The sequence below is a fragment of the Pleurodeles waltl genome, chromosome 6 (assembly GCF_031143425.1).
Source record: "Pleurodeles waltl isolate 20211129_DDA chromosome 6, aPleWal1.hap1.20221129, whole genome shotgun sequence".
NCBI lineage: Eukaryota > Metazoa > Chordata > Amphibia > Caudata > Salamandridae > Pleurodeles > Pleurodeles waltl.
Window position 1 is genome coordinate 1,717,866,714 of NC_090445.1, and position 72,089 is coordinate 1,717,938,802.

Consider the following 72,089-nt stretch of genomic DNA (forward strand, 5'->3'; position numbering starts at 1 on the left):
TGCCACCCATAGGGAACTCAAATAATTCTTACACAGGACTGCCACTGCAGCCTGAGTGAAATAATGTCCACGTTATTTCACAGCCATTTTACACTGCACTTAAGTAACTTATAAGTCACCTATATGTCTAACCCTCACTTAGTGAAGGTCAGGTGCAAAGTTACTAAGTGTGAGGGCACCCTAGCCAAGGTGCCCCCACATAGTTCAGGGCAATTTCCCCGGACTTTGTGAGTGCAGGGGCACCATTACACGTGTGTACTACAAATGGGTCAATACCTATATGTAGCTTCACAATGGTAACTCCAAATATGGCCATGTAACATGTCTAAGATCATGGAATTGTCCCCCCATGCCAAATCTGGTATTGGGTTGCCAATCCCATGCATCCCTGGGGCTCCAGCATGGACCCCGGGTACTGCCAAACCAGCTCTCTGGGGTCTTCACTGCAGCTAACGCTGCGGCCAACCCACAGACAGGCTTCTGCCCTCCTGGGTCTGGGCAGCCCAGTCCCAGGAAGTCAGAACAAAGAATTTCCTCTGAGTTAAGGTGTTACACCCTCTCCCTTTGGAAATAGGTGTTAAGGGCTTGGGAGGAGTAGCCTTCCCCCAGCTTCTGGAAATGCTTTGAAGGGCACAGATGGTGCCACCCTTGCATAAGCCAGTCTACACTGGTTCATGGATCCCCCAGCCCCTGCTCTGGCACAAAACTGGGCAAAGGAAAGGGGAGTGACCACTCCCCTGTCCATTACCACACCAGGGGTGGTGCCTAGAGCTCCTCCAGTGTGTCCCAGACCTCTGCCATCTTGAATGCAGAGCTGTGAGGGCACAATGGAGGCCTCTGAGTGGCCAGTGCCAGCAGTTGATGTCAGAGACCCCTCCTGATCGGTGCTTACCTGACTAGGTGGCCAATTCTCCTCTCAGGGTTATTTAGGGTCTCTCCTGTGGGATTCTCTTCAGATAACGAATGCAAGAGCTCACCAGAGTTCCTCTGCATCTCCCTCTTCGGCTTCTGCCAAGGATCGACCGCTGACTGCTCCAGGATACCTGCAAAACTGCAACAAAGTAGCAAGAAGACTACCAGCTACAATGTAGCGCCTAATCCTGCCGACTTTCTTGACTGTTTCCTGGAGGTGCATGCTCTGAGGGCTGTCTGCCTTCACCCTGCACCGGAAGCCAAGAAGAAATTTCCAGTGGGTCGAAGGGATCTTCCCCTGCCAACGCAGGCACCAAACTTCTGCATCACCGGTCCTCTGGGTCCCCTCTCATCTTGACGAGCGTGGTCCTTGGAACACAAGAGCTGGATCCAAGTGTCCCGACAGTCCAGTGGCCCTTCTGTCCAAATTTGGTGGAGGTAAGTCCTTGCCTTGCCACGCCAGACAGTAATCCTGTGTACTGCGTGAACTGCATCTGCTGGGGCTTCTGTGCACTTTTGCAAGACTTCCTTCGTGCACGGCCCAGGTTCTCAGCACTTTGTCCTGCATTACCCAACTCGCTGAGTTGGACTCCGACGTCGTGTGACTCCCTTTTGTTGTGCAGAGTCGACCATTGTGTTCAGATCCTCTGAATGCCTGTTCAGGTTCTTCTGCGGGTGCTGCCTGCTTCTGAGTGTGCTCTCCATGTTGCTGAGCGTCCCCTTTGTCTCCTCCTCCAAGGGGCTACCTCCTGGTCCTTCCTGAGCCCTGGCAGCACCCAAAACATTCAACTGTGACTCTTGCAGCTAGTAAGGCTTGCTTGTGGTCTTTCTGCGTGGAAACAACTCTGCATCCCCCAATACGCCGTGGGACATCTTCTGAGCAAAGTAGAAGTTCCTGGCACCTTCCGTTGTTGCAGAATCTTCGGCTTCTTCCACCCGGAGGCAGCCCTTTTGCACCTTCATCCGGGGTTTAGTTGGCTCCTGCTCCCTCTTGACTTGGACTTGGTCTCCTTCCTTTGTAGGTCCTCTTGCAGAATCCCCTATCTCGACTTTACTGTCTTTCTGGGGTAGTAGGGTAACTTTACTCCTACTTTTCAGGGTCTTAGTGTGGGGTATCTTGGACACCCTTACTGTTTTCTTACAGTCCCAGCGACCCTCTACACACTACACTAGGCCTGGGGTCCATTCGTGGTTTGCATTCCACTTTTGGAGTATATGGTTTGTGTTCTACAGTGTTTGCACTATTTTTCTAACTGTTTATTTACCTGATTTCGGCTTGTGTGTATATTTTGTGTATTTTACTTATCTCCTGAGGGAGTATATCCTCTGAGATACTTTTGGCATATTGTCACTAAAATAAAGTACCTTTATTTTTAGTAACCCTGATTATTGTGTTTTCTTGTGATATAGCGGCCTAAGCTGCTAGAAGCACCTCTAATCTACTAATAAGGGATAACTGTACCTGGCACAAGGTGCAAGTACCACCAGGTACCCACTATAAGCCAGGCCAGCCTCCTACACCCTGCCCTGCCCATGCACTTGGCATGGGCAGTGCAGGGGCTCCCATGAACAGCCCCGTCTTGCATTTCAGTGCCCGAATTACGGGCAGTGAAATGTGTGACCGGTGCTGCTGCACCCACCACACTGCCACAGTGGCGCTGGCTCCATTTGGAGCCGGCATCAATGTTAAGGCCCTGTTTCCTGCTGGGCCGGCCCAGGGGGAAAAACATTATAGGGTCGGTGGGGGTTTTGCCGCGCCGGTGGTCTTTCGTCGACCATCAGTGCGGTTCTATCCAAATGAGGGCCTTGGTCTTAAAATTTATATAAAAGTCTGAAGTATTTTTATGAATTCTGGTCTCGAGTTATTCTTTGAGTGTGTGTGGTGCATGATTGGATTTGTGAGTACAGCAAATGCTTAGCACATCTCCTGGATTAGCCTAACTGCTTGACCAGCTATCTTAAAAATTGGAGCATTAGGTGGTCTAATTTTTACCTCTGGAAGCCAACGTGCGGTCGCCTGAACCCTCTGCATGGTGTGCTTGGTTTTGCACACTGCATAGAGGGCCAGCCTCTGATAATATGGATACCCAACGGTGCAGTGCAAGGGCACAGGAGAAGGTGATGGGTGCACAAGGACAGGAAAAGGTGATGGGTGCAGTGCAAGGGCACAGAAGAAGGTGATGGGTGCACAATGACAGGCAAAGGTAATGGATGCCCAAGCACAGGAGAAGGTGGTGGATGCACAAGGACAGGAAAAGGTGATGGGTGCAGTGCAAGGGCACAGGAGAAGGTGATGGGTGCACAAGGACAGTAGAAGGTGATGGGTCCACAATGACAGGCATAGGTAATGGATGCCCAAGGACAGGAGAAGGTGATGGATGCACAAGGACAGGAGAAGGTGAGGGTTGCACAAGAACATGAGAAGGTGATAGGTGCACAAGGACAGAACAAGGTAAAGGGTTTACAAGGATATCAGAATGTGAAGGGTGCAGTGCAAGGGCCCAGGAGAAGGTCATGGGTGCACCTGGACAGGAGAAGGTGATGGGTGCAGTGCAAGGGCACAGGAGAACGTGAAGGGTGCACAAGGACAGGAGAAGGTGATAGGTGCAGTTCAAGGACAGCAGAAGGTGATGGGTGCACAAGGACAGGAGAAAATGATGGGTGCAGTGCAAGGGCACAGGAGAAGGTGATGGGTGCACAAGGCCAGGAGAAGGTGATGGGTGCAGTGCAAGGGCACAGGAGGAGGTGATAGGTGCCCAAGGACAGTGTTATAATGAAAAAAGATCAATGGTTCTTTAGAATCACGCTTTATTTTCATCTCCACTTCTCCTCATCAGCTCTTCACATCTCCTCTTCTCTCAGCTCTCTCTCCCAACATTCTATTGTGAACTCCTCTACCTAACAGTCAGAACATTCCATTCTAAAGGGAAGGTGGGGGGGGGGAACGTACCACTTATATTTAAATATGTCATAACCTCTAATCTAACAAAATCTGCCTATATGTAATTACATGTTGCTACCTAAAATATTACAACTAAATTACAACAGACAGTAAAAGGTGAACAGTGCACAAAGACATTAGAAGGTGAATGGTGCACGAGGCCAGTAGAAGGTGATGGGTGCAGTGCAAGGGAACAGATAAGGTGAATGGTGCACAAGGACAGGAGAAGGTGAATGGTGCACAAGAACAGGAGAAAGTGAACGCTGCACAAGGACCAGAGAAGCTGATGGGTGCACAAGGACAGCAGAAGGTGATGGGTGCAAAAGGACAGCAGAAGGTGATGGGTGCACAAGGACAGCAGAAGGTGAATAGCGCACAAGGACAGGAGAAGGTGATGGGTGCACAAGGATAGGAGAAGGTGGTTGGTGCAAAAGAACAGTAGATGATGATGGGTGCACAAGGACAGGAGAAGGTGAGGGGTACAGAAGGACAGCAGAAGTTGATGGGTGTACAAGGACAGCAGAAGGTGAGGGGTAAAGAAGGACAGGAGAAGGTGATGGGTGCACAAGGTCAGGAGAAGGAGAAGGAGAAATGTGCACACAGGCCGCAGAAGGCGAAGGGTGCACAAGGACAAGAGAAGGTGATGGGTGCACAAGGACAGCAGAAGGTGATGGGTGCACAAGGATAGGAGAAGGTGATGGGTGCACAAGGACAGCAGAAGGTGATGGGTGCACAAGGACTGCAGAAGTTGATGGGTGCACAAGGACAGGAGAAGGTGATGGGTGCGCAAGGACTGCAGAAGTTGATGGGTGCACAAGGACAGCAGAAGGTGATGGGTGCACAAGGACAGCAGAAGGCGATGAGAGCACAAGGACAGCAGAAGGTGATGGGTGCACACGGTCAGCAGAAGGTGATGGATGCACCAGGATAGGAGAAGTTGATGGGTGCACAAGGACAGCAGAAGGTGAGGGGTACAGAAGGACAGCAGAATTTGATGGGTGTACAAGGACAGCAGAAGGTGATGGCTGCACAAGGTCAGCAGAAGGTGATGGGTGCACAAGGACAGCAGAAGGTGATGGGTGCACAAGGTCAGCAGAAGGTGAAGGGTGCACAAGGACAGGAGAAGGTGATGGGTGCACAAGGACAGCAGAAGTTGATGGGTGTAAAAGGACAGCAGAAGGTGATGGGTGCCCAAGGTCAGCAGAAGGTGATGGGTGCACAAGGACAGCAGAAGGTGGTGGTGCACAAGGATGGCAGAAGTTGATGGGCACACAAGGACAGCAGAAGGTGAGGGGTACAGAAGGACAGCAGAAGTTGATGGGTGTACAAGGACAGCAGAAGGTGAGGGGTACAGAAGGACAGGAGAAGGTCATTGGTGCACAAGGTCAGCAGAAGGTGATGGGTGTACAAGGACAGCAGAAGGTGATGGTGCACAAGGATGGCAGAAGTTGATGGGCACACAAGGACAGCAGAAGGTGAGGGGTACAGAAGGACAGCAGAAGTTGATGGGTGTACAAGGACAGCAGAAGGTGAGGGGTACAGAAGGACAGGAGAAGGTCATTGGTGCACAAGGTCAGCAGAAGGTGATGGGTGCACAAGGACAGCAGAAGGTGATGGGTGCAAAAGGACAGCAGAAGGTGGTGGTGCACAAGGATGGCAGAAGTTGATGGGCACACAAGGACAGCAGAAGGTGAGGGGTACAGAAGGACAGAAGAAGTTGATGGGTGTACAAGGACAGCAGAAGGTGAGGGGTACAGAAGGACAGGAGAAGGTCATTGGTGCACAAGGTCAGCAGAAGGTGATGGGTGCACAAGGACAGCAGAAGGTGATGGGTGCAATAGGACAGCAGAAGGTGATGGGTGCACAAGGACAGCAGAAGGTGAATAGCGCACAAGGACAGGAGAAGGTGATGGGTGCACAAGGATAGGAGAAGGTGGTTGGTGCAAAAGAACAGTTGATGGTGATGGGTGCACAAGGACAGGAGAAGGTGAGGGGTACAGAAGGACAGCAGAAGTTGATGGGTGTACAGGGACAGCAGAAAGTGAGGGGTAAAGAAGGACAGGAGAAGGTGATGGGTGCACAAGGTCAGGAGAAGGAGAAGGAGAAATGTGCACACAGGCCGCAGAAGGCGAAGGGTGCACAAGGACAAGAGAAGGTGATGGGTGCACAAGGACAGCAGAAGGTGATGGGTGCACAAGGACAGGAGAAGGTGATGGGTGCACAAGGACAGCAGAAGGTGATGGGTGCACAAGGACTGCAGAAGTTGATGGGTGCACAAGGACAGGAGAAGGTGATGGGTGCGCAAGGACTGCAGAAGTTGATGGGTGCACAAGGACAGCAGAAGGTGATGGGTGCACAAGGACAGCAGAAGGTGATGGGTGCACAGGAGGTGACAGGTGCACAAGGACAGCAGAAGGCGATGAGTGCACAAGGACAGCAGAAGGTGATGGGTGCACACGGTCAGCAGAAGGTGATGGATGCACCAGGATAGGAGAAGTTGATGGGTGCACAAGGACAGCAGAAGGTGAGGGGTACAGAAGGACAGCAGAATTTGATGGGTGTACAAGGACAGCAGAAGGTGATGGCTGCACAAGGTCAGCAGAAGGTGATGGGTGCACAAGGACAGCAGAAGGTGATGGGTGCACAAGGTCAGCAGAAGGTGAAGGGTGCACAAGGACAGGAGAAGGTGATGGGTGCACAAGGACAGCAGAAGTTGATGGGTGTACAAGGACAGCAGAAGGTGATGGGTGCACAAGGTCAGCAGAAGGTGATGGGTGCACAAGGACAGCAGAAGGTGGTGGTGCACAAGGATGGCAGAAGTTGATGGGCACACAAGGACAGCAGAAGGTGAGGGGTACAGAAGGACAGCAGAAGTTGATGGGTGTACAAGGACAGCAGAAGGTGAGGGGTACAGAAGGACAGGAGAAGGTCATTGGTGCACAAGGTCAGCAGAAGGTGATGGGTGTACAAGGACAGCAGAAGGTGATGGTGCACAAGGATGGCAGAAGTTGATGGGCACACAAGGACAGCAGACGGTAAGAGGTGCACAAGGACAGCAGAAGGTGATGGTGCACAAGGATGGCAGAAGTTGATGGGCACACAAGGACAGCGGAATGTGAGGGGTACAGAAGGACAGCAGAAGTTGATGGGTGTACAAGGACAGCAGAAGGTGAGGGGTACAGAAGGACAGGAGAAGGTCATGGGTGCACAAGGTCAGCAGAAGGTGATGGGTGTACAAGGACAGCAGACGGTGAAGGATGCACAAGGACAGTAGAAGGTGAGGGGTGCACAATGCTCAGGCCTCCCCACCAAACACCTTCACACTGCTAGGCCTGTGTCTCTTCTAGTGCAACCCTGCAGGGCTACTCTCTTGCGAGTTGTCGTGTTCTGGAGCCATGCACCATCTTTGTGTTGTAGATGCTTAAGTTCAGAAATATGCAAACTAAGTAGCAATTTCTAACAGGAGGCCCCAGACCTTCAAAGTGGTCATTGGGTACGACTTTAAAGTTTCCATCTCCTCATGAAGTTCAAAGGTCATAGGGATATGACTTTCTTAGATCGCCAGAAAATCAAGCAAGCTTTGGGAGTCTTGGTGGATGAATTACAACCTTTGTGAAGATCTGTTCTACTTGTGCCCCACTGGGGGCTGTTGTTGTGCCGTCGGAAGGCTGTCACTGGAGCTAGTTACAAATATGAGAGCTGACCCTTAGTCTTATATTGAATACGCACTGACTGTGGGCTAATTCACAAGCCTCAATTCCCTCATGTGATTGGCTCCCTCTGCCAATCCCCCGTAACCTCCTATAGCTGGCTATGGCTGCCCACCAGTCCCTACTGGGCCCCTCTCCCAGTACCCCTTACCCTCCTGTAGCTGGCTATGGCTGCCCTCCCGCCCCCATGAGGACCTCTGCCAGTCCCACTTAACCTTCTGTAACTGGAGGGATCTTTGGCTGCCCACCTGCCCCCACTCGGGCCCTCTGTCAGTCCCCCTTAACCTGCTGTAACTGGCTATGGCTGCCCAGCCGTCGCTACTGGGCCCCTCTGCCAGTCCCCCTTACCCTCTGTAGCTGGCTATGGGTGCCCACTCACCCACTATGGTGCCCTCTGCCAGTCCCCTTTACTCACCCTGTAGTTGGCTATGGCTGACCACTGCCCCCCTCTGGGGCCCTCTGCCACTCCCCCTTACCACTCCTGTAGCTGGCTATGGATGCCCACCCACCCCCTCTGGGGCCCTCTGCCAGTCCCCTTTATCCCCTGTAGCTGGCTATGGCTGCCCACCCGCACCCCTCTGGGGTCATCTGCCAGTCCCCTTTACCCCTCCTATAATGGGATATGGCTGCCCCCCGCCCTCCCCTTGGGCCCGCTGCCAGTCCCCTTTACCCTGCTGTAACTGGATATGGCTGTCCACTGCCCTTCTGGGGCCCTCTGCCAGTCTCCCTTACACCCCTATAGCTGGCTATGGCTGCCCTCCCGCCCCCATGGCAACCTCTGCCAGTCCCACTTAACCTTCTGTAACTGGCAGGGATCTTTAGCTGCCCATCTACCCCCCACTCTGGCCCTCTGCCAGTCCCCCTTAACCTGCTGTAACTGGCTATGGCTGCCCACCTACCCCCCTATGGGGCCCTCTGCCAGTCCCCCTTACCCCTCCTGTAGTTGGCTATGGCTGCCCACCTGCCCCCCCCTCTGGGGAACTCTTCCAGTCCCCCTTACCACTCCTGTAGCTGGCTATGACTGCCCACCCCCCTTTCAGGGGCCCTCTGCCAGTCCCCCTTACCCCTTCTGTCGATGAATATGGCTGCCCACCCACCCCCTCTGGAGCCCTCTGCCAGTCCTCCTTACCCCCTCCTGTAGCTGTCTATGGCTTCCCAGCCGCCCCCCTCTGGGGCCCTGTGCTAGTCCCCTTTACTCTCTTGTAGCTGGCTATAGCTGGCCAACCGCCCCCAATGGGGCTGAGTCTATGAGCTGTGGTTGGTGTGCACTCCTTGTGCCAGTTTGCGGATCGGGATAACTTTCCTGTATGCTGTGTGGGCTAGAGTACTCCATTGCGCCCTCCTTGCTGGAGCAGGCTGCTGTCATCCTGACTAGGATTGTTTTTGGACAAGCCCTAGATCTTGGATTCTTTGATCCAGGGAGGCTTTCTGAGCCCCCCTCGACCCCCTGGTATATCCGCGGGACCTCTTTTTCTATTTCTGGTGGTAGAATAGTCCAAGTGGCTGCTGCTGTGCCCTCCTCCCTGGGGGATTATCTTTCTTGCTGCTATGTGTTGATAGGGCCGGTTGTGATTACCTGAGTGTGCCAAATGTTAGTATTTGTGCTTTGAATGTGGCTTTCCCTTCCCTCTGTAAGGGTCTGGCAGCAATTCTGTCTCTCATTCTTGTTGCTGGCCTTTTTGTGTTGTGTGGGTCTGAAAAACTGGGAAGAGCTTTGCTGTGCCACTTACTTCCAGTACTTCGGGCAGTATTTGTTTTGTGCCTTTTGTCCCATATCGTTTGACTTCTTTGTTTCCACGCTTGCTTTTTTAGTTTCTTCTTCTCTGTCGTTGTACGGCCCAAACTTGAGTGGGCTTTGAGGGGGAGTTGCTTTATTGTGTTGTGTCACCATGATTGGTGGTGACTGCTTCAACTTTCGGTTACAGTTTTTACTTACAGGGCTTTATGTCCCTACTTGGGGAGGGGAGGGTATCTGAGGATAAGCAATTTTCCCCAGGAGACATTTGGGAAGGGCTGCCTGGAGTTGCCGTTGATTCTGCTGTATCTGGACCTAGGCCTTGGGCTGGTTGGACTGGTTTGCACATTTGGGGGTGATGTTGCCCCTACAGTTTTGTCTCTTCTCGCTGTCACCTTGACTACTACGACTAGATTACTCAGTATATTGGGTAGGGAGCTTAGCTTGTCGATAATTGGGGAGCAGGAACGTTGAGCTCCCTTCTTTGTTGCAGTGAAGTGACTCTCCAGGTACATTACTTTGGCTCTGATATTGAGTAGGTGTGTAGCCGGGGACTGGATCAAGTCAAGTTGCAGCTCAATCTTGTTTGAATGCCAGAGAAGTACCCTTGCATGGTCCTGCGAGGCTCTGATCGTTAGCAGCTCCTGTGTGTCAGTGGTGCGCCCAGGAGTTAATCCGCCCGTCCTCTCTCAAGTGCATCTTTGCTGTTGTTGTGTGGCTGAGTGTTTTGTCAATCTGCTCCTCAATGCTGTTGAGGAACTATTCAGCCAGTGCCCTGAACTCCTGGTCTGTGAGACTCAGCCTTCCCTGGTTGGTGGGCAAGTGTAGGAAAGTACCATCTTGCCTGGCATGTTACCCCCATTTTCACTATATGTATGTTTGTTTTTGCCCATGTGTCACTGGGATCCTGCTAGGCTGGACCCCAGTGCTCATAATGTATGCCCTGTATGTGTTCCCTGTGTGGTGCCCAACTGTCTCACTGAGGCTCTGCTAACCAGAACCTCAGTGGTTATGCTCTCTCTGCTTTCACAATTGTCACTGCAGGCTAGTGACCATTTCACCAATTCTCATTGGCACACTGGAACACCCTCATAATTCCCTTGTATATGGTACCTAGGTCCCCAGGGTATTGGGGTTCCAGGAGATCCCTATGGGCTGCAGCATTTCTTTTGCCACCCATAGGGAGCTCAGACAATTCTTACACAGGCCTGCCAGTGCAGCCTGAGTGAAATAACGTCCACGTTATTTCACAGCCATTTTGCACTGCACATAACTAACTTATAAGTCACCTATATCTCTAACCCTCACTTAGTGAAGGTTAGGTGCCAAGTTACTTAGTGTGTGGGCAGCCTGGCACTAGCCAAGATGCCCCAACATTGTTCAGGGCACATTCCCCGAACTTTGTGAGTGCCTACCTACCTATGTGTAGCATCACAATGGTAACTCTGAACATGGCCATGTAACATGTCTAAGATCATGGAATTGCCCCCCTCAATATCATTCTGGTATTGGGGGGACCATTCCATGATCCCCCGGGTCTCTAGCACAGAAAACGGGTATTGCCAAACTGCCTTTCCGAGGTTTCCACTGCAGCTGCTGCCAACCCCTCAGACAGGTTTCTGCCCATCTGGGGTCTGGGCAGCCCAGTCCCAGGAAGGGAAAACAAAGGATTTCCTCTGAGAGAGGGTGTTACACCCTCTCCCTTTGGAAATAGGTGTGAAGGGCTGGGGAGGAGTAGCCTCCTCCAGCTTCTGGAAATGCTTTGATGGGCACAGATGGTGACCATCTCTGCATAAGCCAGTCTACACCGGTTCAGGGATCCCCCAACCCTGCTCTGGTGCAAAACTGGACAAAGGAAAGGGGAGTGACCAGTACCTCCCAGGGGAGGTGCCCAGGGCTCCTCCAGTGTGTCCCAGACCTCTGCCATCTTGGATTCAGAGGTGTTGGGGCACAATGGATTGCTCTGAGTGGCCAGTGCCAGCAGGTGACGTCAGAGACCCCTCCTGATAGGTGATTACCTCTTTCAGTAGCCAAGCCTCTTTTCTTGGTAGCCAAACCTCCTTTTCTGGTTATTTAGGGTCTCTCCTCTGGGCTATTCCTCAGATAACGAATACAAGAGTTCACCAAAGTTCCTCTGCACTTCCCTCTTCGACTTCACTGGTCACTGGTAGTCTTCTTGCTACTTTGTTGCAGTTTTGCAGGCGTCCTGAGCAGTCAGCGGTCGATCCTTGGCAGAAGTTGAAGAGAGAGGTGCAGAGGAACTCTGATGAATTCTTGCAAGTCATTATCTGAGGAAAAGCCCACAGGAGAGACCCTAAATAGCCCTCAGAGGAGGATTGGCCACCTAGTTAGGTAAGCACCTGTCAGGAGGAGTCTCTGACTTCACCTGCTGGCAGTGGCCACTCAGAGGCCTCCAGAGTGCCCTCACACGGCTGGATTCAAGATGGCAGAGGCCTGGGACACACTGGAGGAGCTCTGGGCACCACCACTGGGGTGGTGATGGACAGGGGAGTGGTCAGGAGGGCAGAACCCTGTCTGTGGGTTGGCAGCAGCTGTAGGTGCAGAGAAAACCCCAGAGAGATGGTTTGGCACTACCCGAGGTCCATAGTGGAGCCCCAGGGATGCATGGAAGTGGCACCCCAATACCAGATTTGGCATAGGGGGACAATTCCATGATCTTAGACATGTTACATGGCCATATTCAGAATTACCATGGTGAAGCTTCGTATAGGTATTGACCTATATGTAGTGAACACCTGTAATGGTGTCCCCACACTCACAAAGTCCAGAAAAATGGCCCTGAACTATGTGGGGGCACCTTTGCTAGTGCAAGGGCACCCTCACACTTGGTGCCCTTGCACCTAACCTTCAGCAAGGGAAGGCTAGACATATAGGTGACTTATAAGTTACATAAGTGCAGTGAAAATGGCTGTGAAATAACGTGTGCGTTCTATCACTCAGTGGCAGTCCTGTGTAAGATTTGTCTGAGCTCCCTATGGGTGGCAAAAGAAATGCTGCAGCCCATAGGGATCTCCTGGAACCCCAATACCCTGGCAACCTAGGTACCATAAACTAGGGAATTATAAGGGTGTTCCAGTGTGCCAATTAGAATTCGTGAAAATGGTCACTAGCCTATAGTGACAATTTTAAAGGCAAAGAGAGCATAAGCACAGAGGTTCTGGTAGGCAGAGCCTCAGTGACACAGTTAGTCTCTACACAGATACACACATTCAGGCCACAAACTATGAGCTCAGGCCTGGGGGTTGAGTTTCAAGGGCGGTAGCCTTCTGAAGCTCACCACCAGGGTAGTGTGCATTCCTGAGGGAGGAGGTGTTAGGTCCTCCACCCAGGAAGGGCATTGTTTTACAAACCAGAGGGACAGGGCTCTCCCCCAAGGTTTAAATATTGGCTGTCTGGAGGTGGCAGGCTGGATAGAACCAGTTAGCAACCATGCCAGGTTGCACTGGGCCCCTGGCTAGCAGGATCCCAGTGAGAGAGGCAAAAACAAACTTACATTCATCTAAAAATGGGGGTAACATGCCAGGCAAGATGGTACTTTCCTACAACCCCCACACTTTTTGCCTGGGTTCTGAATGCAACTTGGATTGGTGGACACTGGGATCCTGCTAACCAGGTACCCAGTGCCAGTGTTCTTTCCCTAAAACATTGTAAACATTGTAAAAGTAATTGTATACACCTTTAGCTCCCACTATAAGTCCCTAGTAAAAGGTACTTAGGTACCCAGGGCATGGGGTACTATAGGTAAGCCCCTGGGGGCAGCAGCGCGGATTGTGCCACCCTCAAAGACCATTTATCCAAATGCCCAGAGTGTTCTGGTGGAAACCTAAAATACAAACTCGACATGGCACACTCTCTGTGTGCCCTGTCCTCCCTACACTGCATATGTTATGGATACGTTACCCCCCTAGCAGGCTTTCCAGCCCTAAGGCAGGGTGCACCATACTCTATGTGAGGGCATAGCTGCATGAGCAATATGCCCTCACTGTATCCTTGCCAAACATAGTCAGTGAACAGAGCAGCCATTTAAATACATGTGCTGGACACTGGTCAACATGAGATTCCCAGCTACATGATGGCCACTCTCAACCCTGGGTTGTTTGGTATCAAGCAACTCAGAATGATAAATCCAAACTGGTACCAGTATTGGATTTATCCCTAAATGCACCAAGGGGTCACCTTAGAGATGCCCCCTGCAAAGCTAACTATCCTGGCATGGTTGCTAACTGGTTCTATCCAGCCTGCCACCTCCAGACAGCCAATATTTAAACCTTGGGGGAGAGCCCTGTCCCTCTGGTTTGTAAAACAATGCCCTTCCTGGGTGGAGGACCTAACACCTCCTCCCTCAGGAATGCACACTACCCTGGTGGTGAGCTTCAGAAGGCTACCGCCCTTGAAACTCAACCCCCAGGCCTGGTACTAGCAGCAGACGGCTTCCCCCTTTGCAAACCTCCATTTTTGGTGGGAGCAAAGGTGGGAAACCACACAAATGGTAGGAGGAGTGGCCCCACCTGGCATGCACCACCCATAAGGTGTTGCCTGTGAGGTGGACCCTCCATTTAATTTTCTTCCATCTTAGATGGAAAAAAATTGCTGATTAGAATTAGCGAAGTGACCCTTCCCACAGGAAGTAGTCACTGTTGTGGGTGTAGCCACCCAAGGATAGGTGTCCCATCAGATACTACTAGGTTCCACCTAAAACACCCACTAAAATCAGTTATTTAGTGGGGATCACTTGAACAAGAAATCAGAATCGAAGAACACAAAGAAGCGCAGCAAAAAGAAGATCCAAGGCAGGTTAACTGTGGACCTGCTGCACAAGGAAATGGCTCCAAACCCTGCCTGCTGCACCCAGGACCCAACAGTCGCTGCTGCGGTGAAGCTGGTAAACAGACACACCTCACGAAACCCAGACGATCTCCTGGCTTAACCAATCGCCATGACCTTCCTCCAGAGTGGAGGTACCACTCTGCCACAATCCAAGATTCAACAGCCCATTGAGGGTCACTTCACTGACCGGACGATATTTTCCAAAGCAGAAGTTGTAGTCAGACCCAACAACACACTAACAACCATCGGGACAAACCCCGCAAGTGTGCTGAGTTTGAGGCACTGTGCTCTCCAGTGGCCGAATCGTGCAAATACTCTGAGTACTGGTCAGCTGAAGTCAGACAACAGGAAAACGAGCTCACCCAGAGCTAAACAAGCATTTACAATGCAATAGGTCTCGCATCTACTTCAGTTGGAGCTATTGGCATTGTAAATGTATAACTGGACTTCTTTTGCCACATTCATTGGTCAACCCTAACACATATTTTGATCCTTTCTGCCACATAATTCCAGTAGCTTTGTATATAACTAAAGGGCCCTTAGGCCCCTCTTATGCGCCCTGCTTGTCGTATAATTTATTTTTACATTATTGGGAAATCTGAAGTTCACCCCACCCCTCCAAATCTTACTGATCAAGTTACGCCCCTGCTTGTTCCCTGCTGCTGCCAGTACTGTATCTGTGGAAAATACGCTTTCACTGCTCTGCTGTTACACATTTTCTATGTGTGAGGGAAGCTTGCACTACTGCTATTTGTGCAATACCTGGTCTATACATAAGGATATCTTGCACTGTAGCTGTCTGGGCTGCACTTGATCTATGTAAAACGGAATCTTGCACTGCTTCTGCCCTGTTGTACCGACATTATGGGGGTCATTACAACATTGGCGGTAAAAGGCGCTTACCGCCATGCAGAAGACCGCCAATACACCGCCGCGGAATTCCCCCACAGCTATTATGACCCACATATCGGAATCCGCTGAAATTCAGACACCCACACAAGTCCGCCACACCAAAGGTCAGTGATACTGGCGAAAACAAAACCTCCACCTCCACGCCAACAGAAACACGCCCATGCTATTACGACCCACGAATCCACGCAGCGGTCTTTCAAACGTGGTATTCCATTGGCGGTACACACCGCCGCGCTCAAAATACATACACATCTCCAAAACACCGCCACATTGGACATTTCAAAATACACACACCTGATACACATACAAACAACACTCCCACACACCCAACCCAATATAAAACACACACCCACATCACACACAAACCCCTGCGACCAAAAATTAATCACAGAGGCCAGAGAGACAGCACAGATTAGACAATCCTACCACACAGAGGCACACAACACCATCACCCACACAACATCCACGCACAAAACACCACACACCACTACACATCACCACACTCATCAACACATACACCACCCCACACATCACCCACACCACCCCATGTCACACCAAAGACACCCCCGCTTTTCCGAGGAGGAGCTCAGGGTAATGGTGGAGGAAATCATCCGGGTAGAGCCACAGCTATTTGTCTCACAGGTGCAGCACACATCCATAGCCAGGAAGATGGAGCTATGGCGCAGAATAGTCGACAGGGTCAACGCTGTGGGACAGCATCCAAGAAATCGGGAGGACATCAGGAAGAGGTGGAACGACCTACAGGGGAAGGTGCGTTCAGCGGTCTCCAGGCACAACATCGCGGTTCAGCGGACTGGCGGCGGACCCCTACCTCCTCCCCCACAACTAACAACATGGGAGGAGCAAGTCTTGACCATCATGCATCCAGAGGGCCTCGGAGGAGTCGGTGGAGGAATGGACACTGGTAAGTCAAATCTTAACTATCAGATCCCCCACCCTACCTGCATGCTATCACACACCCCCACCCTCACTCCCTCCCCTCCCCTATCACTCAAACTCCTCACTAATGTACTCATAACACAAACCAGACATCCCAACACCAAGCCCTGCATGACACAACTAAGCATGGACACCCAGCACTAAAGCATGCTCACTGCACATACCCGCAACACCCCCCCAACCATCATCACCCAACCCCCACACAGGAATGCTTGCACTGGGGTACACGGTCACCCACCAATTGCACACCATGACACACACACATGCAATAATCATGCCCTTATGCCCCTGCAGGATCACGAAGGACCGTCACCACACCGGAGGGTCCAGACAACTCCACTCCACCCACAGCAGAGGCCCACAGTGACAATAGCAGCTCTGCCCTACTGGATCCTGATGACCAGCCCGGACCATCGTGGGCCTCGGGACAGTCGGTTCCCCTTGCACAGGCACAGCCCAACACTGACCTTCCACCCTCTGGTAACACCAGCACAGCATCCACCCTGCGGGCCCAAACCTCCGTACCAAGGACAGGTCAATCAGTGGTGTGTCCACCACTACAGGGAACCCAGGATAACCCACCACCCCAACAACAACAGGGACCTGGGGGCAGTGGTAGTGGGCACACGGTCCAGAGGACGGAGGCACAGGAACACAGGGGAACTGGGAGGGCTGCTGTGCGACAGGGGGCGGATAGGCCAAGGGAACCCACTCTCCATGAGGCCCTATCGTCCATCATGGGAGCATACCACCACTCCCAGGAGACGATGGCGACAGTCCTGGTCAAGTTTCAGGAGACCCAGCGCCTGCAGGAGGACCAGTATTTGGGGTTCAGGGAGGAGCTCAGGACCATCAGCTCCGCCTTGGGCACCATCGTAGGGGTGCTGAAGGACATACAGCAGACCTTGAGGGACACCGTGGTACTCCAAGGGGCCCCTGACACTAGCCAGGACGATGAACTGCCCACCACCTCCGCCGGCGCTAGTGGACAGGACGCCCCGCCACAGGACCAGCACACCAGCACCCCACCCCCTGCAGACGGACAACCACCACGCAAGCGGGCCCTGAGATCCAGGAACAGGACAGAGCAAGATGGCAAGTCCCCCGCCTGGAAATGAGGCCACCCTGATTGTCCTCCCACTGCCCCACTTTGTAACCCTGTCCATACTTAAACTGCCCCAGCTCCACTACCTATGCCCATATGGGCAGTGCACCTGTGAGACTAATAGACTGGACTCTGCCATGGACATTCCTCCACCATCACCCCTCACCATTTTACAACCCCCCTCCATTTTCGAGCACTTCAATAAACACCCTTGTACCACAAAACAATGTTGAGTCAGTCTATGATTTGGTAATATGTATTATCCATGACAGTGTCAAAATGCGTTCCTACTTGTAAAGGCAACATACCTATGTCATACATCACAAGTCCCTGAAGGATGCAAACAGATGACACACGTTGGTAACCACACCTGTGAAACCATAATGGAAAGGAACAACTCAGTTACCAGATAATGCAATGGAATTACACACAGGCTAGAGGAAGACATGTTACAGTGAATGTAATGGTAAAAAAGAAAATGTTCTCACCTGTGTGTCACTGGAAATATTGCTGTATGACTGACTCCCTGTTGTCGTTGTCTTCTTCCTCAGCTTCCTTCTCATCACTGTCCACAGGCTCCACAGGCTCCACAGCTGCCACAACACCGTCATCTGGACCATCCTCCTGCAGAAAAGGCACCTGCCGTCGCAATGCAAGATTGTGAAGCATTGAGCAGGCGATGATGATCTGGCACACCTTCTTCGGTGAGTAGAATAGAGAACCACCTGTCATGTGGAGGCACCTGAACCTGGCCTTCAGGAGGCCGAATATGCGTTCGATCACCCTCCTAGTCCGCCCATGGGCCTCATTGTAGCGTTCCTCTGCCCTGGTCCTGGGATTCCTCACTAGGGTCAATAGCCATGACAGGTTGGGGTAACCAGAGTCCCCTAATAGCCACACATGGTGCCTCTGGAGTTGACCAATCATATCAGGGATGCTGCTATTCCGCAGGATGTAGGCGTCATGCACTGAGCCAGGGAATATAGCATTCACCTGGGAGATGTACTGGTCTGCCAAACATACCATCTGTGCATTTATCAAATGATAACTCTTCCGGTTCCTGTACACCTGTTCACTCCTGTGGAGGGGGCCAGAGCTACATGGGTGCCATCAATAGCACCTATGATGTTGGGCATATGTCTAAGGGCATAGAAGTCACCTTTCACTGTAGCCAAATCTTCCACCTCAGGGAAAATGATGTATCTCCTTACGTGTTTCAGCAGGGCAGACAATACTCTGGACAGGACGTTGGAATACATAGGCTGGGACATCCCTGATGCCATGGCCACTGTTGTCTGAAAAGAGCCACTTGCAAGGAAATGGAGCACTGACAGCACCTGCACGTCAGGGGGGATTCCAGTGGGATGGCGGATTGGTGACATCAGGTCTGGCTCCAACTGTGTACATAGTTGCTGGATTGTGGCACGGTCAAACCGGTTGGTTACGATTATATGTCGCTTCTCCATTGTCAACAGGTCCACCAGCGGTCGGTACACAGGAGGATTCCGCCATCTTCTCAACTGTCCCAGCTGACGGCGCCTAGGAAGGACAACAGCCACCACAGAGTCAATTTTAAGCAAGGTATGTACCCACAGTGACACAGAAGACGACACCAAACACAAAACCCTTCCTGTATGTGTGTTGAGTGTAGGCCTAGCTATGTGTGACGCAGAAGTAAATGAAGCCATGTGGGTCCCTGAAATGACAGCTGCCTGACCTCTACACTGGGACAAAGGGATTGTGGGGTAACTGCGTTGCCGTTGCACACCGTCGCGGTAGGCGGTCGTAGACCACGGCGCAATGCTGCATTGGTTAACATCGGACCCTATGGGTCCCAGGAGCCAATGAACAAGTGTGCCGGCGGTGATGATACGCACCGCCGCGGACGTCACCGCCGCGAACGTCACCGCCATTTTCTATCTGTTCAATCACTAGATACCTGATCTTCGACAGGAGAGGACCTACACTGCAAGTGCTGCTGTGACCTCGGTCTGGAAGCAACGATGGCTGCTGCGTCTGGGGAAAGGGCCCCTGCCTTCACTGCACAGGAGTTGGAGAAACTAGTAGACGCGGTCCTCCCCCAGTATACGCTACTCTACGGTCCTCCAGACCAACAGGTAAGTACACAGGGAGCACGTTGTATGGGCTAGTCCTGGGTGGAGAGGGCTGTTTGTAAGAGGGAAGGGGGCAGAGTTCAGGGATCATGAATGCATGTGCCACATGGCAAGGGTAGGGAGGGGGGACACTTACATCGATGGTGCAGTTGGTAATAACTTCTCTTATTCCCTTGTGCATGTCATGTAGGTCAGCGCCCACCAGAAGAGGGACATTTGGCATGCCATCGCCAAGGAAGTCCGGACCCTGGGGGCCCACCAGAGACGGGGCACCCACTGCCGGAAAAGATGGGAGGACATTCGCCGCTGCAGCAAGAAGACGGCGGAGGCTCAGCTGGGGATGGCCTCCCAACGTGGGAGGGGTGCCCGTCGCACCATCACCCCCCTGATGTTCCGGATCCTGGCGGTTGCCTACCCTGAGTTGGATGGGCGCTTGAGGGCATCACAGCAGACACAAGGGGGTGAGTACAACCTCATTCTGCGGAATTTACGCGCAGTGGAGGGGTCTGGGTGGGGGAGGAGGCCTGTGTGTGTACCTAGGCCAGTCAGAAATACGTAGACTAGGCCCCTCAGTAATGCAGCCCATGTGGCACTCTACCCCACCGCAGTTGAGTGCAAAGTACAGGTATAGATGCCCCTGTGGCATCCATGTGTGCAGATGTCCACCATAGCCATGTAGTCCAGATCCCAGGAATTGCATCTCCAGAGGCCAGGAGCACGGCAGAGTGCAGGGGGATGCTGTGTCTGTCTTGTCCGCCAACGGTAGCGGTATGCCATGCACTCAACCTGTTCTTCTTCTCTCTCCCCCTTTTTGTGCTTTCCCTGTTCTTTTGTGCATCAGCATCATCAGGCGGAGGTACAGTGGCACCGGAGCACGAGGGAGCTGCATCCCACATGGCCATGGAGGGCCACACCACGGACTCAGAATGCACCAGTGGGACGGAGGGTGAGGTGAGCTTCACGTCGGCCACCGGATCACCAAGCAGCGACATGGACTCGTCTGCCGATGGGAGCTCCATTGTGGTGGCGGCACCATCTGCGCGCCCCACTTCTACAGGTACAGCCGCCACCTCCCCTACCAGTACTGCCCTCCCAGCAGCCCCTCAGCGTTCGCCCCGTGTCCGCTCACCCAGGAGGGTGGGCATCACCTTCGCCCCAGTCACCTCAGGCCCTGCCCCAGTCACCCCTGCTGCCCTCAGTGAGGAGGCCATTGACCTCCTCAGGTCACTCACTGTTGGGCAGTCTACCATTGTGAATGCCATCCAGGGTGTAGAAAGAGAGTTGCAACATGGTAATGCATTCCTGGAGGGCATTCATTCTGGTCAGGCTGCCCTTCAGGGAACCCTGCAATCTCTGGCCTCAGCACTGATGACAGCCATTGTCCCTGTGTCTAGCCTCCCCCCTCCAACCTCCTCCACCCAGACCCAATCCCCTGTACCCCAGCCCATCCCAAGCACACCTACAGACCAGCATGCACACACGTCAACACCCAAGGGAAGCTCTGGCATACATAGGCACCACACAAGCCACAGGCACACACACAAGCATCACACACATGCAAACACACCAACACTCACTGCCTCCCCCTCCTCTTCATCTGCCTCCTCCCTCCCAGTGTCGTCTACACTCTCACCTGCATGCACTACATCTACAGGCACCAGGAATCGCACCAGGACACCCAGCACCACAAGCCGCTCCCCTGCACTCACCACTTCCACTCACATTTACACGTCCCCTGTGTCCTCTCCCAGTGTGTCTGTGACGCCCCCACCCAAAGTACACAAACGCTGGCAACCACACACCCAACATCCATCCACCTCACGACAGCCTCCAGTACCTGCACCTGCACCCAAAACACCAAAAGTGACACCTCCTACAACCACCTCTTCTTCCCCCACTCCCAGACACCCTCAAGCTACCCATCCCAGTGTTCGTCAGAAACTGTCCCTCTGCAAAATTGACCTTTTTGCCCCCCCCCCTCCAATTCAGCAGTCCCGTTGTAGCACCTCAGCCAAAAAGCCTCCAGTACCAGTGGTGCCTGTTCAAGGTGTGTGGAGTGCACCGCCCACCAGGGCAGGCAGTGTGACCCGGAGCCCAGGCACTGGCAGCCCACCCTTGTAAAGGCTCTGAAATGGCCGATGGGACCGTGTGAAGACTCCTGGAGGCAAAACAACTCACAGGGTTTCCAGGGGGATTGCAGAGTCAGCTGTGACTCCTCCAAAGGTGGGGAAGGGCCAGAGGAAGTCTGCACAGCCTGGTGTGAGCATCACGGCGGAGAAGGGCGGCATCCTTCCTGGCGGTCGGGACGCCACCACCAGCACTGTTGTCACTGGTCCGGAGACCACCGCCAGACTCATTGCCCAGGAGGGCCCAAGTATCGTCACTAGTCAGGAGACCACCGCCGGAGTCATTGCCCAGGAGGGCCCAAGTATCGTCACTGGTCCGGAGACCACCGCCGGAGTCATTGCCCAGGAGGGCCCAAGTATCGTCACTGGTCAGGAGACCACCGCCGGAGTCTGTGCCCAGGAGGGCCCAAGTATCGTCACTGGTCAGGAGACCACCGCCGGAGTCAGTGCCCAGGAGGGCCCAAGTATCGTCACTGGTCAGGAGTCCACCGCCACCGCCGGAGTCATTGCCCAGGAGGGCCCAAGTATCGTCACTGGTCAGGAGACCACCGCCGGAGTCAGTGCCCAGGAGGGCCCAAGTATCGTCACTGGTCAGGAGACCACCGCCACCGCCGGAGTCAGTGCCCAGGAAGGCCCCGGCTGCCACAGCCCCACTGGGCAATGAGGGAACATCATGCAACACACCAATGCCCAGTCCAGAGAACGTCATGCCACACACCAATGCCCAGTCCAGAGAATGTCATGCCACACACACCAATGCCCAGTCCAGAACCGCCATGGCAAAGAACCGCTGAACAGGCCAAAAACCACCATGGCAAAGTTCCGCTTAACAGTCCAGAACTGCCATTGCAAAGAACCGCTGAACAGGGCAAAGACCGCCATGGAAAGCACCGCTGAACAGGTCAGAGACAGCAAAGGCAAAGAACCGCTGAACAGGGCAAAGACCGCCATGGCAAAGCAACGCTGAACAGGTCAGAGACAGCAAAGGCAAACACCGTTGAACAGGGCAAAGACCGCCATGGCAAAGAACCACTGAACAGGGCAAAGACCGCCATGGCAAAGCACCGCTGAACAGGTCAGAGACAGCAAAGGCAAGCACCGTTGAACAGGGCAAAGACCGCCATGGCAAAGCACCGCTGAACAGGGCAAAGACCGCCATGGCAAAGCACCGCTGAACAGGACAAAGACTGCCATGGCAAAGCACCGCTGAACAGGGCAAAGACCGCCATGGCAAAGCACCGCTGAACAGGGCAAAGACCGCCATGGCAAAGCACCGCTAAACAGGGCAAAGACCGCCATGGCAAAGCACCGCTGAACAGGGCAAAGACCGTCATGGCAAAGCACTGCTGAACAGGTCAGAGACAGCAAAGGCAAACACTGTTGAACAGGGCAAAGACCGCCATGGCAAAGCACTGCTGAACAGGGCAAAGACCGCCATGGCAAAGCACCGCTGAACAGGGTAAAGCCCGCCATGGCAAAGCACCGCTGAACAGGTCAGAGACAGCAAAGGCAAGCACCGTTGAACAGGGAAAAGACCGCCATTGCAAAGCACCGCTGAACAGGGCAAAGACCGCCATGGCAAAGCACCGCTGAACAGGGCAAAGACCGCCATGGCTAAGCACCGCTGAACAGGGCAAAGACCGCCATGGCAAAGCACCGCTAAACAGGGCAAAGACTGCCATGGCAAAGCACCGCTGAACAGGGCAAAGACCGTCATGGCAAAGCACTGCTGAACAGGTCAGAGACAGCAAAGGCAAACACTGTTGAACAGGGCAAAGACCGCCATGGCAAAGCACTGCTGAACAGGGCAAAGACCGCCATGTCAAAGCCCCGCTGAACAGGGCAAAGACTGCCATGGCAAAGCACCGCTGAACAGGGTAAAGCCCGCCATGGCAAAGCACCGCTGAACAGGTCAGAGACAGCAAAGGCAAGCACCGTTGAACAGGGAAAAGATCGCCATTGCAAAGCACCGCTGAACAGGGCAAAGACCGCCATGTCAAAGCACCGCTGAACAGGGCAAAGACCGCCATGGCTAAGCACCGCTGAACAGGGCAAAGACCGCCATGGCAAAGCACCGCTGAACAGGGCAAAGACCGCCATGGCAAAGCACCGCTGAACAGGGCAAAGACCGCCATGGCAAAGCACCGCTGAACAGGGCAAAGACTGCCAAATCAAGCATCATTAGTCTATGTGCAGCTGGGACAGTGACGGAACTGGGACTGTCATGGGAGCGCGATGCAGTCTGGGCACCAGTCCCCCTCCAGAACCAGTGGAGACTGTTATCCACTTGAGAGACTGTGGCTTTGCACTCCCCAGAATAAAGCACTGGGCAAACCACCCACTGTAGAGACTTGAGAGACTGTGGCTTTGCTCTCCCCAGGATAAAGCAGTGGGCAAACCACCCACTGTAGGGTCTTGAGAGACTGTGGCTTTGCACTCCCCAGGATAAAGCAGTGGGCAACCCACCCACTGTAGAGACTTGAGAGACTGTGGCTTTGCACTCCCTAGGATGGCACAGTGGGCAAACCACCCACTGTAGAGACTTGAGAGACTGTGGCTTTGAACTCCCCAGGATAAAGCCGTGGGCAAACCGCCAACTGTAGAGACTTGAGAGACTGTGGCTTTGCACTCCCCAGGAGGGTCCAGTGGGCAAACCACCCACTGTAGAGACTTGAGAGACTGTGGCTTGGCACTCCTCAGGATAAAGCAGTGGGCAAACCACTCACTGGAGAGACTTGAGAGACTGTGGCTTTGCACTCCCCAGGATACATCAATGGCCATGGAGCCCCGTCGTGGATCTGGATTTGCACTCATCTGGCTGAGGTGCCCCCCCTCCCCTTCCCCCTGAGGTGCCTGTAGTATTTCTATCTGATGCCCCGGCAGTGTTCTTTCCGTTTGTGGACAGGTATCTTTTGTGGGCCTCGCCCATGCATTTTTGGACTAGTGGTGCACGGACATTGATATGTACATATCTGCACTACTTCTCGTAATGTATATACTTTAGACTGATTTTATGATATATCTGTATATTTTTGAGACATGTATATTGATATGTTACAATGTTTGAACTGATTTCGTTTTGTCTTTGCATTCTTCCGGGGGGGGTTGTGAGTTGTTACTGAGATTTTTGTGAATGCATTGGTGTGTGTGTTATAATGTGCGAGGGTGGGGGTGTTGCGTGTGTGTCCCCCTAACTTTTGCCTCCAACCTCCCCTATGTCGTAGGTGCAGTACTCACCGTTGTCTTTGCTGGCGCCGGCGTTGCTCTTCGTAGATGAGTAGGTATACAAGGGTCGGATGTAGGATTTGTAATTCGGGCTCCATGGAGTCCTCCTTCCTTGTGGGATGTGCTCAGGTGAGCGTTTTCCCACTGCAGAAACTATTTCCGCTGTGTTTTTATCCACAGTGAATCCGCCCCGGAAAAGGTGGTGGATTGGCGGGTTGTGATACTCTGGGCGGTACATTGTCTTCCGCCTGTCTGTTGTCGGTGACCGCCGCGCTGCTTGTCTGTACCGCTGTGGCGGGCGGAGTGTTAAAGTGGCTGTCTTTGTTGGCGGTTTCCGCCAGGGTCATAATTCCCTTTTTTTGTCCGCCGGCCTGTTTGCGGTATTACCGCACATTTAACACCGTCCGCCAGGGTTGTAATGACCCCCTATATCTGTTGGCCACAAGCTAACACTGCTGCTTTTGTGCTATGTAAAGTGCAGCGCAATCGCGCTGTGGGGAAAGTAAACAGATAAATTAGTCTGGAAACAAACTGAAAACATCGAGACTCATATGTTTTTAGTAGTTTACCTGTGCTGTGTAGGTGGGCTAACACCAGGAAAGACATGACTTATGCATGCCTTTCACAAATAAAAGCAAGCGGATTTTAAAAGGCAAGCCCACAAACCAATGTAAGTGACTGATGTGAAATGGGCGTGGTTTGAAGCCCAAAGAGAGACTACAGAATAGATGGATCGCTTTGCACTCGCCCATAAAAAACAGTGCATCTGTGCAATACTGTAGTTTCCTTTGCTTGACACAACTGGGCCCAAACTAGACCTAAACTCCATATTGATTCCTAACACAGCCATGATGTGTTTTCACTTCTACTCTCATCACGTGAAACAAAATGTGCATCACTGCAATGCTTTGTGTTGACATCGTACAACTCCAGATGAAGCCTCTGTAACGTTCAGGACTCTTTTTCCTGATTATGTTATTGTAGATTTATTTTACCTTCTGTACTACACTAAGGTGGTCATTACAACCTCGGTGGTCTTTTAAGAAGACCGCTGAGGGATCGCCGTGCGAAAGACCGCCAGTAGTGGCGGTTTGCCGCGCGGCGTATTATGACCGTTGGCTGCCCTCCGTTGTTTTTCCGAGGGAGAGCCGCCAACAGCCATACTTGCGGGTGGCGGGGAAGTGGAGGTTGCTCCACCTCCACCGCCACGCCAACATGACACCGCCGAGCTAATCACGTCCTGTGATTCTGCGCGGCGGTGTTCTGTTGGCGGTGTGGTGTTGGCGGAGCTGCCCCCATGGCTCCCGTCCCCTCCCGGAGGATCGAGGGAACAGGTAAGTCGATCGTCCATTAGGGGAGGGGGTGGGGGGTGTTGTGTGTTGTGTGGGTGCATGGGGGTGTGCGTCTGTGTTTTTAGGGGTGTGTGTGTGTGTGTGCGTGTATGCTTGCGGGGGTGATGCGTGTTTCGGAAATCTGTGCGTGTCTGTCTGTATGTATGTCTGTATGGATGTGTGCGTGAATGTGTGAATGTGGGTGTACATGTCTGAGTGTGTGTGTGGATGTGTGCATGTATGTCGGTGTGTGTGCGTGTATGTGTGTTGGTGGTGCCTGCGTGCGTGTCGGGTGTGTGTCAGTAATGTTATGTTGGGGGTCGGGTGGGGAGGGGGGCCCTGCCACCTTTGGGGGGTGGCAGGGGTGGTGGGGGGTGTAGGGGAGGGAGTCGGGGTGGGGGAGACCCCTATCAGTGCCAGGGAAGGAATTCCCTGGCACTGATAGTGCTTACCGCCATGGATTTCATGGCGGTTCCTACCACTGGAAATCCACAGCGGTAAGCCGGGTCACAATACCAGTGGCGGTATTGTCACTGCCGCCGAGCTGGACACCCAGGTCTCCAGCCACGCGGTCATCTCCGCCCAGGAGTCATGAATTTCCCAGATTAATACAAAATGGCAGCAGATATAGATGGTGCCATGATGCCATAATAATGGTGACTAGTGCTTCATAAATGTAGCTTAACATAACACAGGAGCCAAGTGTCTTCCAAGCTGCATCCCACAACAGGCAATAAATGTTAGTGCAGCTCCCGCCAGATTGGGCCTGTCTGATTCCTAGTTACAGATCACCATACTCTTTTCCATCATCTTTTTTCAGATTTTTAACACAGTTTATTTATTGAAGGAGCTCTGGTGAAGTTCAACTTTGCTCATACACCAACTTGTCAATGTATTAATAATCCTGTGTGAAACATCAAGCAAAAAATTAGGTTTTGTGGAAATGCACCATGAAAAACATACTTTAGGTAATAAAGTATTTGTGCAAAAAATATAGCACCAACTTTTTAAAAGAAAATTTCACTGGCAGGCAGAGCAGTTCCACAGTGTCACTATCCATAAGTTCAGAAAGTTGTAAAGTTTGTAAAGTTTGTAATGCCCTAAGACAATGTAAAGTCTTGCTACTGTCTGCAGCCATTGATGCGTATTACTGGCTAGAACCTTTGGCAATCATTACTGCTGAGGCCCATTAATCCATTAATGACCATTAATCTCTAGGGCCACGATGCTCATTCAGGCCTCTTGTCTTGATGACCCTTACTGCCTGGGTCCATTCATACCATGACTGTCCAAGATCATTGTAGTTCACAATTGTCTGTGGTCAATTATGGCCACTGATGCCTGTGGCCGTGTGGCTGGTCATTAAAGTTTCTTCTTGCTGCCTGAAGCTAAAGATGGTAATTAATGCATACTGAACTAATACATGTATCTGGCACCGATAGGGTGTTTACTTATTGTGGCCTTTGAGGCATATTACGGTTGGAGATGCTTGGGCACATTCCTGCCTGGGGCCTCTGAAGACCATGTACACTCAGGGCCATTGAAGCTTGTTAAAGCCTGGGATCAGCAAGCCTTGCTACTGCCCAGGGCTTGGGGGATTGTTTGCTGGTCTCTGTATGTGGGTGCCTGCTGGTCAGTGAAGGTGGGTTTGTGTAGGTGTTGCTCTGTCTGCGCATGGATATCTGTGGACATATCATGTTGTGTCCATGTGTGGATGAACGCGTGATCTACTGCAACCTCTATTACATATATTGTGTCTATGTTGCTGTTTTCTTGAAATATACAAATGTTAATCTTATTGACTTTATCAATGCTTATTTTAGTTATATCTGTTATGTTAATTGTTGGTGTGCAGCTTGGTGTTTTTTGGTGCTTAGTTGTCCATGGTTGTACCTGTAAAGGAAGTGGGTTATTTGCATAAATAATTCTACTTTATTGTCACTCATTTTTATCTGGAATAGTGTTTAATATTTCATTTGTTGCATCTGGAAGGGTCATTTATTTGTTTGGAGTTTTTTTGTCTGCTCTGGCAACTTTCATTCAGACCATCAGCATGCAAAATGATCGCCCACTTTGATTCATTGTTTTTGATATGGTGTCTTATTGCTGGGTAGCTGTTTCTGGAAGCATGTTTTTGCAGATTTTTTGCATGTGCAATTGTGTATTATTTATATGAGTTGTAGCTACAATGGTGTTGTGTATTTATTAGTTAGTGTCACAAATGTTGATTTTTGTCAACTATTGTATTTAGAATCAAGCCTTAGAGTTGAGGGGTTCTGTGAGTAATAATGGTTTATTTTAAGAGTTGAATCAGGAACAGTACTTTATTGTTGAACCACGACTTCTGCATTTCTTTGTAACTGTTTATTTATGCAAATGGGATGGTGTTTTACTGCTGCACTTGTATATGGGTTTTGTTTAATAGGTGGTTTGTATCTAGGTTGGTTGTTGAATCGTGTTCTACTGTTAACGTTTCCTTCAGTGTATAGTGTTTGATTCTTGATTGGTTGATTGACTGGTATTTTTTTAGTGAATGGCTTCATGTCACACTGTATTTATTGATCAAAAGACTGTATGGAATAGTGTTTCACTGTCTAGGCTACTCTTATTGGCTTACTGTTTGGAGAGTTGTTTTAAAGTTGTTAAATTTTTCTGGAATTGTATCACTCTTGAACAGCTACACTTAGAATTGTGGTCATTGTTCATAGGTTATATATGGAAGTGAATTATATTTTATATCCTTGGATCTGGGCTGGTATTTTTTTGTTGACCAGTTATATTGTGATAAGTGTTTTATTAGTGAGCAATTGTACACTGAGGGGGTCATTCCAACCTCGGCGGTAAAAGGCACTTACCGCCAGACAGGAGACCGCCATAACACCGCCGCGGTCGCGGTAAACCGCCACAGTCATTCTGACCCACAACAGGCAAACCGCCAAAATACCGACATCCACAAAAGTCCGCCACACCAAAGGGCAGCGATAAACTGGCGATGACCAAACCTTCACCGTCACGCCAACAGAAATACGCCCATGCCATTACGACCCACGAATCCACACGACGGTTTTTCAACCGCAGTATTTTATTGGCGGTACAGACCGCCGCGGTCGAAATACACATACCTGTACAAAACACTATGACATTGGACAATTCAAAATACACACACCTGATACACATACACACACCACACCCACACACCCAATACAATATAAAACACACACCCACATCACCCACAAACCCTTACGACCGCAATTGCGACAGAAGGCCAGAGAGAGACACCACCATCTACAAACTAGCAGCCACAGGCACACAACACCATCACCCACACAACTCCCACGCACAAAACACCACACACCACTACATATCACCACACTCATCACCACACACACCACCCCACACATCACCCACACCACCCCATGGCACCTCAAAGACACCCCAGGTTCTCAGATGATGAACTAAGGGTCATGGTGGAGGAAATTGTACGAGTAGAGCCACAGCTGTTCGGGACACAGGTGCAGCACACCACCATTGCCAGGAAGATGGAGCTATGGAGCAGAATAGTGGATAGGGTCAACGCTGTGGGACAGCACCCAAGAAATAGGGACGACATCAGGAAGAGGTGGAACGACCTACGGGGGAAGGTTCGTTCCATGGTATCCAGGCACAACATCGCGGTTCAGAAGACTGGCGGCGGACCCCCACCTACTCCCCCAGAATTTACAGCATGGGAGGAGCAAGTCCTGAACATCCTGCATCCTGAGGGCCTCGCAGGAGTATCTAGAGGAATGGACTCTGGTAAGTCTCATCTTCACTATTTCATCCCCCCCACCCCACCTGCATGCCAAATCATACCCCCACCCTCACCCCCACCCCCATCACACCTACCCCCTGCAAATGTCTCACCATCACAACCCACCCATCCCAACCCCAAGCCCTGCATCCGACCACAAAGCATGGACACCCATCACCAAAGCATGCCCACTGCACATACCCTTGCCCCCCCCAAAGCTCCGTCACAACAGCCCCCACAAAGGAATGCCAGCACTGGGGTACACGGGCACCCACCCATTGCACACTATGGCACACACAGAAGCTATAATCATACATTTGTACCCCTGCAGGACCCGAACGCCACGTCACCGCGCAGGAGGGTCCACAAATGTCCACTCCACCCCCAGAAGAGGCCCACAGTAAAGACAGCAGCTCTGTCGACCTGGATCTAGATGACCAGCCCGGTCCATCGGGGACCTCGGGACAGTCGGTTCCCCTCAGGCAGTCACAGGCCACAGCAGACCTTCCCCCCTCTGGGAACACCAGCACAGCACCCACCCAGCGGGCCCATACCTCTGTCCCCAGGACACGTCAATCAGCTGTGTGTCCACCACTACAGGGTACCCAGGATAACCCACCACCCCAACAACAACAGGGACCTGGGGGCAGTGGGCACACGGTCCAGGGGACAGAGGCACAGGGAAACAGGGGAACTGGGAGGGCTGCTGTGCGACAGGGGGGGGGGCAGGCCCAGGGAACCCACTCTCCACGAGGCCCTCTCCTCCATCATGGGAGCATACCACCACTCCCAGGAGACGATGGCCACGGTCCTGGCCAGGTTTCAGGAGATCCAACTTCTGCAGGAGCAACAGTATATGGGGTTCAGGGAGGAACTAAGAAACATCAGTTCCGCAATGGGTACCATCGTAGTGGCCCTGAATCAGGTAGTCACCACATTGCGGGACACTGTGGCACCACAAAGGGCCCCTGACACTAGCATGGACCAAGAACTGCCTACCACCTCCGCCGGCGCTAGTGGACCGGAGGCCCCGACACAAGACCAACAGGCCACCAGAATCCCACCCCCTGCAGAAGGAGAACCACCCCGCAAGCGGGCCCTGAGATCCAGGAAGAAGACAGAGTAAGATGCCAAGACCCCCGCCAGCAAAGGATACCGCCCTGATTGTCATCCCACTGTCCCACATTGTCACCCTGTCCAACCCTAAATTGCCCCTGCTCCACTTCCCACAGGCATTTGGACAATGCACCTGTGACACTGATAGTCTGGACTCTGCCATGGACAATCCTCCACCATCACCCCTCACCGATTTGCAACCACCCAACCAATTTACAGCACTTGAATAAACACACTTATTGCACAAAACAATCTGGAGGCTGGCTGTGATTTTGAAGAAATGTATTATAAATGACAGAACCAAAATGTACATTCACATTGTGATGCCAACAAACCGCTGTCACACAGCTGTAGTCCATGGGGAAACAAAGCAGATGTCACGCAGTGGGGCCCACATCTCTGAAAACGGAAGGGAAAATCACAACACAGTTAACATACACTGGTAAAAAAAGTCAAACAGTAGAGAGGTAGGAGTGTTGAAGTAGATGTAAAACGACGGGTTGGACTCTTACCTGTGGGTCACTGAAAATACTGCTGTATTACTGTGTTCCTGTTCTCTGTGTCGTCCTCTTCGCCTTCCTCCTCTTCACTCTCCACAGGCTCCACAGCTGCTACAACTCCACCATCTGGACCATCCTCCTGCAGAAAAGGCACCTGGCGTCGCAAAGCCAGGTTGTGAAGCATACAGCAGGCCACGATGATCTGGCACACCTTCTTTGGTGAGTACATTAGGGATCCACCTGTCATATGGAGGCACCTGAACCTGGCCTTCAGGAGGCCAAAGGTTCGCTTGATCACCCTCCTAGTCCGCCCATGGGCCTCATTGTACCATTCCTCTGCCCTTGTCCTGGGATTCCTCACTGGGGCCAGTAGCCAGGACAGGTTGGGGTAACCAGAGTCACCTAATAGCCACACACGGTGCCTCTGGAGTTGACCCATCATGTAAGGGATGCTGCTATTCCGCAGGATGTAGGCGTCATGCACTGACCCAGGGAACTTGGCATTCACATGGGAGATGTACTGGTCTGCCAAACAGACCACCTGGATATTCATGGAATAATAACTCTTCCTGTTCCTGTACACCTGTTCACTCCTGCTGGGGGGGACCAAAGCAACATGGGCCCCATCAATGGCACCTATGATGTTGGGGATATGTCCAAGGGCATAGAAATCACCCTTCACGGTAGGCAACTCCCCCACCTCCGGGAAAACGATGTAGCTCCGCATGTGTTTGAGCAGGGCAGACAACACTCTGGACAACACCTTTGAAAACATAGGCTGAGACATCCCTGATGAAATGGCCACTGTTGTTTGAAATGACCCACTTGCAAAAAAATGGAGTACTGACAGCACCTGCACTAGAGGGGGGATCCCTGTGGGTTGGCGGATGGGTGACATCAGGTCTGGCTCCAGCTGGGCACACAGTTCCTATATAGTGGCTCGATCAAGCCTGTATGTCAGTATGACATGTCTTTCTTCCATTGTCGACAGGTCCACCAGCGGTCTGTACGCGGGAAGATTCCTCCATCTCCTTGCATGTCCCAGCGGACGGTGCCTAGGAAGGACAACAGCCAGCACAGAGTCAGTCAACTCACAGGTACGTTCCCACAGCTTGCACATCACACGATTCCCAATGCATTGTATGGCTTGTATGAGTGTTGATGCAAGGCCTAGGTATGTGTGGCGCAGTAGAAATTAAGCCATGTGGGCCCTTGAAATGGCGGCTGCCTGACCTGTGAAGTGCGACAGTGGGATGTGAGGTCAATGCGCTGGCGTGGCACACCGTGGCGGTAGGCGGTCGAAGACCGCGGCGCACAGCCGCATTGGTTAACATTGAACCCTATGGGTTTCAGGAGCCAATGACGATGTGCTCCGGCGGTCGCGGTACGCACCGCCGCGGGCGTGACCGCCATTTTCTATCTGCTTAATCACTCGATACCTGATCTTCCACAGGAGAGGACCTATACTGCAAGTGCTGCTGTGACCTCGGTCTGGAAGAGACAATGCCTGCTGCGACTGGGGAAAGGGCTCCTGCCTTCACTTCTGAGGAATTGGAGAAACTCGTGGATGGGGTCCTCCCCCAGTATGCGCTACTCTACGGTCCTCCAGACCAACAGGTAAGTACACTGGGACCATGCTTTGTGGCCAATGCCTGTGTTGAGTGGGGTGAATGAAAGATGGTGGGGAGGGGAGCGATTGAGGCATGCATCAAACGACAGATGAGAGCATGTTCAACATGGCAAGGGTGGGGATGGCGGGCCACTCACATCGAGCATGCATAAGGTGATGATTTGTTTCTCCCCCTGTACATGTCACATAGGTCAGCGCCCATCAGAAAATCGACATTTGGCGTGCCATCGCCAAGGAGGTCCGGACCCTGGGGGTCCACAACAGACGGGGCACCCACTGCCGCAAGAGGTGGGAGGACATCCGCCGCTGGAGCAGGAAGATGGCGGAGGCTCAGCTGGGGATGGCCTCCCAACGTAGGAGGGGTGCCAGTCGTACTTTGACCCCCCTGATGTTCGGATCCTGGCGGTGGCCTACCCCGATTTGGATGGGCGCGTGAGGACATCACAGCAGACACAAGGGGGTGAGTACAAGCACATTCTGCTGACTTTGCGCACAGTGGAGGTGTCTGGGTGGGGGAGGAGGGCTGTGGGTATCCCTAGGCCAGGGCGATTTCTGTAGGTTAGGCCCCTCCGTAAGGCATGGCCCTGTGCCCCCGCCCCCCACCTCTGTAGGATGCCTAGTGCAGCTAATCATGGCCCTGTGTCACCTATGTGTGCAGTAGTCGTCCATAGGTTTGTAGGCCATGTCCCACGGATTGAGTAGTGAAACCCAAGTGCGCGGCGTAGTGCAGGTGGCTTCTGTGTCTGTCCTCTCTGCCAACGGTGTCGAACATGCATGCACTCAACATGTCTTTATTCCCCCCCCACCCTTTTTTTGTGGTCTTCCTGTTCATGTGTGCATTAGCATCATCAGGCGGAGGAGAAGTGGCATCGGAGCACGCGGGAGCTGCATCCCACATGGCCCTGGAGGGCCATGCAACGGACCCAGAGTACACCAGTGGGACGGAGGGTGAGGGGAGCTCCACATCGGGGACACGTGCTGACACCAGCGACACAGACTCGTCCTCGGAAGGGAGCTCCCTTGTGGTGGCGGCAACATCCGTGCCACCCGCAACAACAGGTACAGCCGCCACCCAGCGCACCAGCCCCGCCCTCCCAGCAGCCCCTCAGCGTTCGCCCCGTGCCTGCTCACCCAGGAAGGTGGGCATCTCCTTCGCCCCAGGCACCTCAGGCCCTGCCCCTGTCACCCCTGCTGCCCTTAGTGAGGAGGTCATTGACCTCCTGAGGACGCTCATTGTTGGGCAGTCTACCCTTTTGAATGCCATCCAGGGTGTAGAAAGGGAGGTGCACCGGAGTAATGCATACCTGGAGGGCATTCATTTGGGTCAGGCTGCCCATCAGCGATCGTTCAACGCTCTGGCCTCAGCACTGACGGCAGCCATTGTCCCTGTCTCTAGCCTCCCCCCTCCAACTTCCTCCACCCAGTCCCACTCCCCTGTACCTCTGCCTATCCCAGACACACCTACAGACCAGCCTGCACACACCTAAAACACCCAAGGGAAGCTCATCCAGACATAAGCACCACACATCACACAAGCATTCACACAAGCAACATCCACATGCAGACATACCAACAGCCACTGCCTCCTCTGTGTCCCCCTCCTCCTCGTCTCCCTCCTCCCTCCCTGTGAAGTCTCCACTCACACTTGCATGCACAACATCTTCAGCCACTACGTCCATCACCAGCACACCCACCAGAACACTCCGCACACGTGCAGTCACCACCCCCACTACCATTTACACGTCCCCTGTGTCCTCTCCCAGTGTGTCTGTCACCCCCTCTTCCAAACCACACAAACGCCGGCAGCCACCCACCCAACAGCCATCCACCTCACGACAGCCTCCAGCACCAGCACCTGCACCCAAAGACACCAGACTTGACTCTCCTACAACCACATCCTCTTCTTCCACTCCCATACCCACTACACCTACCCTCCCATCTCTTTCTAAATTTCTTTTCTTTTCCAAACTTGACCTCTTTCCAACAACTCACCCACCCCGTCCCTCTCATAAGACTGCAATCAGCACCTCAGCCACCACAAAACCCGGCCCGGAAAAGACAATAGTCCACGGATTTTGGAGTCCCCCACCTTCAAGGCCAGCTAGTTCGGCTAGGAGCAAAGACACGGCCAGCCCACCCCCTGAAAAAAAAAGCACAGAAAGCCAGTGCCCGGCGCGAGAGGACAGAGACAGCAGGCTCCAAAATGCCTACCCTGGCTCCATCAGGAAGTGGGCTGCCACCTGGCACACCGCCAAAGGGAGGAAAGGGCCACAAATGAGCAAGGGCAACACGCCAGACAAGTCCGGCAGCAGGCCAGCTGCCCAGGAGGGCCCCACCAGCCCCATTCCAGGTGTGCAGGAGGACACCCACAGGCCCGTTACAGCAGCAGAGGAGGGCCCCGCAAGCGGACAGACAGAGGGGCAGGAAGGCCCCGGCAGCCACATGCCAGGTGGCGAGTGAAATCCATGGCATGGCCGGATCTGCTGAACAGGGCCCTTCAAGTCAAGCACCGCTGAACAGGGGACCGCCATCTCAAGAACCGCTGAACAGGGGACCGCCGTCTCAAGCACCCCTGAACAGGGCCCTTCAAGTCAAGAACCGCTGAACAGGGCCCTTCAAGTCAAGAACCGCTGAACGGGGCCCTTCAAGTCAAGCACCGCTGAACAGGGCCCTTCAAGTCAAGCGCCGCTGAACAGGGGACCGCCATCTCAAGAACCGCTGAACAGGGGACCGCAGTCTCAAGCACCGCTGAACAGGGCCCTTCAAGTCAAGAACCGCTGAACAGGGCCCTTCAAGTCAAGCACCGCTGAACAGGGCCCTTCAAGTCAAGCACCGCTGAACAGGGGACCGCCATCTCAAGAACCGCTGAATAGGGGACCGCAGTCTCAAGCACCGCTGAACAGGACCCTTCAAGTCAAGAACCGCTGAACAGGGCCCTTCAAGTCAAGAACCGCTGAACAGGGCCCTTCAAGTCAAGCACCGCTGAACAGGGCCCTTCAAGTCATGCACCGCTGAACAGGGGACCGCCATCTCAAGAACCGCTGAACAGGGGACCGCCGTCTCAAGCACCGCTGAACAGGGCCCTTCAAGTCAAGAACCGCTGAACAGGGCCCTTCAAGTCAAGAACCGCTGAACAGGGCCCTTCAAGTCAAGCACCGCTGAACAGGGCCCTTCATGTCAAGAACCGCTGAACAGGGCCCTTCAAGTCAAGCGCCGCTGAACAGGGGACCGCTGTCTCAAGCACCGCTGAACAGGGCCCTTCAAGTCAAGCACCGCTGAACAGGGGACCGCAGTCTCAAGAACCGCTGAACAGGGCCCTTCAAGTCAAGAACCACTGAACAGGGCCCTTCAAGTCAAGCACCGCTGAACAGGGCCCTTCAAGTCAAGCACCGCTGAACAGGGGACCGCCATCTCAAGAACCGCTGAACAGGGGACCGCCGTCTCAAGCACCGCTGAACAGGGCACCAACGTCTAAAGCACCGCTCCGCTGGGCCCTTCATCTCAAGCACCGCTCCGCTGGGCCCTTCATCTCAAGCACCGCTCCGCTGGGCACCGCCGTCTCTGCACCGCTCCGCTGGGCACCGCCGTCTCAAGCACCGCTCCGCTGGGCCCTTCATCTCAAGCACCGCTCCGCTGGGCCCTTCATCTCAAGCACCGCTCCGCTGGGCCCTTCATCTCAAGCACCGCTCCGCTGGGCACCGCCGTCTCTGCACCGCTCCACTGGGCACCGCCGTCTCTGCACCGCTCCGCTGGGCACCGCCGTCTCAAGCACCGCTCCGCTGGGCCCTTCATCTCAAGCACCGCTCCGCTGGGCCCTTCATCTCAAGCACCGCTCCGCTGGGCACCGCCGTCTCAAGCACCGCTCCTCTGGGCCCTTCATCTCAAGCACCGCTCCGCTGGGCCCTTCATCTCAAGCACCGCTCCGCTGGGCACCGCCGTCTCTGCACTGCTCCGCTGGGCACCGCCGTCTCAAGCACCGCTCCGCTGGGCCCTTCATCTCAAGCACCGCTCCGCTGGGCACCTCCGTCTCTGCACCACTGGCACATTGGCAGAAGGGGCAGGCCCGCATCTGTGTCGGGCAGGGCTGCACAAAGCACTCTGGCCACCATACCTCCTCCAGAACCAGTGGAATCTGTAATCCACCTGTGAGACTGTGGCTTTGCACTCCCCAGGAAGGCACAGTGGGCAACCCACCCACTGTAGAGACTTGAGAGACTGTGGCTTTGCACTCCCCAGGATGGCACAGTGGGCACACACCCACTGTCTGGACTTCAGAGACTGTGGCTTTGCACTCCCCAGGATGGCACAGTGGGCAAGCCACCCACTGTAGAGACTTGAGAGACTGTGGCTTTGCACTCCCCAGGATGGTACAGTGGGCATCCCACCCACTGTAGAGACTTGAGAGACTGTGGCTTTGCACTCCCCAGGATTGAACAGTGGCCATGGAGGGCCCTTGTGGATCTGGCGTCGTGGACTCATCTGGCTGAGGTGCCCCCCCTTCCCTTCCCCCTGAGGTGCCTGTAGTTTTCATATCTGATGCCCCTGCAGTGTTCTCTCCGTTGGAGTCGGGTATCCTGTGTGGGCTTTGCCCATGTGTTTTGGCCCAGTGGCCTACGAACAATGGCTGATACACAATTCGAACCGGACATTTAATATATGTATATAGTTATAGATATATTTTTTTACTCAGCCGTACAATATATTTCAAATTTCATAATCATTATATTGGTATTTGCATTCTTCCAGGGGGTTTGGGGGTGTCACTCTGAGTTGTTGCTATGCATTGATGTGTGTGTAAGAGTGGCTGAGGGTGAGGGTGGGTGTGTCGCGTATGTGTGTGCCCGTAATCTTTTCTCCTGCCCCCTCCCCTGTGTCGTAGGTGCTGTACTCACCGTTGTCTTCTGCGCGGGCGTTCGTGCTCCTGGTAGAGGAGCAGGAATACAATCGCTGGCAGTATGTGTAGTTCGGGTTCCATGCTGTCCAGATTCCTCGTGGGGTGTGTAGAGGTGAGCGTTTTCCGTTCAAAATGTCTGTTTCCGCTGTGTTTTTATCGGCGGGGCTACCGCCCCGGAAAAGGTGGCGGATTGGTGGGTTGTGATAGGGTGGGCGGTACATTGACTTCCGCCTGTCTGTTGCCGGTGACCGCCGCGCTGTTTGTTTGTCCCGCCGTGGCGGTTGGAGTGTTAAAGTGGCGGTCTCTGTTGGCGGTTTCCGCCAGGGTCAGAATTCAATTTTTTTTACCGCCAGCCTGTTGGCGGGTTAGCCGCCGCTTTATCACCGACCGCCAGGGTTGGAATGACCCCCTGAATGTTTTAGTATATATTATTTTTTAAAATATATATTTTTTTACTTTATTTTCTTCTTTGTGTTTTGTAGTTGTTCGTTTGTATGTGGAATTATTTTTGTTTGATTCCTTCTAGAATGTTTTTATTGGTATAACATCGTGTCTGGGAGCGTATTTTATAGCTAAAGGAGTTTTTTTTTCAGGAATGATGTTTTATTCCTTATCAGTTGTGTGGAAAATTGTTGATTCTTTTTGGAATGTTGTTTTATTCTGGAACAGTGGTACCAGGTGTGGTTTTTATTTTTCTTTGGTTGGATCTTTGGTGTTGATTGACTATGGAATGGTTATTGTTGTCATTTTATTAACCGTTACTGTTTTTAAATGGAGTTTTGCCTTAGTGCCACAGTACCTGGGGTTCTACAAATGTTTTGTGTGGCTTGTGTGGGTTCTTGAATGATGTGAGTCTTTGATATGCTGATAAATTCTTCGTGTTGCTTCATTTTTGTGGGACAGCTTCCTCTTTCTTCTGACTTCATGTCCCTCTGAGTCACAGCATTCCAGAGTTTCAGGAGATTATTGTCTCCATCCATCACATCCCAAAGCTTCTATTTTGGTGCTGTCAATTTCAGTAATTGAGTCTTCAGAAATGAGTGACTTAACTCTGTGCCAGCACTGAGAGCCACTCCCATGAACTTAGAGACAATGTGGTGCGTCAGGGCTGTCCGCGTGGTGTGTGTACACACACATATACAAACATATATAAAGGTGGCAAAAACACCTCAGTTACTTGTGGACACATCCCCGAAGCTGCTGGTCCAGCTGTTGGTGGAGTGTGGATTTTTGGGCAGTCAACAAAGGGATTCAGGAGCCATGGCCCGGGGAGGACCAGGAACAAAAGTCCCCCTAGTGGGCATCTTCCTGCTGCTGGTTCTTCGTCTTCACACAACAGGTGAGAACCTTAACTACAATGAGTACAACAGCTTTATTATTTGTTTAAGAAAAATCATTAAAATAAATATGAACAGGACAATTGCAGCCGCATTGAAATTGAAAGATACCGTTTTAAAAAGATTAGTAATTGTTCAAATATCCAAAAAAATAAAACACAACCTTTATCATAAGAACTATAACATAATGTGAAGTGCAAACATTTGTTTCTATAATAAAAATGTCACCACAAAATCGAAGCTCGATTCAGAAGGTGGTAATGCTAGGGTGCTTAATTCTCAATATATTCAGAATCCTGAGAGGGTAATTAAAGGAGGGTCGTTTAGTCATGGGCTGAATATCTTCCTCAGCTTTCAGCGATTGTTGGCGTGTGCTTTAACAGGGGTTCTGCTTTTAATATGAATAAACTTAACTAGTTAACGCGTCTTCAAACTACAACAATGTATTGCTTGCCAACAACGACTTTGAATCCTGCAAATTACACTCCGCCTCTAATCCTTTCCAGATTGAATCAATGAGTGCCAGCTTTAGGAACACTGGTAATTTCAAATATTTAGGAGTTAGCTGATGGCAGCAAAGTCGAAGAGTTCAGTTACTGGTATCATTACTCAAGCATGCTTAGGCTGTGTCTACGGTCCACGTAGGGTCCAGGTATGTGTAGAGTACTGTGAGTTCTCGTTGTCACCTAGAAGTCACTGCAGGGTTCTCATTGTCATCTTGAGGTCGCCTCAGAGTATTTATTGTCACCTTGAGGTCACCTCAGAGTATTTATTGTCACCTTGAGTTTACTGAGGAGTATTCATTGTTGCCTTGAGGTCACTGAAGAGTATTCATTCTTACCTTGAGGTAACCTCAGAGTATTTATTGTCATCTTGAAGTCTCCACAGAGTATTTATTGTCACATTCAGGTCACCTCAGAGTATTTATTGTCACCTTGAGTTTACTGAGGAGTATTCATTGTTGCCTTGAGGTCACTGAAGAGTATTCATTGATACTTTGAGGTCACCTCAGTATATTTATTGTCGCCTTGAGGGCACTGAGGAGTGTTCATTGCTGCCTTGAGGTCACTGAGGATTATTCATTGTTGCCTTGAGGTCACTGAAGAGTATTCATTGTCACCTTGAGGTCACTTCAGGATATTTATTGTCACCTTGAGGTCGCCGAAGAGTATTCATTGTTGCCTTTGGGTCACTGCAGAGTATTCATGGTCACCTTTAGGTCACTGATGAGTCTTCATTACTGCTTTGAGGACATCTCAGAGTAAGGTCAAAGCATAGTATTTATTGTCACATCACGGTCACCACAAAATACTAATTGTTACCTTGAGGTCACTGCAGAGTATTTATTGTCACCTTGAGTTTACTGAGGAGTATTCATTGTTGCCTTGATGTCACTGAAGAGTATTCATTCTTACCTTGAAGTCTCCACAGAGTATTTATTGTCACATTCAGGTCACCTCAGAGTATTTACTGCCACCTTGAGTTTACTGAGGAGTATTCATTGTTGCCTTGAGGTCACTGAAGAGTATTCATTGTCACCTTGAGGTCACCTCAGAGTATTTATTGATACTTTGAGGTCACCTCAGTATATTTATTGTTGCCTTGAGGGCACTGAGGAGTGTTCATTGCTGCCTTGAGGTCACTGAGGAGTATTCATTGTTGCCTTGAGGTCACTGAAGAGTATTCATTGTCACCTTGAGGTCACTTCAGGATATTTATTGTCACCTTGAGGTCGCCGAAGAGTATTCATTGTTGCCTTTGGGTCACTGCAGAGTATTCATGGTCACCTTTAGGTCACTGAAGAGTCTTCATTACTGCTTTGAGGACATCTCAGAGTGTTCATTGTCACCTTAAGGTCAAAGCATAGTATTTATTGTCACATCACAGTCACCACAAAATATTCATTGTTACCTTGAGGTCACTGCAGAGTATTCATTGTTGCTTTAAGGTCACTGCAGAGGTCACAGAAGAATACGGTTGTCGCCTCGAGGTCACCGCCGAGTACTCATTGTAACCTGGAGGTCACCTCAGAGTATTCATTGTCCCTTAGAGGTCACCCAGACTACTCAAGGTCACCTTCAGTTAATTGCAGAAATGTTTCAATATAGTCAGTGACAAATTGTGTTAGTTTGACAAGGCTTGAAGAGCCAGCCATAGGGAGTGAGTGCCTCACCCTCGGTAACAACGGAACTACCAACCAGCAGGGAGTTTTACTGGTGGATTCTAAGCTGTAGACCAGCATGGGAAGTGTAGTAGGGGGGGGCAGCTCACCATAAATGGGGCCGACTGCCAGAAGAGTAGGGTGTCCTCGTGGGACCATGGAGAAGTCAGCAAAGACTTGAAGGAACAGTCGGGAGCCCCAAAGTTTGTCTGCCAAGCCAGCAGTGGAAGGTTTCCTTCAGTTCTCTTTATTAGTCCTACAACTCCTCGGAGAGTCTCGAGAGGGACGTAAGTTAGGGTTTATAATTACTAATGTTGCCTACCTGACCGCACCTGCCCATTTAAAGCGTTGCTGCCATCACGGTGGTGCCTGCCACAATCTCAAGGACCTTGTGGACGGCAGGACATGGTCATCTGACACAGGACAGCTGGCTGTGCTACAACCCCCTAACCCTAGAACTGTGGTGCTGTGGGCCATTGGCTGGACTCAAGCAGAGTAGGTGCAAGGGGCCCATAGCATCAGACCCCAAGTTTTAAGGGTGCCGCAGCACTGCCACTCAGCCTAGTCACATCTCTGCTATGAGGCTCCCCAGGAGCCACAATCCTCTCCCAGGGACCTGACTGTAGGGGCTCTGTTAGTGCACTCAACCAATCAATCAGGATTTATAAAGCACAGCAAATCACCCGTGAGAGTCTTACGCGCTGGCATTGCGAGCGGCTTCGCTGTGCACTCTGCATTTGAACCGCCATGTCTTGAGTCCTTTGCTGAATTCTCAGAGTGATGCAGAGATCCTGAGATGCAGGGGAAGGTCGTTCCAGGCTTTGGCCGCCAGGTGAGAGAAAAAGCAACCTCCACTATTGGATCGGTGGATAAAGGTGGTGCCTGCGAGGAAAAAGGAGGCAGATCACAGGAGTCTTGTTGCATGGACTCCGCTGAACTTAGGACAAGCTCCAATGAGTACTGAACTGCGCAACCATCTTCACTCGGGGATCAAACCAGAGAGTCGGGTCACCTCTGCTCTGTTCTCGCTGCACTGGATTCCAATGCGAGGTCTGGCCACCCAGTGCTGCACTCGACCCTCGCAGACGGATCAGAGGTCAGGTCACCCCTGCGCTGGACTCATTCCTCTGGCTACAGTCAGATGGTTAGGTTACTCCCACACTGCACTCACTCTTCTGGACTCCAGTCAGACTGATAACTTGAATACATTGTATTTGGACACAAATCCGCAACATGGCCGAGCTATCACAGGTGTTCTCCTCGCCCCTCTGGTGAAAGCGGTCTGTAGAGAAGAACCCTCAGCAATGCTGCTCTCCAGCATGAACAGAGGCAGAACATGCCAACACTGGGGCAGATTTACTCACATTTCACACAGTGCAGGAAGGACATTTGCAGCTTTGCTTTTCTTAAAAGGGAGAGAGCATAAATGCAGCATATTTACAAAGACTTGGTGCATTTCTGCTGCCTCCCTGTGCTGGTGCACTGTGTGCTGTCTGGTGCAAGGGTGCCTGCGTTACGAGCAGAATTTGTTTTGTGCCATCTGTCCAATTAGCCGTCATAAAGGTACCCAATATGCACTTCCTAGAGGAAGAAGCTTCACGATCCAATAAAATGCTGCATGTTAGTAAGATCCGTATTGGATCTCCACTCTGAGGAAAGGAATACGTGAGTCTCTGGCCCACATCTAATGGGGACACAAAAGACCCCATCGAACTCTCCACTAAAGGCCTTGATCGACACCCTGTCCGAACAATGCAAACTATGACAAAACACGTGAAAACCAATGGTCGAGGCAGACTGACCCAAGGCCATCCTCTTTGTCTACTGGTCCTTATGGCAAATTCTGGAAGAACTGATGACTTGTGGTCACCCAGACATAAAAGTGTCTACAGCCAGACATAAAACAAACATCCTTCTCCATGGCTCTCCGTGGCGGACATAACTCCTCCATATTTGTGTTCTGGGCTTTTTATATTTTGGAAGAATTCTTTACCTTTCTCAGAGGAGATACATTTGGTTGAAGCAAGGCCATATTGGGACACATTGTAACGATTAGGAGGAGATAGACCCACTAGAGACAGCAAGACAGAGAGACAGCTTCATGGACACCTAGATAGACAGGTATCTCCATAGATGGATGTCTGGGGGATGGGTGGGTGGGGGGGGGGATGAAAGACTAGAGCTCCGCATCCTGTGCCCTCTAAGGCTGTCACTGGGTCAAGGGACCCCTGGGGATCCATGTTCCTACTCAGGTGGGCCATAACTGCCTAGAAAATGAAACAATATTATCAGAGTAATAAAATAAAGAAACATAAAAAAGCACAACTGAAAAGTTTACATGCATTGCAGAGGAAACGCAATCTGGAGCTGAAAATTAAAACATAATCCTTATTGCGATTTTTGGGACCAAAGCAGGTACAGCAAACAGAATCTAGTATGGATGAAGGAGGCCTCAGTCGAAGAACTGCTATACAGCAACAAAAAGAGAATGTGCATTAGGAGCAAAAAAAGACAAAATGATTGTCAACTTCTCAGCTTATTGCTTTGTCTTTTAAAAACAAACTAAACTGTGAAAAGCTCCAACCCTTCCATTAAAACAAAAGTTTGATGTTTGCATAATTTTTGTTTGTGAATTGAATACACTTTTTCAGAGACTGTATATGTTTGATGTATAGTATTTCTGTATTTGTTTGAATTGTTTAGAGGTTCAAATCATTTAGATTTCTCAGCTGGGGGTCCTTGTCTTCTACTAGTGTTTCAGTGGGGTCCGCAAAGTCAAAAGGTTAAGAACCAGGGCTCAAGAGGTGGTCCGGATAACTGTAGCTGTGGCATGTTCTGCCCCCTGGATGAAATATACAGAATTGCAGCCATGCCACGCTTTGCCATCTGGAGGGAGAGTAGAGATTGCAGCTGTGCTATGCTCTGCCCTCTGGAGAAAGGATTGAGAATTGCAGCTGTGCTAGGCTCTGTCATCTGGAGGAAGAATCAAGAATTGCAGTTGTGCATTGCTCTATGCTTTGGAGGAAGGAATGCGAATTGTAATTGTGTATTGTTCTGCCCTCTGGAGGAAGGAATAAGAACTGCAGCTGTGACATGCTTTGCTCTCTAGAGTAACAATTGAGAATAGCAGCTGGGCACGCTTTGCCCTCTAGAGGTAACGTGTTGCAGTGCAGCTCACAAGATCAGGTGCTGAGATGGGACAATGTGCACAGATGTGGGGTCCTATGAAGGGAAGTGGAAGCCTCTGGTGGGATAGGGTTTCACATTTTTTGTGTCCTGCATAACACTAAGAAGCAGAGGACAAGTGATGCCATATCCACCCACAGGGGGTGTTGTTTGCTTGTTTGGTTTTGCTTCCTTTCAAGTGTGACTGCACATCTGGTCTTGCTGTAAGGGTCTTGATAGGTCTTTATGATTCTAATAATTGATTTTTATTTCCACAGCTGGACAATCCTCGACAGAGGCCACCAGTAAGTCAAGCCTCTCCTGCCTTCTCTGATCTTTAGATGATCCTCAGCTCTCTTCATGCTTTCTTTCTTGGCGCCACCTAATGCCCCAACCCTCATCCCCTATGGCATGCGCTTACACTGATGACAATCAACTTAATTGCACCAGGACTAGTTCTTACCTTGCTGAGGGCAGCTCCAGGTGGGCCTTGTTTCTTAAGCGGAGCTTGCTGCCCCCAAGGGGGCTATCCAGACTCTCAGCTGCTGGCAAGCTAGTGGGAAGTGGTGGTTCCTGGGGCCCTGTTTCTTTGTGCTGACGCAATATGTGATATGAGCAGTTTGTTTCTAGAGAACTAGAGCTCTGTGGCTCTTACCTTAGTGACTAGGCCTGAGCTAGTGCCCTCCTATTGACCTGCAGCCCCTGTAGCCCTTATTATCCAGGACTGGATCCGCATGACCCTAGTGACCAGGAGCTCTGCTCCCCTCCATCTCTAATGACCAAGACATTACCATCTATCCCCAGTGACGTGAAGATATCTAAAGACAAGGGCTCGACCATCTGCCCCCAATTACCATCTGTCCTCAGTGACCTTAAGATATCTGAAGACCAGGACTGGACCATCTGTCCCCAATGACCTTAAAATATCTGAAGACCAGGACTAAACCATCTGTCCCAGTGACCCGAAGATATCTAAAGACCAGGGCTGGATCATCTGTCCCAGTGACCCGAAGATATCTAAAGACCAGGGCTGGACCATCTGTCCCCAATGAGCTTAAAATATCTGAAGACCAGTACTGGACCATCTGTCCCCAAAGACCTAAAGATATCTAAAGACCAGGGCTAATGCATCTGTCCCCAGTGACCTGAAGATATCTAAAGACCAGAGCTGGACCATCTGAACCCAGTGACCTGAAGATATGTGAAGACCAGGACAGAACCATCTGTCCCAATGACCTTAAAATAGCTAAAGACCATGAGTGGCCCATCTGACCCAGTGACCTGAAGATATCTAAAGGCCAGGACTGGACCATCTGTCCCCAATGACCTGAAAATATCTGAAGACCAGGACTAAACCATCTGTCCCAGTGACCTGAAGACATCTAAAGGCCAGGGCTGGACCATCCATCCCCTATGACCTGAAGATGTCTAAAGACCAGGGCTGGACTATCTGTCCCCAATTACCTGAAGATATCTAAAGACCAGGACAGATCCATCTGTCCCAGTGACCCGAAGATATCTAAAGACCAGGACTGGTCCATCTGCTGCCAGTGACCTGAAGATGTCTAAAGACCAGGATAGAACCATCTGTCCCAGTGACCCGAAGATATCTAAAGACCAGGGCTGGACCATTTGTCCCCAGTGACCTGAAAATATTTAAAGACCAGGACTAAACCATCTGTCCCAGTGACCTTAAGATCTCTAAAGACCAGGGCTGGACCATCTGTCCCCAGTGACCTGAAGATATCTGAAGACCAGGACTGGCCCATCTGTCCCCAGTGACCTGAATTTATCTAAAGACCAGGACAGAACCATCTGCCCCAGTGACCCGAAGATAGCTAAACACCAGGAGGTGGACCGTTCTGTCGAGGAGGTGGACCCATCAGCCCCCAGTGCACGAGGGCTCTGTCCCACCCCTAGTGTTAGTATTTGGGAAGGCCTTATTACTGTCTGGAGACAGCACACCAGTCTCCCTCTAGATGCTGAGGCTGCCACAGACAGTGTGTAGAGAGCTCACCCTGCCTCCCACTCACTGTGCTCTATATACTGCTAGCTCCACTCCCTCAGGGCGCATGCGCTCCTGGCCGCTGCCTTTGCTCTCTCTTGTGCTGGGCCTCCATTCACTGAATCTACATTGTGCAGGCTGGTTGTGCTCCCTTCTGCTAATGTGCTTTGTTGTGTTCTCCTCTGGTGTGTGTTGTTCCTCTCGCTGGCAGTGTCACCGTCTGCTGGCTGTTTCCCACTGCCTGGTGCTACTGCTTCTACATCACTGCGCACCCCTTCCACTGACTGTGCTCCCTTCCTCTGGCTGTGCCCCCTCCGTCGCTGTGCTCCCCTCCATCACTGTGCCACCCTCCCACTGACTGTGCTCCCCTCCTCTGACTGTGCTCCCCTGTGTCACTGTGCACCCTCCCACTGACTGTGCTCCCCTTCCACTGACTGTGCTCCTCTCCTCTGGCTGTGCTCCCCTCTGTCACTGTGCACCCTCCCACTGACTGTGCTCCCCTCCTCTGGCTGTGCCCCCCTCCTTCACTGTGCCACCCTCCCACTGACTGTGCTCCCCTCCTCTGGCTGTGCTCCTCTCCTCTGACTGTGCTCCCCTCCTCTGCCTCTGCTCCTCTCCTCTGGCTGTGCTTCCCTCAATCACTGTGCACTCTCCCACTGACTGTGCTCCCCTCCTGAGGCTGTGCTCCCCTCCCCCCGACTGTGCTCCCTCCCCCTGACTGTGCTCCCCTCCCACTGACTGTACTTCCCTCCTATGGCTGTGCCCCCTCCCTCTGGCTGTGCCCCTCTCCCTCTGGCTGTGTCACCCTCCCACTGACTTTGCCTCCCTCCGTCACTGTGCACCCTCCCTCTGACTGTGCTCCCCTCCTCTGGCTGTGCTCCTCTCCTCTGGCTGTGCTCCTCTCCTCTGGCTGTGCTCCCCTCCATCACTGTGCACCCCTCCTCTGGCTGTGCTTCCCTCCTCTGACTGTGCTCCTCTCCTCTGGCTGTGCTCCCCTCCATCACTGTGCACCCTCCCACTGACTGTGCTCCCCTCCTCTGGCTGTGCTCCCCTCCTCTGGCTGTGCCCCCCTCCGTCTCTGTGCTCCCCTCCGTCACTGTGCCACCCTCCCACTGACTGTGCTCCCCTCTCACTGACTGTGCTCCCCTCCTCTGGCTGTGCTCCTCTCCCACTGACTGTGCTCCCCTCCTCTGGCTGTGCTCCTTTCCCTCTGGCTGTGCTCCCCTCCTCTGGCTGTGCTCCCCTCCTCTGGCTGTGCTCCTCTCCCTCTGGCTGTGCTCCCCTCCTCTGGCTGTGCTCCCCTCCTCTGGCTGTGCCCCCCTCCGTCGCTGTGCTCCCCTCCGTCACTGTGCCACCCTCCCACTGACTGTGCTCTCCTCCGTCACTGTGCCACCCTCCCACTGGATGTGCTCCCCCCCTCTGGCTGTGCCCCCGTCCGTCACTGTGCCACCCTCCCACTGACTGTGCCCCCCTCCCACTGACTGTGCTCCCCTCCTCTGACTGTGCTCCCCTCCGTCACTGTGCTCCCCTCCTCTGGCTGTGCTCCCCTCCTCTGGCTGTACCCCCCTTCCACTGACTGTGCTTCCCTCCCACTGACTGTGCTCCTCTTCCCCTGGCTGTGCTCCCCTCCATCACTGTGCTCCCCTCCCACTGACTGTGCCCCCCTCCGTCATTGTGCCACCCTCCCACAGACTGTGCTTCCCTCCCACTGACTGTGCTTCCCTCTTCTGGATGTGCTCCCCTCACTTGCTGTGCTCCCTCCCACTGACTGTGTTCTCCTCTCACTGGCTGTGCTCTCCTCCCTCTGCCAGTGTTCTCCTTTCACTGGCTGTGCTCTGCTACCTCTGGCTGTGCTCCCCTCCTCTGGCTGTGCCCCCATCCGTCTCTGTGCTCCCCTCCGTCACTGTGCCACTCTCCCACTGACTGTGCTCCCCTCCCACTGACTGTGCTCCCCTCCTCTGGCTGTGCTCCTTTCCCTCTGGCTGTGCTCCCCTCCTCTGGCTGTGCTCCCCTCCTCTGGCTGTGCTCCTCTCCCTCTGGCTGTGCTCCCCTCCTCTGGCTGTGCCCCCCTCCGTCGCTGTGCTCCCCTCCGTCACTGTACCACCCTCCCAATGACTGTGCTCCCCTCCGTCACTGTGCCACCCTCCCACTGGATGTGCTCCCCCCCCTCTGGCTGTGCCCCCCTCCGTCACTGTGCCACCCTCCCACTGACTGTGCCCCCCTCCCACTGACTTTGCTCCCCTCCTCTGACTGTGCTCCCCTCCATCACTGTGCTCCCCTCCTCTGGCTGTGCCCCCCTTCTACTGACTGTGCTTCCCTCCCACTGACTGTGCTCCTCTTCCCCTGGCTGTGCTCCCCTCCATCACTGTGCTCCCCTCCCACTGACTGTGCCCCCCTCCGTCACTGTGCCACCCTCCCACTGACTGTGCTTCCCTCCCACTGACTGTGCTTCCCTCTTCTGGCTGTGCTCCCCTCACTTGCTGTGCTCCCTCCCACTGACTGTGTTCTCCTCTCACTGGCTGTGCCCCCCTCCGTCACTGTGCCACCCTCCCACTGACTGTGCTTCCCTCCCACTGACTGTGCTTCCCTCCCACTGACTGTGCTTCCCTCTTCTGGCTGTGCTCCCTTCACTTGCTGTGCTCCCTCCCACTGACTGTGTTCTCCTCTCACTGGCTGTGCCCCCCTCCGTCACTGTGCCACCCTCCCACTGACTGTGCTTCCCTCCCACTGACTGTGCTTCCCTCTTCTGGCTGTGCTCCCCTCACTTGCTGTGCTCCCTCCCACTGACTGTGTTCTCCTCTCACTGGCTGTGCTCTACTCCCTCTGCCAGTGTTCTCCTTTCACTGGCTATGCTCCGCTCCCTCTGGCTGTGCTCTCCTCCCTCTGGCTGTGCCCACCTCCTGCTGACTGTGCTCCACTCCTCTGGCTGTGCTCCCCTCCATCTGGCTTTGCTCCCCTCCTCTGGCACTGCTCCCTCCCCTGGCTCTGCTCCCCTCCTCTGGCTGTGCTCCCCTCCATCTGGCTGTGCTCCCCTCAATCTGGCTGTGCTCCCCTCCCATTGGCAGTGCTCCCCCCACCCTGGCTGTGCTCCTTTCCTCTGGCTGTGCTCGACTCCTCTGGCTGTACTCAATTTGCTCTGACTGTGCTCCCCTCCCTCTGGCTGTGCTCCCCTCCCTCTGGCTGTACTCACCTTGCTCTGGCTGTGCTCCCCTCCATCTGGCTACGCTTACCTGGCTCTGGTTGTGCTCTCTTCTCACTGGTTGTACTCCCTCCAGTGGGCTGTGCCCCTTCCACTGGCTGCACTCCCATCCCAGAGGCAGTGCTCCCCTCCTTTGGCTGTGCTCACCTCGCTGTGGCTGTGCTCCCTCCTCCTGGCTGTGCTCCCTCCCTCTGGCTGTTCTCCCTTCCTCTGGCTGTGCTGTCCTCCCTCTGGCTGTCCTCTCCTCTCACTGGCTGTGCTCCTTCCACTGGCTGTGCTTACTTCTGCTGGCTCTCCTCCCTTCCACTGAAGGTGCTGTTTATGTTTGTTTCACCAACAGCCACTGCAGCAGCAACAACAGCAGCTACCACAACAGCAGCAACAACCGTAGCAACAACAGCTGCCACAACAGCAGCAACATCCACAGCAGCCACAACAGCAGCAACCACAGCTGCAACAACAGCAGCAACAACAGGAGCTACCACAGCTGCCACAACAGCACCAACAACAGCAGCCACCACGGCAGCAACAACTGCAGCCACAACAACAGCAGCAGCAACAACAGCAGCTACTACAGCAGCCACAACAGCAGCAACCACAGCTGCAACAACAGCAGCAACAACTACAGCAGCCACAACAGCAGCTACTACAGCAGCCACAACAGCAGCAACCACAGCTGCAACAACAGAAGCAACAACCACAGCTGCAACAACAGCAGCAACAACCACAGCAGCCACAACAGCAGCTACTACAGCAGCCACAACAGCAGCAACTACTGTAGCAACCACAGCTGCCACAACAGCAGCAACAACAGCTGCAACAACAGCAGCAACAACAGCAGCTACCACAGCTGCCACAACAGCACCAACAGCAGCCACCACAACAGCAACAACTGCAGCCACAACAACAGCAGCAGCAACAGCAGCTACTACAGCAGCCACAACAGCAGCAACCACAGCTGCAACAACAGTAGCAACAACTACAGCAGCCACAACAGCAGCAACCACAGCAGCAACAACAGCAGCTACTACAGCAGCAACAACAGCAGCAACTACCGTAGCAACCACAGCTGCCACAACAGCAGGAACAACAGCTGCCACAACAGCAGCAACAACAGCAGCTTCCACAGCTGCCACAACAGCACCAACAACAGCAGCCACCACAGCAGCAACAACTGCAGCCACAACAACAGCAGCAGCAACAACAGCAGCCACTACAGCAGCCACAACAGCAGCAACCACAGCAGCCACAACAGCAGCAACTACCGTAGCAACCACAGCTGCCACAGCAGCACCAACAACAGCAGCCACCACGGCAGCAACAACTGCAGCCACAACAACAGCAGCAGCAACAACAGCAGCTACTACAGCAGCCACAACAGCAGCAACCACAGCTGCAACAACAGCAGCAACAACTACAGCAGCCACAACAGCAGCTACTACAGCCGCCACAACAGCAGCAACAACAGCTGCAACAACAGCAGCAACAACCACAGCTGCAACAACAGCAGCAACAACAACAGCAGCCACAACAGCAGCTACTACAGCAGCCACAACAGCAGCAACTACTGTAGCAACCACAGCTGCCACAACAGCAGCAATAACAGCTGCCACAACAGCAGCAACAACAGCAGCTACCACAGCTGCCACAACAGCACCAACAGCAGCCACCACGACAGCAACAACTGCAGCCACAACAACAGCAGCAGCAACAACAGCAGCTACTACAGCAGCCACAACAGCAGCAACCACAGCTGCAACAACAGCAGCAACAACTACAGCAGCCACAACAGCAGCAACCACAGCAGCAACAACAGCAGCTACTACAGCAGCCACAACAGCAGCAACCACAGCTGCAATAACAGCAGCAACAACCACAGCTGCAACAACAGCAGCAACAACCACAGCTGCAACAACAGCAGCAATAACCACAGCAGCCACAACAGCAGCTACTACAGCAGCCACAACAGCAGCTACTACAGCAGCCACAACAGCAGCAACTACCGTAGCAACCGCAGCTGCCACAACAGCAGCAACAACAGCTGCCACAACAGCAGCTACTACAGCAGCCACAACAGCAGCAACTACTGTAGCAACCACAGCTGCCACAACTGCAGCAACAACAGCTGCCACAACAGCAGCAACAACAGCAGCTTCCACTGCTGCCACAACCGCACCAACAACAGCAGCCACCACAGCAGCAACAACTGCAGCCACAACAGCAACAACAGCAGCTACTACAGCAGCCACAACAGCAGCAGCCACAGCTGCAACAACAGCAGCAACAACCACAGTTGCAACAACAGCAGCAACAACCACAGCAGCCACAACAGCAGCTACTACAGCAGCCGCAACAGCAGGAACTACAGTAGCAACCACTGCTGCCACAACAGCACCAACAACTGTAGCCACCACGGCAGCAACAACTGCAGCCACAACAACAGCAGCAACAACAACAGCCACCACAGCAGCAACAACAGCAGCCACAACAACAGCAGCAACCACAGCAGCAACAACTGCAGCCACAACAACAGCAGCAGCAACAACAGCAGCTACTACAGCAGCCACAACAGCAGCTACTACAGCAGCCACAACAGCAGCAACCACAGCTGCAACAACAGCAGCAACAACCACAGCAGCCACAACAGCAGCTACTACAGCAGCCACAACAGCAGCAACTACTGTAGCAACCACAGCTGCCACAGCAGCACCAACAACAGCAGCCACCACGGCAGCAACAACTGCAGCCACAACAACAGCAGCAGCAACAACAGCAGCTACTACAGCAGCCACAACAGCAGCAACCACAGCTGCAACAACAGCAGCAACAACTACAGCAGCCACAACAGCAGCTACTACAGCAGCCACAACAGCAGCAACCACAGCTGCAACAACAGCAGCAACAACCACAGCTGCAACAACAGCAGCAACAACCACAGCAGCCACAACAGCAGCCACAACAGCAGCAACTACTGTAGCAACCACAGCTGCCACAACAGCATCAACAACAGCTGCCACAACAGCAGCAACAACAGCAGCTACCACAGCTGCCACAACAGCACCAACAACAGCAGCCACCACAACAGCAACAACTGCAGCCACAACAACAGCAGCAGCAACAACAGCAGCTACTACAGCAGCCACAACAGCAGCAACCACAGCTGCAACAACAGCAGCAACAACTACAGCAGCCACAACAGCAGCAACCACAGCAGCAACAACAGCAGCTACTACAGCAGCCACAACAGCAGCAACTACCGTAGCAACCACAGCTGCCACAACAGCAGGAACAACAGCTGCCACAACAGCAGCAACAACAGCAGCTTCCACAGCTGCCACAACAGCACCAACAACAGCAGCCACCACAGCAGCAACAACTGCAGCCACAACAGCAGCAGCAACAACAGCAGTTACTACAGCAGCCACAACAGCAGCAACCACAGCTGCAATAACAGCAGCAACAACCACAGCTGCAACAACAGCAGCAACAACCACAGCTGCAACAACAGCAGCAACAACCACAGCAGCCACAACAGCAGCTACTACAGCAGCCACAACAGCAGCTACTACAGCAGGCACAACAGCAGCAACTACCGTAGCAACCACAGCTGCCATAACAGCAGCAACAACAGCTGCCACAACAGCAGCAACAACAGCAGCTACTACAGCAGCCACAACAGCAGCAACTACTGTAGCAACCACAGCTGCCACAACTGCAGCAACAACAGCTGCCACACCAGCAGCAACAACAGCAGCTTCCACTGCTGCCACAACAGCACCAACAACAGCAGCCACCACAGCAGTCACAACAGCAGCAACAACTGCAGCCACAACAGCAACAACAGCAGCTACTACAGCAGCCACAACAGCAGCAACCACAGCTGCAACAACAGCAGCAACAACCACAGTTGCAACAACAGCAGCAACAACCACAGCAGCCACAACAGCAGCTACTACAGCAGCCACAACAGCAGGAACTACAGTAGCAACCACAGCTGCCACAACAGCAGCAACAACAACAGCTACCACTGCTGCCACAACAGCACCAACAACTGTAGCCACGACGGCAGCAACAACTGCAGCCACAACAACAGCAGCAGCAACAACAGCCACCACAGCAGCCACAACAACAGCAACCGCAGCTGCCACCACAACAGGCACAACAACAGCGACAACAGCTGCCACAACAACAGCGACCACAGCTGCCACAACGGCTACTACAGCAACAGTTGAAACCACAGCAACCACCACAACTGCAACAACAACAACAACACTTGCGCCCACAGCAACCACCACAGCTGCCACAACAGCGACAACAGCAGCAACAACAGTAACCACCACAGCTGCAACAACCACTGCAACAACAGCCGCAACCACAGAAACCACCACAGCTGCAACAACCACTCGCACAACAGCTGCCTCCACACCCACTAGCACAGCTGTCACAACTGCCACCACAGGAGGGACTATTGTTACCACAACAGGGAGTACCACTGGTATAACTACAGCAGGCACCACTTCTACCACCACTGCTGGAGGTGGCACTACTACCACCACAGCAGGCTCTACTACTACAACTGCTGGAGGTGCCACTACTACCACTGCTGGGGGTGTCACTCCTACCACTGCTGGAGGCACCACTACCACCACCACTGCTGGAGGTAATACTACTACCACCACTGCAGGCTCATCTACTACCACTGCTGGAGGCACCACTACTACCACAGGAGGCACCACTACTACAACAGGAGGCACCACTACTACCACCACACCAGGCTCTACTCCTACCACTGCTGGAGGCACCACTACTACCACAGGAGGCACCACTACTACCACCACCGCAGGCTCTACTACAACCACTGTTGCAGGCACCACTACTACCACAGGAGGCACCACCACTACTACCACAGCAGGCTCTATTACTACCACTGCTGGAGGCACCACTACTACTGCCACAGGACGGAACACGGCCACCACAGCAGGAGGTAATACATATGGTTTATTCATTCATAATTATTCATTGTCCCCACACATTGTTTGTCTCAAGCACATAAAACACAAGTCTAGCACGTGCTTCCAGTACTACTGACGTTTGCAGGCCCACTTACTCAACCCATTCACAAATTTCAAGGGGAGCAGTCTCTAGCTCTTGTTAGGGCTCCTCCATGCAAATAGATGTACTAATGTGTACTGAATGTTCCCTGAAGCCCTCGGAGTACACATCTGGGTGCTCCGTGGACACCACACACTGGAAGAGAGGATGCAGCTTAGGGGTCCATCCATGCCGTCACCTGCAGAGGTGTACTGTGTGTTCCCTGAAGCCTCCAGAGCCCATACTTGAATTCTCTGCGGACACCACACACCAGAGCCCATACCTGGGTGCTCTGCGCCTCCACCTGCAAGTGTTGACTGGGTGTTCCCTGCAGCCCCCACATCACACACTAGGGTGCTCCGTACCCCCACCTTTAGTTGTGGAGCTCTGGGTGTTCCCTGCAGCCCCCACATCACACACTAGGGTGCTCCGTACCCCCACCTTTAGTTGTGGAGCTCTGGGTGTTCCCTGCAGCCCCCACATCCCACACTAGAGTGCTCTGTGCCTCAGACTGTAGATGTGGAGCTCTGGGTGTTCTCTGCAGCCCCCAGAGCCCACACTATGGGGCTCCACACTTCAGCCTGCAGATGTGTACCAGGTGTTCCCTGCATCCCTCCAGATCCCACACCAGGGTGCTCCATGGCACAACCTGTAGATGTGGAGCTCTAGGTATTCCCTGCAGCCCCCAGAGCACACACCAGGGTGCTTCATGCCTCAAGCTGCAGATGTGTACCGGGTGTTCTGTGCATCTCGACAGATCCCACACCAGGGTGCTCCATGCCATAGCCTGTAGGTGTGGAGCTCTAGGTGTTCCCTGCAGCCCCCAGATTCAACACTTGGGTGTTTCATACCTCAGTCTGTAGATGTGGAGCTCTATGTGTTCCCTGCAGGCCCCAGATCCCACACTAGGATGCACCGCACCTTAGCCTGCAGATGTGTATCTGGTGTTACCTGCAACCCTCCAGAGTCCAGACTAGGGTGCTCTGTGCCTCAACCTGCAGATGTGGAGCTGTGGGTGTTCCATGCACCTCTCCAAATTCCACATTAGGGTGTTCTACCCCTCAGCCTGCAGATGTGTACTGGGTGTTCCTTGCAGCTACCAGATTCCAAACTAGGGTGCACTATGCCACAGCTGGTAGATGTGACGCTCTGGGTGTTCACTGCAGCCCCCAAATCCACACTAGAGTGATCCATGCCTCAGCCTGGAGATGTGGAGCTCTGTGTGTTTCCTGCTGCCCTAGATCCTACACAAGGGTGCTCTGGGTCTCAGCTTTCAGATATGTACTTGGTGTTCCCTGCAGCCCCCAGAGCCGATACTAGGATGCTCTGTGCCTCAGCATGTAGATGTGGAGCTCTGGGTGTTCACTGCAGCCCCCAGATCCCACACTAGAGTGGTCCGCATCCCAACCTCTAGATGTGGAGCTATGGGTGTTCCCTGCAGCCCCCAGACTCCGCACTAGGGTGCTCTCCCCCCCAGCCTGTAGATGTGGAGCTCTGGGTGTTCCCTGCAGCTTCCAGAGCCAACACTATGGTGCTCTGCCCCTCAGCCTGTAGATGTGGAGCTCTGGGTGTTTCCTGCAGCTTCCAGAGCCAACACTACGGTGCTCTGCCCCTCAGCCTGTAGATGTGGAGCTTTGGGTATTCCCTGCAGCCCCGAGATCCCACACTGGGGTGCTATGCCCCTCAGCCTATAGATGTGGAGCTCTTTGTGTTCCCTGTAGCCCCCAGATCCCGCGCTAGGGTGCTCTGGGACTCAGTTTGCAGATGTGTACTGGGTGTTCCTTGCAACCCCAAGAGCCCACACTTAGATGGTCTATGCCTCAGCCTGCAGGTGTGTAATGGGTGTTCACTGCACCAATCCAGAACCCACACTGGGTGTTCTGCATCTCAGCCTGTAGATGTGAATCTCTGGGTGTTTCCTGCAGCCGCCAGGTCCACACTATAGTGCTCCGTGCCTCAGCCTGTAGATGTGGAGCTCTGGGTGTTCCTTGCAGCCCCACATCCCATGCTAAGGTGCTTTGGGCCTCAGCTTCCAGATGCGTACGGGGTGCTCCCTGAAGCTCCCAGAGCCCATACTAGGATGTCCTATGCCTCAGCCTTAGATGTGGAGTTCTGGGTGTTCCATGCACCCCCCAGATCCCACAGTAGGGTGCTCTGCTCCCAGCCTGTGGATGTGGAGCTCTGGATATTCCCTGCAGACCGCAGGGCTCACACTAGGGTGCTCTGCACCTCATCCTGCAGATGTGTACTGGGTGTTCCCTGCAGTCCCAGACCCCAAACTAGGACTAGGGTGCTCCACAGATGTCACTCACCTAAAGAGAGGGTGTTGTTTACGGGCCCATCCATGCCTCAGTGCTGCAGTTCTGACCATGCTTTCATGGCACTGCGATGTTCCTGCAGGCTCCCTACCACAAGGGATCTTCCAGCGTTTAAATGCCAATGTCCTTTGGCTGATGTAGTTGAACAGGTCAAATGGCTTACCAGTATCAAGTTCACTAACACCCTTTAATCCAAATGTGAATAATTTGTGAAATCCTCTGCTAAAATGTCTCCTGACCTCTCACCTCCTCCAACTGTTGATGCTCAGACAATAAATTAATCCTAAAAGTTCTGATGACCTAGTCCCATTTAACAGATACCTCAAGTGCTTGAGCTGTTTGTTTTATTGATTTGTAAACACCTAACCAAACACTTTTGCCATGCCAGACCACCTGAATGAGTTCGTTTTTTATGCAAAGTGAATTTGCTGACCGTCGGAAAATGGTGAAGTCTCATCCCTTTATGAAGAAACCCTCAGCTCATTTCAGTGACCCTAACAAGACCTTCCCTGTATCAAGTCTACCTTGAATAGGGAATGCGACCAAAGTTGTTTTGCCTCCCTACGCCCTCTTCACATAAACTCTAGCAAGCTCTTGTACTGTTTTCATCTAGATTCAGCCTGGGTGGTAGCACAGAGACTGCACTTTTACAAGTGGTTGACGAGTGCTCTGCTTCCTTCACTCAGGACAGTCCTGCTTACTAGACCCTTCATCTGCCATTTATATGGTCAAACATATCACACTGGTCAATAACTTTAAAAAAGAATCAGCCATTGAAGGTTCAGGGTTGTCCTATTTGTCTAACCAAGCTCAACTGGTTACAATTGTCAATGCAATATTCACCAATGCCAATTTGCAACAAGGGATTCCTTAAAGCTGTATCCCACCGCTGACCCCTCTTAAACTTTATCTGGAATCACCTGGGGCTATCCTAAGTAACTCTGGGATCTGTACCATCACTATGCCATTGATACCCAGATCTTTCTGAAGATCTTGTCCCTGAATGACATCTCTCTGCATTCCAACATCATGGGAAACGCAAAAGGATGCATGTTGAATCACAACCTAAAACACAACCCTTTAAAAACCGAGGGTCTGATTTAGAGTTTAACGGATGGGTACTGTGTCACAAACCTGTCTACCTTAGGCATCAGGATTTAAAGCTCTTGAAATATCTATTATCTATCTATCTATCTATCTATCTATCTATCTATCTATCTATCTATCTATCTATCTATCTATCTATCTATCTATCTACATATCTCTCTAACTATCTATCTATCTATCTGAGAAAGAGAAAGTTGTATGTATTTCAAACAACAATGGTTTAGTTAGAAAATCATTCCTCAGAAACCATACATCTTTCCCATTGTCATAAAAATAATATTTTGACATTTTTAGAAGTTTATTTACTAACGGGATATGAGTGGGGCTAAACAAAATAGTACTGTTTAGTTATTTCTATTTCATGTTTGTTGTATTTACTCTTTAATTGTTTTTCCTTAAAATTGTGTTTGCTCACAAATAGTTCCTGTAATGTTCAATGTATCTGTATTTGTTTAGTAAGTTTTTTCCTTAAAATTGGTTTTCCATGATTTGGTTTCCTCCAATGTGGTCTCTCCGCTTTCTCTTTCCGTTAATTCACAAACATCAAAGCAGAACACTTCCCAAGACAGTTGTGATGGTAAAGTCTGCTTTGAGGAACCCTGTTCTCCAGTGGACAAACAGATCCCAGCATTGGTAAAAGTCTTCTGAGGATCTGTGGTCTACCAGGGTTATGGATTCCTCACCTCTCATTTTAATTTTTTATTTTCTCCACAGCGACGACCACTGCAGCTGGAAACGTATCAATCCAAGACTTTAGTGACTGGCAGATCATTCTTATTAGCCTGGGGGCCATCGGTGGAGCAGCCCTGCTGTTGGGAGTCTTGTTTTGGGTAAGCATAAAACAGCTGTGATATCATTAGCATAGAGGTTTGGCAATGGCGGGTATTGAATGAGCGCTGGGGTTTGGCTATAACATGGCTGCCTGATCATGGCTGAAGCTTGGTAACAACATGGCTGAGGCTTGGCAGCAACATGGATGAGGCTTGGCAGCAACATGGCTGAGGCTTGGCAACAACATGGCTGAGGCTTGGCAACATCATGGTTGAGGCTTGGCTTTAACATGAATGAGGCTTGGCAACAACATGGCTGAGGCTTGGCAACAACATGGCCAAGGCTTTGCAACAGCATGGCTGAGGCTTGGCAACAACATGGCTGAGGCTTGGCAGCAACATGGCTGAGGCTTTGCAACAACATGGTTGAGGCTTGGCAGCAACACGGCTGAGGCCTGGCAGCAACACGGCTGAGGCTTTGCAACAACATGGTTGAGACTTGGCAACAACATGGCTGAGGCTTGGCAGGAACATGGGGGAGGCTTGGCAGTAACATGGTTGGCCAATCTACGTTGAGGCTTTGGAGCAACATGGCCATCCCTATCATCAGCGCAGATGCTTGGCAGCAACATGGCTAAGGCTTGGCAGAAATATGGCTGAAGCTTTGCAACAACATGGCTGAGGCTTGGCAGTAACATGGCTGAAGCTTGTCAACATGGCTGGGGCTTTGCAACAACATGACTGAGGCTTGGCAGCAACATGGCTGAGGGTTTGCAACAGCATGGTTGAGGCTTGGCAACAAAATGTCTGAGACTTGCCACAACTTGGCCGAGGCTTTGCAGCAACGTGGGTGAGGCTTTGCAACAACATGGCTGAGGCTTGGCAGCAATATGAATGAGACTTGGCGCAACATGGCTGAGGCTTGGCAACAACATAGCTGAGGCCAGGCAACAACATGGCTGAGGCTTTGCAACAACATGATTGAGTCTTGGGAGCAACATGGCTGAGGCTTGGCAGGAGCATGGGTGAGGCTTGGCAGCAACATGGCTGAGGCCTGGCAACAACATGGCAGAGGCTTTGCAACAGCATGGCTGAGGCTTGGCAACAACATGGCTGAGGCTTGGCAGCAACATGGCTGAGGCCTGGCAGCAACTTGGCTGAGGCTTTGCAACAACATGATTGAGTCTTGGCAACAAAATGGCTGAGGCTTGGCATGAGCATGGGTGAGGCTTGGCAGTAACATGGCTGAGGCTTGGTAACAACATGGCTGAGGCTTTGCAACAGCATGGCTGAGGCTTGGCAACAACATGGCTGAGGCTTGGGAGAAACATGGCTGAGGCTTTGCAACAACCTGGTTGAGGCTTGGCAGCAACATGGCGGAGGCTTGGCAGCAACATGGCTGAGGCTTTGCAACAACATGGTTGAGACTTGGCAACAACATGGCTGAGGCTTGGCAGGAACATAGGGGAGGCTTGGCAGCAACGTGGTTGGCCAGTCTACACTGAGGCTTTGGAACAACATGGCTAGCCGTATCATCAGCGCAGATGCTTGGCAGGAACATGGCTAAGGCTTGGCAGAAATATGGCTGAGGCAATGCAACAGCATGGCTGAGGCTTGGCAGCAACATGGCTGAAGCTTGGCAACAACATGGCTGAGGCTTGGCAGCAACATGGCTGAGGCTTTGCAACGACAATGTTGAGACTTGGCACAACATGGCTGAGGCTTTGCAGCAACATGGGTGAGGCTTTGCACCTCTTGGCTGAGGCTTGGCAGCAATATGGATGAGACTTGGTGCAACATGGCTGAGGCTTGGCAACAACATTGCTGAGGCCTGGCAGCAACATGGCTGAGGCTTTGCAACAACATGATTGAGTCTTGACAACAACATGGCTGAGGTTTGTCAGGAGCATGGGTGAGGCTTGGCAGCAACATGGCTGCCCAATCTGCAATGAGTCTTTGCAACAACACAGCTACCTGTATTATTGGCGTAGAGGCTTGGCAGCAACATCACTGAGGCTTGACGGTAACATGTTAGAGGTTTTGCAGCAACATAGCTAAAGGTTTGTCAGCAACATGGCTGAGGCTTGAAAGCAATATGGCTGAGACCTGGCGCAACATGGCTGAGGCTTTGCAACAACATCGCTGAGGCTTGGCAACAACATGGCTGAGGCTTTGCAGCAATATGGCTGAAGCTTTGCAACAACATAGCTGAGGCTTGGCAACAACATAGCTGAGGCTTAGCAGCAGTGTGGCTGAGGCTTTGCAACAACATGGCTGAGGGTTGGCAACAACATGACTGAGGCCTAGCAGCAACATGGCTGAGGCTTGGTAGTAACAATCTTTATGAATTCATTCATCCATCCACCCATTCACCTCTTAATTTTTCTATCCATCCACCCAACTGTTTCTCCATCCATCCATCCAGCCCTCCATCCATCCATTATCCATCTTTCCATTCATCCATCCATCCACATCATGTGAGCTTTCCAGAACTCTACTACAGTTGGAACAATCTCCTTTCTGAAACCTGCCCCAGAGCAGCAGAATTTCCTTTTCCATGCTCCTCTCTGAGCTGGGGACTAAGGATGTCTCTAGTCTCCCATTTGCACGTTGATGCCAAAGCTTTTCCATCACAAATATAACTCGCCCTGCAGGGGCCACTTCTTTTTATAAGAGCCCTCCTGCTGTGGGGAGATCTGTGGGGGCTTCTCTATGAGCCCAGCATCACCTCTTGAGGGGAGATAATTCCTATACTAACACTTTCATGTACAGAGCCCCTGATATTCCCTCTGTAAGGGTTCATTCATAGAAACATCACTCCACAGCTCCAACAGTAAAGGGGGTCATTAATGAAGATAAGAGATGTCCCTGATAGAAACGTCTCTGCACAGCTCCAGGAGTAAAGGGGGTCAGGTATGTTCCTGAGAGAAACATCTCTCCACAGCTCCAGGGTGTCGTTCTGTAAGGGGTCATTAATGATGATAAGATTTGTCCTGGTAGAAACATCTCTCAACACCTCCAGGATATGTCCTTCTGTAAGGGGGTCTTTAATGATGATAATAAGTGTTCATGATAGAAACATCTCTCCACAGCTCCAGGATGTCCTTCTGTAAGGGATCATTAATGATGATAAGATGTGTCCTGGTACAAACATCTCTCAACACCTCCAGGATATGTCCTTCTGTAAGGGTGTCATTAATGATGATCAGACGTGTCCCTGAGACAAACATCTCTCCACAGCTCCAGGATGTTCTTCTGTAGGGAGGGGATTCCTATATTGTCAGATTTCCATAGACAAACGTCTCTCCACAGCTTGAGTACATCCTTCTGTAGGGAGGTAATGTCTGAGGAGACCACATGTCCCTGATAGGAACATCTCACAACATCTACTTCCACCCCTGTGGAAGTTGTCGTTCACCAGAGCCTCCCTTTAGTGTGAAGTTCTTCCCACAGCAGTGGCGGTTGCAGGGTTTCTAGTAATGAAAACAGTCTTCTAGTGTCACCCATGTTTGACGTTGAGGAACATCTTCCAGTGAATGCCATCCCTTTGTGAACAACGTGAATCTGTCCTGACTACATCTCTGATGGTTTGGTGCTTCTATTCACACATCCTCCTTCCTTTTCTTTCAGCTTGCGTCAGGGCCACTGTCTGGGCTCTTTGGAGGATTCTTTGGGGGCTCATTTTCCCCAACAGCAGCTGCCAGTTCGGGGACCACCATGGCAGGGAGGACAGCAAACATGACCAGATACTATACCCACGAGGGACATCATGACGCTCACCACCATACCCGGGAGCACCCTCATGACCAGAGATGTCACACCCACGATAACACACAAAATCGCAGGTGTTCTGATGACAGTGACGTCAGAGATGCTTGTTACTTCCCTTGATTAAAGGGCACTGGGAACGCTTACCCCATTAAATTGCTGGAGTGGATTATGGACCAAAGCCAAATGTGCATGCTCCTTGTAGGGGCAAAGCAGAGGCATCTTTGCACTGGCTGGTAACAAAGGAAACCACTGGCTTCTTCACTTACTCTCCTGAAGACTTCCTGATCTCTAGGCATCCAGCAAGTCACAGGTACATCCTTGATCTCAGGGCCACCTCCAATGACAGCAACGCCTCCTCAAGCATCCTCCATCATCCCATCTCTTCTTATCTTGATAGACATTTTTTTTTTAAAGAAATTATACTTCCCACTTGCTAACAATGTAATTAAAACATGAAGCTCTTTTCCACACTAGTCTCTCTTGAACTGCTTCTTCTCCCACCCAACAGACCACCCCCACTTTCTTCTGGATAATGAGGTGTGGAATCCACACTCCTCCACTCTCTTTCAACAAGAGGCAAAGTCTGTCCACACTCATAGCTACCGCAGGGCAGAGTTGCAGGGACTCCTCAAACTCACATTAATTCTAGAACTATGAAATGTCTTCATTTGCACATATTTATTTCATCCGACATCTATTCTCTTGACTTACACTGCAACATATTTATCATTGATATTTATTTATATAACATGCTCTGTACATTTTCAATGCATTCAGCCCTTCTGAGTGTATGTGAATTCTGTTCATTTGGATGGTTCCTTTGGTTCAGCTGGAAGATTAGTATTAATGCACATCATTGATGGTGTAGCAGTGCCTAAGAAGACTGTCTGGAAAACCATCTCATGTATTTGTATTAAAATAAAGCTACTTGAACACAATTCTGTTCTGCTTCCTGTTTTACTCTTTACTAATGCAGTTTGTTTCTGCCCTAGGACATTGAGCCCTGAAGATAGGGGGCTATTTTATACACGCACTGCCAGGTGAGGTCACTGTCATCAGGCCTCATGAGATCCCTAATCCCCTGAAGGTCATCAGGTTGTCTAAGAGCTGCCTGACCCTGTTCTCTGTGTTGAGGTTTTGGGTAACAATGAATAGGGCATGTGGGGTAAAAGGACCACCCTTTGTTGACAACTTGCACTGCTTAGAAATTGGTCCTTCCATGAATGGGGCTTCTGATGCATGGTAGGATGGCTAAGAGCTCAATAAAGAACTCTTTAACTCGTTTTCCCTGATGTGTGCTTTAAATACATCCCAATCTACTGCCATCACACACCAGGTGTAAGATCTGATTTAGGGGTGGCTGAAAAATTCCATTCCACCGGCAGAGCTCACAGAGTTTTGCCCACTCCATGTTCCACAAGTTGGCGAGCGCGATCGTTAATATTCGTCCTAAACAGCGATTGTCAAGCACTAGAATGCCTCCTGGTGAAATTTCTCAATGCAGACGGTCGCAGCAGGTTGCGACTATTCCAGTTGAGAAAGCTGCCACTTGAGTAGAAAATCTACTCGAGTGGCAGAAAGAAGCAGTGCCCTCTGGCGCGTCACATGGTGCTGCTTGCCTTATCACAGCGCGGAAGAAGACCCAGCGCTAAAAATCGTCATAAGAAGCGCAAGATGCACGATTCTGCCTGCTTGAGAAACTCTGCAGAATCAGAATTTTTTTGTAACTCCATGGAATTCTGAGGAATAAATCTGTGCGACTTCCGCCCACCCCTACCTAAGCCCATCTTGCTGCAGGATCCATACATATCAGAGGTACATCATTTGGAAACCCTTTTACTCACCCAAGAAAGAAGCATGTTTATCAGTACGATCAGTAGACACAAAATAAACACAATAATCATAAGGCCAATTACAGGTTTATTGATTGAACACTCTAATAAAATCTTGAAAGTGACATCAGTATTCACACAAACAGAAACATTATTGCAAGACTTAAAAACCCTAGTAAAGTTGTTCACAAGTACAGATGGCCCAAAGGCCTCTTGTTTGAAGTATAGTTGTATTCTTACACAAGTGATGTGGGTAGAGACAAGTGTGAATATTGAAGTCCACGGTGGAGCTGATAGGCAGGAAGCAACAATTTATTACTATTTACATTTTTATTGAATGTAAACAGAAAAATACAACAATAGCCACATCACAAGAAAGATGGGAAGCAACCTTTACATGGATTATGAGTCAGCAATTAGAAAAATAAATAAAGGTGAGGAACAAAAGATTTAAGAAAGGCATAACATGAAATTAACAAAAATACATTAACTAGTTATCACTAAAAGCTCTGAAGTAAACTTGGGAAAAATCTCAATAACCTGAAAAGTTTAATACAAAATTTATACAAATCTGCAAAATAATGTTTGGGACCAAAAATCATCGTTCTTGCACTGTTCATATGGCACACAGCAGAAAAAGTTTTTGTGAGAATACCTTATAAATGTGGTGGATTCCAAAGGCAAACTCAGTGGGGCTGATCCCTCGGAAGCCAAGTGATTCTTCAGCTCTCGATGAAAAGAGGAAATCTTCACATAGGTGGACGGGTAACTTTTCGGGCAGCCCCACATCCATGGTTCCTAAGAAGAGCATCTATGGGGATCATTACGATCTCGGCTTCGATCTCGGCATCAGCGCTGACGGTCAACAGAAGACCACCAGTGGGCAGAACCCTCCGCCGGCCACATAATAAACATCCAGCTGGGCCGGCCAGCGGAAACAGTGTTTCTGCCACCCGGCCCAGCTGGAAGCAGGGCCTGCCAGCGGCAATGTAGCAGTGCTGTAGGTGCAGCAGCGCCCGTCGCGCATTTCAATGCCCGTAAATCGGGCAGTGAAATGCGCCACGGGGCTGTGCATGGGGGCCCCTGCACTGCCCATGCCAAGTGCATTTATAGTAATGTGTATACAAACTCTCCAAAACATAACCTAAGATTTTCATGTGTTCATCCTTGCGTTCATAAATTATCATCATATTCTTACTGAAGAGACACATGTTGAGGATTTTTTATGAATATTGATCTTCTTGTGTGCGTATCGCTTTTAAAATGTGCACTATGTTCATGACTAGAAGACTGACTTTTCATTTTGTTTACCTCTTTTTCTTCATCATACGTCTATTTGTGTGACAGATGGTGATTCAATGCTAAGATTAAATTATCCTTCACAGAAAGGGACCTTTCAAAACCAGAAATGCTCTAAAACCACAAATGTTACTTGAAAGATACAAATTTTAAATAAGAACCTATAGAGGTTAACTGAAAATGAATTTAACAATAAATGATATCATTTTATGACAAGTGAAGCTCAAGAATCTTCTTTAAAGCCACTGAAGAATGATTAAATGCTGGCAATTTCTTAGGACCTTTAGAAAGAGTCTATCTTCAAAGTCAATGTATGAGCAAGGTAACACTTTAAGAAAATTGTTACCAATGGCAAAACAGAAAAGGTATGAGTGGTATGCTGGTAGTAATAGCTCAGGTTGCATTCCGAACCACCATTTGTTTGCACCATACTCCATCCTATACTGACATTTCCAATATACAAATCAGCCTCGGTCCTGCTCCAATAGAAACAGTCCACCCTGAAGTGCATGGTTAGCTCTCCTATGTATGGAAATCCAGACTGGTGTCAGGCAACCTGGCCCTCTTCATTAGGGCGCAGCTTGAGAACAGGGGCACACTGAGGCCAGGACCCACATATGGGCATACCCGTCGCACTTAGGGCATCACATTGAGGAATAGAAAAAAGTGATAAGTGGAATGCTTGAGCATATCTCAGGCACTATAAATGTAACCCACATTGGTGAGGTACAGCTTGTCTTCAGTGGCACAGTGAGCACAGGTCTCATACGTAGACAAACCTGTCACACTTAGGGAGCATCAATTACAAAAAGAAGAAAGCAATAGGTGCAATGTTTGAAATATTGACAACCACTGGCATTTACTGTGGCGGTATTCCATCGTCTTTTAGCCACTAAGCCCCTCTAGATGTAGGCCAGCCAAAAGCATTGAATCATACCAAGGCTTCTCACTTACTCCATCTATCAGTACCATACGTTTTAAAGTACATGGAAGATGAATGGGCCTGGACACGTTTGAGATGGATGAAAAGGGACAGTTTATGTGCTATATTTGATAAAAAATGTAGAAAACAAATAGACATTTGCCAACTATGCTTTGAGGGATTTTAAGAAATACATACTTCAAACAAGCATTTGCAATGCAATGGGTCTTGCATTTGCTCAAGTTAGAGCTATTAGCGTTGTAAATTCCTAGCTGGACTTTTCTTGCCAATGAAATTCAAAATGAAAAGTAAAACAGTTGGCATAAGCGAACCGATTTAGAGAGCCATGGCTGCCATCAGCATTAGAGCAAAGCAAAGGCATCAAAAGAAAAAGAAGTTTGCTTGCAATCAAATGTATTGCCAGTCGTGCAACTATCTATGTAACAGGGTCAGTCTGCACAGCGGTAACAAAAAAGCAAGCTCAAGAACCAGTGAAAGTGATGGGTGTGTGGTGGGTATAGTTAAAAGCCCACAATACTTACAACAGGTCAAAGGGCTTGCGCGCTCACCCTAAAAAGGACCCTTAATGGCTGCGCTGACTCACAGAGCTAGGAAGTGAGTTTGAGAGATGTGACAAACCAGAAATAACAATGTAAAAGTAATAATTTGTTGAGTGACTAATGAGAAATATTTAGCTTCTGTTGGTGTTAAAGGAGATCAGGGAGAGGCTTACTCTCTTCTTCCTGTCCCTCATCTGTAATGATGAGCATGGTCACTTCAGCTCTTTCATTATAGGGTTTTAGACGGATGAAATGTATAATTCTTTTTGGGGTTTTGCAACTGCCTAAGTCCACCAAATAGGTAACTTCCCCTTTCTTTTCAAGAATGGGAAAGGGCCCAGACTATTTGTCCTGGAGAACCCTTGGAGCAACAGGCTCCAACACCGAAACTGTCTGCCCTGGTTTGAACTTTACCATAGCAGCTTTCTGGTCATACCAGAGCTTTTGCAGCTCCTGGCCGGCCTGAAGATTTAGACTGTTTTTTTCCATGTACTTTGCCATCATTGAATGCAGGCCAAGTACATAGTCCACAATTTGGGCTCTTTGACTCCAAGTGTTATTTTGGGCCAAATCCCCAATCAGAGAAGTGCCATTGGCTAGAGTGAGGAGAAACTCTCTGAACTGCTGAGGCAATACCACCCTCCTGGTTGCACCAGGATTGAGGTCTCTGGCCTCAGTGAACAGGAACCCATCCTCCCAATAAACCCTGTTGGTACCACTGACACTACCCTTTACTTCCTGTGCAGCTTGCTGCCTCATGATTTCAACAGTGAGATAGGTTATCTGCCCCTGGACAGATCCTCCATAGAGGGTCTCACTGGGCCCAAGAGCTCTGGGTGGTGAGGCCCAAGCTCTGCAGGCTCAGTTCTCCCTGAGAATGGCAAGTCGTCTTCCTGAGTTCTGACTTATGATCTGATTTGAAGCGGGTTCCCCGGCCTTGTCATCTTTTCTCTTGGGAGGCTGGTCCACTATTTCAGGACCCAACTCTCCTTTTTCTCTCTGAAGTTTACTCTGTGCCCTAGTCTTAACACAGGCCCATTCTGAGATCTCAAGCATGGCTGCATGGGACTTCAGTTCTACTTTAGCCCAGGGGGAATGCTCCAAGTCATTTCCCATCAGGCAATCTACTGGGATGGATAAGGACATAACCACCTCTTTTTGACATATTACTCCCCCAGTCAAAGGTTACCATAGCAACGGGATGCAATTTTGTCTCATTGTCAGCATTAATGAGAGGATAAGACTTCCCTACCAGGGAATGATTTGAGTGGACCAAGTGCTGAGTTACCATGGTAACACTAGCTCCTGTGTCCCTCAAGGCTTCAGCCTTCTCCCAATTAATCAAAGGGTGCCGCCTGTATTTTTGCGTATTACTTGGCCAGGCAGCACAGGATAATTCTACCCCTCCCTCATTGACTAATGTTGCCTATGTGGGATCACTGACATGATCAGGCCCCACCTGTTGGGATCAAAGTTCTTACCTTTGTACCTAACCCTAGATTGTGAGGAGTCTCTGGGCCCACCCATCTTTGCCTTGGGAGGTTTTTTGGCCTCTTTCTTTTGGTCTCCCCACCAGTAGTAGTTTCGGTCACTCTTGTTTTGACTCATGGTGTGCTGTCTTCTCAACTCCTGAGGGGAAAGTGTACCTTGGTCTAGGTGTTGAGATAGCCTCTCATTGTAACAATTACTCAGCAGATGCTCTTTCATGAATACGTTATACAGCCCATCATAATCTTGTACCTTGTTACCAGCAAACTAACCACCCAGCATTTTTACTGAATAGTCCACAAATGCTACCTAGGTTTGGCTCTGGGGTTTTCGAGCCTCCCTGAACTTTATGCTGTACTCTTCAGTTGTAAATCCAAAGCTCTCACTCATGGTGCCCTTCATAAGGTAATAGGATTTAGAATCCGCCTCAGTCAGTGTCAGCACTTTCCTGAGAATAACTCCAATAACAGTGTGCCCCAGTGTTTCTTTTCAATTTCCCACCAACAGTAGGCTCTTTCAATGGCAAAAAACATTTGACTACATCATCCCCTTCAGAGAAAGAAGGGACAACTCCTTTTGGGAGTTTGAGATTGAAAGGGTTCTCTATCAAGATTTGTTTGCTGCCACCAGAGATGGGTCCTAGGTCCAAACTCTTTCTTCTTTGTTTCAAGTTCTAAAAGCTGAGCCTCCAGGGCCAGTCTTTTGGTGATCCTGGCTAAGGCCTGGTCTTCCTCTGTGGGTGCACTAATGCTGGGGCTAGAGGAGTTATCTCATCCCCACTGTCCACATGGTCCTCTTCTCCTCCATATACTTCATCATCTACTTCATCTTTGGGATGACGTTTTTCATGCTGAGCCAACAGAAACCTAAGCTTCTCTGTGCTGGGGCTTTTTCCAGGACGAACCTGGTATAGTTGACAGAGTTTCCTTTACTGGACAAAACTATGGGGTTTATTTCAACTTTGGAGGAGGTGTTAATCCGTCCCAAAAGTGACGGATATACCACCAGTTGTATTACGAGTTCCATAGGATATAATGGACTCGTAATACGGCTGGTGGTATATCCGTCACTTTACCGTCACTTTTGGGATGGATTAATACCTCCTCCAAAGTTGTAATAACCCCCTATATGCCTGGTAAAGGGCTATGTCGAGGTCGTGGCTCTGGTTCTCTGCATCTGTCATGTTCACTTTACTAAAGCTTTGAATCTTTTATAAACTTAGAACCCCTTTTTGGATAAGTCCAACTAAAAAGTGAGGACTTTTAAACTTTGAATTGTTGTAGGGAGCTAAGTAGGGCCCTAACAGTTATTTTAATAATTAGCAAAAAATGTTAGCCAATTGAAAAAAATGCAATTCAGCTAAAGACAATTTGAAGAGTTATTTGTGGGCTCACAAATTGACAAAGTGGTATCAGCAAATGCAAAGTCTTTATCCCACCACTGATAACCAAATGTAGGAGGTTGTGTCAGGGAGACCAGATCATTGGGGCCTGCGCACGTTCCCAATATGTCCACCACTAGACAGCTCCAAAACTCAGATAGAAATATCACAGAGCCTGAGAGAGTCCAAGTGGGGGAAAAGGGGATTAGGTAGGGAACAGCTGGGAAGGAGACCTGTAGGAAGCAAAAGGTTAAACAACACAATATTGAGATATAATCACATTGACTTTCACTAGACTATGGTTCTAAGCGTTGTCTTACTATAACCATGGATAACCTAAGAAGTGACTTTAACTAGACCTCAAGAACTCTGGGTACCTGGAAAAAATAAAGAATGATTATTGCAATGTTTCATATGAGCTTTTCATAAAATGTCACATAGGGGGTCATTACAGCATTGGCGGTAAAAGGCGCTTACCGCCGTGCAGAAGACCGCCAAAACACCGCCGCGGCCGCGGAATTCCGCCACAGCTATGATGACCCACATCTCGGAAACCGCCGAAACTCAGACACCCACACAAGACCGCCACTCCAAAGGTCAGTGATAAACTTGCAATAACAAAGCCTCCACCTCCACGCCAACAGAAACACGCCCATGCTATTACGACCCACGAATCCATGCGGCGGTCTTTCAACTGCAGTATTCCATTGGCGGTACACACTGTCTGGGGCAATGCACGTTTCGGCCGCTGGAGAGAGTAGTGCCACCAAAGTTTGCACACCTGCAGGGTTTGTCCTCACAGTATGTTGGGGGGAGTTTGGTCCGGCTGCAGCAACTGGTTCCTTGTTCAGCAGCCGGTCAGTAAAGTGGACTTCACTGGGTCTTTGGTCTTTGTTGCAGGAGAGTGATGCCTTTAGTCTGAAGGGAGATCGTCTGTGATTTTCAGAAGTCTGTCTGGTGTCTGAGCAACCCCTCAGCTGCAATTTTCGAGTCCTTGGTGCAGCAGGCAGAGTTTGGCACCTTTTTCTTGGTGCTGCAGGACTTCATTTCTCGAGCCTTTGCTGCTTCTTTGTTGCTGGTCTTTTTGTGTCCTTGGAATCTGACTCTCTGGTCTAGGTGTGCCGACTAAATACTGTGTTTACTGGGTGTTTAGGGGAGTACCTAGTAGTGACAAATGGGTCATCTACCTTAGGGTGGCCACACTCACTAAGTGACCACTTACTGTGAGCAGAAGTCACTTCCCTACACCCTGCAGCTGCCGCACTGCCACACTGGCGCTGGCTCCATTTGGAGCCGGCATCAATGTTAAGGCCCAGCAGGAAAATCATTATAGGGCCGGCGGGGGCTTCACTGCGCTGGTGGTATTCCATCGACCGTCAGCGCGGTTTTCGGTGAGGTAGCCCAGCGAGATCCAAATGAGGGCCTTGGTCTATAAAAGTCTAAAATATTTTTATGAACTCTGGTCTCGAGTTATTCATTGAGTGTGTGTGGTGCATGACTGGATTGCTGAGTACGGCAAATGCTTAGCACATCTTGTTGATTAGCCTAACTGCTCGACGAGCCACCTTCAAAATTGGAGCATTAGGTGGTCTCGTTTTTTCCTCTAGAAGCCAACCTGCAGTTGCCTGAACCCTCTGCATAGTGTGCTTGGTTTTGCACACTGGATAGAGAGCAAGCCTCCTGTCACATTTTGTGTATCAGCGGTGGGACTTTGTGTTTGCTGATACCACTTTTACAATTGTGTTAATACATGAATAACTCTCCAAATTGTGTTTTAGATAATTGTGTTCGATTTTTCCAATTAACTAGCATTTTTACAAAAATTTTTAAGTAA

General features: G+C 51.2%; 1 protein-coding gene across 1 annotated transcript; it reads left to right on the plus strand.

Annotated features, from left to right (window-relative positions):
- The first annotated feature begins 6,676 nt into the window (after positions 1–6,676).
- Positions 6,677–54,031, plus strand: LOC138301831 (GATA zinc finger domain-containing protein 14-like). Its single transcript, XM_069242329.1, has 4 exons — positions 6,677–6,860; positions 39,005–39,188; positions 44,791–44,817; positions 50,057–54,031. Exons 1-4 carry the CDS (start codon positions 6,677–6,679, stop codon positions 53,946–53,948), a joined length of 4,287 nt encoding a protein of 1,428 aa, XP_069098430.1. The 3' UTR covers positions 53,949–54,031.
- The last annotated feature ends 18,058 nt before the right edge of the window (positions 54,032–72,089 follow it).

Excerpts from the sequence above, each read along its gene's own strand:
- LOC138301831 (XM_069242329.1), top strand. The coding sequence starts at position 6,677 with ATGGGCACACAAGGACAGCAGAAGGTGAGGGGTACAGAAGGACAGCAG. Across the intron at positions 6,861-39,004 it reads GGTGCACAAGGATGGCAGAA|GTGGCAAAAACACCTCAGTT; the intron begins GTTGATGGGCAC and ends ACATATATAAAG. Across the intron at positions 39,189-44,790 it reads TCTTCGTCTTCACACAACAG|CTGGACAATCCTCGACAGAG; the intron begins GTGAGAACCTTA and ends TTATTTCCACAG.